The 72,089-nt window shown below is 39.2% G+C and overlaps 3 protein-coding genes across 6 annotated transcripts; 2 read left to right on the top strand and 1 right to left on the bottom strand.

Moving 5' to 3' along the window:
* Positions 1 to 11,782: 11,782 nt before the first annotated feature.
* On the top strand, positions 11,783 to 16,349 carry LOC148357606 (succinate receptor 1-like). The gene is made up of 2 exons (XM_088345003.1): positions 11,783 to 12,176; positions 13,396 to 16,349. Exons 1-2 carry the CDS (start codon positions 12,174 to 12,176, stop codon positions 14,341 to 14,343), a joined length of 951 nt encoding a protein of 316 aa, XP_088201129.1. The 5' UTR covers positions 11,783 to 12,173; the 3' UTR covers positions 14,344 to 16,349.
* Positions 16,244 to 53,878, bottom strand: aadac (arylacetamide deacetylase). Of its 4 annotated transcripts, none has more exons than XM_088345000.1 (8): positions 53,789 to 53,878; positions 53,458 to 53,608; positions 32,683 to 32,796; positions 32,244 to 32,308; positions 29,849 to 30,077; positions 28,327 to 28,396; positions 24,948 to 25,119; positions 16,244 to 22,799 (listed from the first exon to the last, which is right to left on the bottom strand). In XM_088345000.1, exons 4-8 carry the CDS (start codon positions 32,280 to 32,282, stop codon positions 22,191 to 22,193), a joined length of 1,119 nt encoding a protein of 372 aa, XP_088201126.1. In that variant the 5' UTR covers positions 32,283 to 32,308; positions 32,683 to 32,796; positions 53,458 to 53,608; positions 53,789 to 53,878; the 3' UTR covers positions 16,244 to 22,190. The 4 variants fall into 4 exon arrangements, with proteins under 4 accessions (XP_088201126.1, XP_088201128.1, XP_088201125.1 ...); XM_088345002.1 differs by having other exon boundaries at positions 29,849 to 29,975; XM_088344999.1 differs by having other exon boundaries at positions 32,244 to 32,796.
* On the top strand, positions 53,416 to 69,372 carry igsf10 (immunoglobulin superfamily, member 10). Its single transcript, XM_088345004.1, has 9 exons — positions 53,416 to 53,630; positions 55,811 to 55,940; positions 56,019 to 56,409; positions 58,628 to 59,389; positions 59,462 to 61,102; positions 63,505 to 64,689; positions 64,784 to 65,687; positions 66,283 to 66,649; positions 66,718 to 69,372. Exons 1-9 carry the CDS (start codon positions 53,416 to 53,418, stop codon positions 68,260 to 68,262), a joined length of 7,140 nt encoding a protein of 2,379 aa, XP_088201130.1. The 3' UTR covers positions 68,263 to 69,372.
* Positions 69,373 to 72,089: the final 2,717 nt, after the last annotated feature.

Here is a 72,089-nt window from a genome sequence, read left to right as displayed (position 1 = left end):
GTAAGCCGGGAGCTGGATTTGAACCCACGCAGCAGGTTCCCACGACCTCAGAACTGTGCCGCACACGCACAGACCACTGCGCCGCCGTGCTGCCCACTTCATCACCTTACTCTTGCCAAAATTAACACATAACTTACGCCTATCAGACACTCTTCCAAACTCCATTACCAACCTTCTCAAAGTTTCCTCAGATTCAGCCACAAGCGCTGTGTCGAAAAAATACCGACTTCAGAACTTTTTTCACTTCGTTCAAAAAAAAACCTATAAAAAAAATATATTTATTTCATTTTTGCATTTTTTTTTTCTTTGATTGAAAGTGTATAATTTGATTGAAACAACTTTGGTTTTGGAGTGAATAATAAAGACACAAATGTCCTCCCCAAAACATAATACAAACATAAAAAAAATATATTTCAATCCCTCAAAAAAGTGTTGAAATGCATTTTTTGTAGTGTCAATTTTTTGCCTTCAAACACGTTTTTTTCTTTGATTGAAACCTGTTTTTTTTAATCAATGTGAAGGTTTTTTGTTTGAAAATATTGTCTTTATTTATTGTATAATAAAGACACAAATGTACCTCTATAAAAAATGTCTTTATCTGGGTGAAAAACCAAAGTTGGAAAAACAAAAGTATTTTTCTCGAAATTGAAAAGACAACTTTTGTGGGCTAAATTTGTTCCATTTAAAATGAGGGGAAAACATTATTTTTTAGCTACATTTGATCCAAGAAAAACTGGTTGAAGACGTCTTTTAGGTAGCTAAATTTGCACGTTTTTTAATTCAAATTTTGTCCAGTTGGATGCTCTCAACACAACCCAATTTTAGACGTCCATTAATGAACTAAATCATGTCTCAATCAGACCAGATTCAGCCGTTTAGACGTCCAGTGCTGGATGTCTTATATTGTAAATGTGTATATGGTAAATACAAATGATTATATTAATATAACCTTCTCAAGCATTGGTCGTTTAGATTTAGTCCAGAATCCAGATACATTTTCCTACTCATTCAAAAAAAAAAAAAAAAAAAAAAAAGCCACATGCCCATATTTGGTTTTTCTGTCTTCGAACTGCTTTTTCCGTAAATGCGCCCGTTTATAAGGAAACCAAAACAAGAAGAAATAGGAGACTGGCAGGTGTCCAAAACAGTCGTCGTAAACTCTGCACGATGTACTCGAGGATATTGATGAACTTTGCATTGCATGAATGAAAAGTACATCAAAGTCACCTTGGTGCATCGTGGCGTTTAGGTTTGAAGGTTAAAATCTTGGCTTTGGCCTTTCTGTGTGGAGTTTCAACCATCTGCATGTCTAAGAAACCTAAAAAAGGAGCACCAGTCGAGTATTAAATAAATTAAGTCAATAACTGTTTCACAACATCCACAACCTCACACAATAAATAAATTGTGCTAGTAGTACAAGCACCCTACAAGATAAACTGGTCAATAAAAGCATCAAACTGTAAACTGTCGTCAGTGAATTAAAGATATCCAGTTAAATGATTTTTACTCTATAAAATGTTTACACGCGTGTCACCACTAGAGTGAGCTCTTGAGCTTTTAAATGTATAAAGGTCTACAGCAATGCGGTACTAATAAACACGGAATACAAAAGGGTAAAATAGTGGTCACCATTGTTCCCTTTAATTTTCCACGGGTCTGAGCATTCATACAGAGTCGGTGAGCACCGCTTGAAACAACAGTAAGCAGCAGCAACCCCAAGTGTGGCAACTAAATCATTATCAAACATATCCAAAACTTGACATCACGTAACATTTTGCTGAGTTACCAGCAATGCAAAATTATTTTTCTCTTTTGAATGAATTGACTAATGTACGATTGCAAAAGTTGCAGGGCCTACAAACGTCATTCGTTTTAACAATAATTCTTTCACAAGATTTCCATTTCTTTTATTCCTGGTATCTTTTGTTGCATAATACTAACATTTTGGGGGACTTATTTAGTCGGTTGCACGAAACAGAACTGTATTTAATTACATTTTTTAGTGGAAGTACAATGTTGGCAACAAGATTAATGTGATATAATTGGAAATTATTTGAATGCAACACAAACTTTTTCCTCTTTTTCCCTGTTTTCTTTCTCCTTTTTTAAAAAAATCCTTAAAAAAACTTTCGTTGTGTTTATTTTTTCCCAGCTGTTACTTCTTTCTTGCTTTTTTGTTCTCCATTACCCTTTTCCCTTTATTTGCTTCTTTCTTTTCTTCTGGCTTTTTTCTGAAATTTTCCTGCTACTTTTTTCTTTTTCTCTCCTTTTGTTTTGTTTTTTTCTCAGCTTTTCACTACTTTTTCATTTTGTTATTTTTTTTCTTTTATGTTCTATTTCCCCGCCTTCCTTTAAGTCATTTTGTGCACAATTGTACATAATATTTGGTCGTGTAGGGATTAAAGAAGCAAAAACAACCCGAAGAGCCGTTTGGAGCTCACCTTCTCTCTTGAAACTGGTTTGAGGTACCACGTATCAGAACTTTCTCCAACATACTAATAACGTCCGTTAGAGGGACATACTGTGGGCTCGAAGTCTGAGGTGGCTCGTGCATGAGGGTTGGACCATGGTTCACCTCAGCTTTGTGTACGGCAATTTCCGCTCTAATCGCAGGTTGTTGTAGGGAAGCTGCTTTGTAGCTCTTCTCAGCGTGGTATTCATTCAGCACCTCTAGTACTTTACATGCTGACCACTTATCGATGGTTTTAGATCTGTAAGTGAGTGCCAGTTCTTTGTTCTTTGCAAGGGCAGTTCCTAATAAACATGCGAGTAACCTCAATTTCAGGGTTGTCAAATGTTTTGCCCTGCTCACTCAAGCAGTCAGAGGCAAGGTCAGCTGCTCTGTTTAGTCTCAGCCAGTAGTCATAGGGGTCTTCCTGGTCTGTGTAATATAGTGTAATAATCTGTGAAGCCCTTTGAGACTCTTCGTGATTTAGGGCTATACAAATAAAAATGACTTGACTTGATTTGACTATAAAAAAAGTTCAAAAATGAAGTAGCTTGGACGTTCACTGTAGAAGGAAAAAATACATGCAAATATAAATAAGTAAAATAATACATTTTCTTATTCAAATTAATCCTTTTCTGCATTAAATTATTGTTGGTAATATACTGATTAAAGGGCTAACCACAAACCGGTCTTTTTTTCATTTTTTCCTTTTATACTTCCTTTTTTTCTTAACTTCTTTATACAACATAATAATTTGTAGTATAATGCATCAAAACAAGTGAGCCGTTTGAGAGCCGGCTCTCTTTAATGAGTTGAGCCAAAAAATCCGGTTCTCTATAAAGAGACCGACTTCCTTTCACTACACAACTCGAACTCGTTTCGTGATAGTCGGTGTATACCGGATGGTACCCATGATTGACAAATTTCAGCTGGTGCCCAGGGGGCGGGGCAGACCGGTCGCCAAGGCGACCATGACATAATGTGGCTTTAAATATGTACCGGTATTCATTTTTAATGTATTGAAAACAAATGAATACATTTATATTTTTGCTTTTTGATTCATTCAAAAATATATACATAATTATATCCGAGGGGTGGACAAACTAGGGCCTCCAGGGCACATTAGGCCCATCAGTTTTATCAGGCTTTATTTTGTAAATAAATACATAGATAATTAAGAAAACATTAACCTATATGTTTATTTGATTATTTTTGATGTTGTTTAAAAAAAGCTGGCTTTAGTTTACTTGTTTTTTATTCTATTATAAAATAAATATACTGGCCTCCCTGTGCAGAGTTTGCATGTTTTTCCCGTGCCTGCACTGGGATGGGCTCCAGCATTCCCATGACCTTAGTGAGGATAAAGCGGTGAAGAAAATTGATGGGTTCATTTTTCGATTATTCGATCATGTATACACATTCAGGCAATTTGGTTGCATGTGGGGATGCACTGCGTGTTCATCCAAAATATTGTTATGACACAAAGCACTTTGGGACTAGTAGTACAGAGACAAATGATACATGAAAACTGTGGCTCCCTTGCTAAAAAGCTTTGTGTGTGTTGGTTGATTTATTTGGCATAAAGAAAGCATCCCGTAATTGTGAAATTCACGGTAGATCGGAGGTTGATGGTGGACGCATCAGGTTAGCACTGCTCGTTCTATGCGTTTATACTGTCATTGGCGTCGGTTTTAAGAGTATTGTTAATTATTAATTTTACAATTCTAACCATTTTAACATAGTTAGAAGTAAAGCAGCCGAGTCCTGCCATGGCCGGGCATTATACCGGCGGGCGGAGACGTAACTGCGTGAGATTCTTGCTCAAAGATGTTGTGGCAATTTCGGAGGGAATGTCAAGGACGGATTTTATTAACAAGTTTGTTGAAAAGATTCTGAAGTTTAAAAAGGAGGAGGTACATGCTGTCATAAAAATGACTTCTGGCAAAGGCTTTGATGTGAGTTTTGAAACGGCAGCTCTTTATCAAGAGTTTTGGAATCGCTTTGAGGGAGTGAGGTCCCAGTTTTCAGGATTTACAGTGGAGAAGCTGACTGATAATACTAACAAGATTGTCGTTGTTAGAATGTTTAGTGAAATGATCAGTGCTGATGACGTCTGTTATTGGTTGAGTAGATACTGCTCAGTAAAAGGCCAGGCTATGAAGGTGAGGTGTGAGAAAGGCTATTGGAATGGTGCCTGGAGGGTACCAGTCCAACTACGGCAAGATCCTCAGGGCTTTCAGGGAATGAAACAAATTCCGTCGACTATATTCCTGGGGGAAAACCGTGGCTTTATCCACTATCAAGGGCAACCGAAACTCTGTCGCAAATGTGGTGAGCATGGGCATCTGGCTGAGGTATGTGATCGAATTTTTTGTGGAAAGTGCAGAACAATTGGACATTCCTTTGAGGAATGTAGCAATAGCAGAAAATGCAATCTCTGTGGAGAAACGAATCACCTCTTTAGAAACTGCCCGAATTCGTTTGCTAACAAATTGAAAGCTAGGAAGGCAGTTAACAAAGACAACATAGATAATGAAATGAATAAATGTCACAAAGACAATGAAGTGAATAAAGATAACAAAGACAATGAAATTAATAAAGTCATGGAAATACAAAATGAAAATGAACAAGAAATTAATGAAGTTATAGAAATACCCAATGAAGATGAACAGGAAATGAATAAAGTTATGGAAATACCCAATGAAATTGATCAAGAAATGCACAAAGAAATTGGACAAGACAAACAAATTGAAAAAACAGATGTACCTACCAAAACCCCTGGAGCAGAGACCAGAGAATCAAAATTGAAACAGGAAGAACCTGGAAATTCTGATTCGATTTCTCATAAAATACCTGAATTTGGACATGACAAACGAATAGAAAAAGCAACTGCCACTCCGAAAACACATATTAATCAGAAAGGGCCTGGAAGAGAGTTCAAATTAGCAAATTTGTTTGCTACGCCATTGCCGGGATTTGAAGAAGTCAAACAAATCGAAAAGGCGAATGACTCTCCAAAAACCCATACGGGCACTGGAAAGAGGAGTAAAAGTAAGACAAAATTGGGAGTGGTGAAAAAACCAGAAACAAAGATAAGAGATTTAGAAGAAAGCCGATTGCCGGTGAATAAGCCCACAAGGGAACTGTATGAAGTTGAGACAGAGGAAGTCGGGGAGGGAAAAAATCTGACCCTTAGTGGGCAAGGAAGTAAGAGACCCTTTGATAGGTCCTCTGGCTCACCCCCTAACCCAGAAAAAAGGGGAAGACCTGGAACCACAGACAGAGAGTCAGAGGGTCCCAGAGTTTTCCCCGGTGAGTCTCAAAATGAGGTACTACTCTTAAGTGATGTGTCTGTCACAGGTGACACTCTCGATGATCTCGATGATCACCAAAGAATGGACTCAGATCCCCCGGTTTTGTCTAACTAGTTTAAATACTTTAACAACAATTATGAACATTACATTCTCTACTATCAATGTGAGAAGTGTGAGATCAAAGGTTAAGGCTCACAGTGTTTTATCGTTCTTAAAAACTATCAGAACGGATGTGTTTTTACTACAGGAATGCTGCATCCCCTTTCTAAAAAATTATAAACAGTGGGAAGAGATTTGGCCATATCCGTCATTATGGAGTGGCTCGAATGAAAACCGTAACGATGGGGTAGCCATTTTAATAAACAACCCTCAACTCATCATAAAGGGGAGTACTGTGATAAGAGACGGACGCGCAATCTTAGCAAGACTTTCTTATATAGGGAATGATTTTAACCTCATTAACATATACGGCCATGCCGACAGACAACTCAGGTACGAACTTTTAGAGGACATCCAGTCGCATATGCTAGGCCATCAACCACTAATCGTGGGAGGAGATTTTAATTGCATCCTAAGTAGGAAGGATAGAAAGAGGAATGATGAGGAGTTTAAAGTAGATAAAACATCAACTTTATTACAAGACATGTGCCGGACATTTAAACTGGTGGACTGTTTCAAATCCATACATCCAGGAGAGGAGGGCTTCACCTGGTTCAGTAGTGACAATGCCAGAGCCTCTCGAATAGACTACATATTTACGAGGGGTTTAGCACAGAGTGATGCAAGATTAATTCCAGTTTTTTTTTCGGATCATTTGCTACTGTCCTGCTCTTTCTCATTTCCTTCAGGTATGACTGTTGGGAAGGGTTTGTGGAAGTTAAACTGCTCCCTGCTGGAGGATGAGGCTCTAGCCGCACAATACAGGGAGCTGTACAAAGACTGGCAGACCCTTCAAGACTCGTATGATTCACGAGCACAATGGTGGGAAATGACAAAGAAACGAACACAGACCTTTTTTAAAAATGCAGGGAAAAACAAGAAACTCAAAGAGATGAAACGCATGTCGGGACTACAAAGAAGACTCCAACGCTATTTCATCCTAACAGAAAAGGGGATGGACTTTAATGATGAAATCAAAGAGATCAAACAAGAACTAAACGCTTTGGCGGAAATAAAGAGCAAAGGCATCATAATAAGAAGCAGAGAAAGAGAAATAGAAGAAGGGGAAAAATGTACACGCTACTTTTTAAAAAAAATTATGGGCAAAAATGAGGGGATTTTTAAACTTCAAAACGAAAACGGGCAAATAACAAAGGAATGTAGTGAAATAACCAGATTGGTCGAAGACTACTACAAAAAATTATTTGAAAAGAAAGAAACATATGAGAATGAAATGGGGCATGTATTAGATCATATTTCAAGATCAGTGCGTCAAGACCCCTTTTTAACATCGGACTTTACCCAAGACCAACTGAATGATTGCATAAAGACTATGAAAAAAGGCAAATCACCCGGGGAGGACGGACTCAACCTCGAATTTTACCGGACTTTTTGGGATATTTTAGCACCAGATCTGTTAACTGTTTTTAACGAATTTTCCAGTCGAGACCATATGCCAGACAGTTTCAGAATCGGGATAGTTACTCTATTGCACAAAAAAGGAGACAAAATTGACTTAAAAAACTGGCGACCCATAACGCTTTTAAACGTGGACTGTAAAATTTTCAGCAAGCTTCTAGCAACACGAATGTCTGTTGTCTTGGGAGACTTGGTTGATCCAGACCAAACCTGTGCCATTGTGGGAAGGAAGATCAGCGACAGTCTCATGCTGATCCGTGACACCATTTGTTATGCAAGAGACAGAAACATGCGACTAGCGGTCCTAAACCTAGACTTTGAAAAAGCCTTTGATCGAGTCTCGCACCAATACCTCTTCAGGGTATTGCAAAAATGTGGTTTTCCCCAAAAATACATCAATTGGGTAGGACTGCTATACCGAGACATCTACAGCAAATTCATGATTAACGGGAATTTATCGGAAGCAATCGAGATCAACTGCGGTGTACGTCAAGGTTGCCCTATGTCTCCCCTTCTCTATGTTCTTTGCATTGAACCTTTGGCACAAATGTTAAGAAAAGATAGATTTGTCGAAGGCATCAATATCCCAGGAAGTGGGGGACAAATTACCAAGTGTGTTTTGTACATGGATGATTTTAATATTTTGTGTACTGACCGCGCATCTGTTGAAAGAGCCCTTGACTTGACTGACCTGTTTGGGAGGGCGTCTGGGTCAAGGCTAAATAGAGAAAAATCACAAGTGAAGTTTTATGGAATGTGGAAAGGGACAGAAAGGGCGGGACTCCCGCTGACGGTGTTAAAGACAGACCAGAAAATCCTAGGGATGAAGTTCGGTGCGGATGGAGGAGGCGAGACCAGCTGGGATGACGTGACAAGGAAAGTTAAGCAAAAACTTGTTTTTTGGTCACTAAGAAAACTGACAATAGAGGGGAAGGTCCTAATCATCAAAGTGATCATCCTCCCAATGCTTTTGTCAATCAGTTTAATTTTTATGCCTAAAAGAGGCGTGCTGTTGCAGATGGACCGAGCCGTCTTTCGCTTTGTCTGGGGCTCGGGGTGGGGGGGGATGGAAAGAGATACAATGAAGAAGAGGGGGGAGGGAGGGGGGGGGGAGTGCCTGACCTCCAGCTTTTCCTGGGGGGCGGGTATGTCTCTCTCCACTTCCGGAGCGCTGTGGGCCCACCCGGCAGCCCGAGGGGTCAAGCGGTGGCCCGTTTTTGGATGGGCTCGTATTTGCGGAGGCTGGAGCTTGCGCCGGACAGTCGTTTGATTCCAGTTTCGTTTGGCTTGCCACCAACGCATCTCTTTATCCGGGATTTTTTGAAGGGGTTTGATTTGGAAACACAGGGGTGTCACGCTTTGCAGAACCGCAGGGCCCTTGTTGCTGTTGTGCAAGAGCGAGCTACAGTAAGCCCTGTGCGGGGGCTTGCGTTTGGCGAATCCACAACGGTTTGGAGCAACGTCAATCATCCTGCCCTCCCAAACAGACTACGAGACTTGTCATGGATGGTGGCTCATGAAGTTCTCCCAGTCAGAGCTGTAATTCACCACCGAGGAATGTCAGCGACTTTGACGTGCCCTCGACCTGGCTGTGGCGCCCAGGAGTCGGTGAGGCACCTTTTTTTGTGAGTGCAGCGCTGCCAAGGTCTTGTGGACAATGGCCGAACAACTAGGAAAGTTCCCGGACTTGCCAGCAGGAGAGGTCCCTGATGCACAGTACGTGCTTTACGGGGTGGGTCGGTCGAGGAGGCATCGGAACGACTTTGCCAGGGACTGGCTCACTCTCGCCGCCATCAAGGACGCCATCTGGACCTCCAGAAACCTGCTGGTATGGAGGTGCAGGCAGATCCCCCCCGTGGCTGTGCTCCAAATGGCTGCAGATACCATACAATCTGCGAGCGGCGGGCCTAGGACACAGCCATAAAGAAGACTCGTCTGTACCCACCCGGAGGGGGGAGCCGGAGCTACACTGTGGGAGTCCCGGCAGCAACGGCCTGGGTTGTGGAACCCAGAAGGGAGAGGACCCACGCAGAATGGAAAGGACCCACACAGAGGACTGGAAGAATGCTGCTTGGGAGGGTGGGATGGCAGAGCTATGCCCTTGCACAATAGTATTGCCTTTTACACGCTGGTTAACTACTGTTAAAAGAAAATAACTCTGAAATTGTTTAATTGATGTTGAAAATGTCAGGAAAAAATGTTAAAACGTCATATCGTCACATCATATTGTCAAATATAAAAAAAATTTGAATATGCTTGATGGCTGTGTTTTGCTGCTGTTGGTGTCAGTGGATTTGTTCAGACCGAGGACAATCGACTTTGGCCTGGACGGATCTATTGACACTAACAAAGATGTTATATAATGAAATTGTGAATATGTTTGATTTTCGAGAAGGTTTGTTCAAACCTCACTTTGTGTTTGCTGTTAAAAACGTAATATTGGAATATAATATTGTGAATGTGCTTAATTGCTGTTGAGATTGTCATGATTGTTTTCTGTTTTTAGTGTCAATAAATTTGTTCAAACCAAAAAATTTCCATTTTATTTTCTGCCCACACGGCGAAAATTCCAGTTTTATCCATCTATATAGAATGTAAGTCTATGCTTCTGCGGTACCACCCATTAACATATGAGACGCAGCATTGGAGCTAACTTTTGGAGGATGTAAGCACAGTATTTAATTGAATTTAGTGGGTGACATTAGGAAATGATAATTTATTTGATGTCAAAAGTTAATTGTGGAAACAACCTCTTTTTGCGTAATAAAGTCCCCCCCTTTGTCAGGACCAGAACGGAGACAGGACCCACTCGCGTAACGTTTCTCAAAGTTTTATTGGGAATAATGGAAAGGAGTGCACACCCGATCCGGAGATTGCTGGTCGCGGGGAGTAAGTTGCTCAGACGCGAAAGTGGGACTTCCGTGGCGAGCGATGGCGGTGTCGGGAACATAAAATAGTCGAAAACCAGGAGAGGAGAGTAAACGTGGTCGAGGTCAAACAGATCGTAGCGGGAGGAAAACAAGAGCAAAAACACAAGACAGGCAAAAAAGGGCTTGCCGTGAAAAAACAGAGATTCGCAGACGGACTGACAAAAGGGGATTGACATGACAGAGTTTAAATACTGACAGGGGGACAATTTGTCATCAAGCTGCAGCTGGCAACCATGACAGAAGCTAGCGCCAAACGGCGGGGCCAATTGGGCGCCATGGGAACCGTGACACCTTTGGCCTTGGAATCTATATACAGTGGAACCTCGGTTTTCCAACGCCTCTCAGTTCGGACAAATCGGTGTTCGACCAAAAATTTCAAGAAATTCTTGCTTCGCTGTTCGGTCAAAAAATTCGGAGTTTGAACGCCGGTACGCTAGGGTGCGATGCTGAGCGGCGTACGGATGTTTTAGCCCCTAATTATGCCTCCGAAGAAGGTCGGTGCAAGCAGGACAGGTGAAAAAAGACAAGTTGTTCATACAACTATTGCCTTTAAGAAAGACATATTAGCTAAATATGAAAGAGGTGTACGAATTTCCGATCTTGCTAGTGAATACAGCATGGCTAAATCTACTATCAGTACGATAGTAAAGAATAAGGAGGCTGTGAAATCGAGTGATGCGGCTAAGAAAGTTAGCGCTATAAGCAAGCAACTGCCGCAAGTTTTTGAAGAGGTTGAAAAACTTTTGATGATTTTTCTCTCCCCACCATCCACCACAAAGGTAAGAAATCATATTCATAATCCTCTTTATTTTTACACATTCATGTTACGATAACGCGAACGTACGATTAGCCTGGGTTAGCTTTGTTTATGTAAAACATTCAGGGTGTTGGAACTGAGCTCCCTTTCCAATGAAGCGCTAGCCACTTTTTGTAGAGACCCGGCGTGACGTGTAAACGACCTGATTTTTTTTTATTTTTACACGTTCATGTTAGCGTAATCTTTCGTACGGAAGATTACGCTAACGCGAACGTACGATTAGCCTGGGTTAGCTTCATGTTTACGTTCATGGTAAACATTCAGGGTGTTGGAACGGATTAAAACGATTTTACATTACTTTTAATGGGAAAAACGATTTCAGTGATTGAACAAATCGGTTTTCGAACAGAGTTCTGGAACGGATTATGGTCGAGAACCGAGGTTCCACTGTACTCGCAAACATGTCTCTAGGCATGTGACCGATTCATTCAGGAGTGGCGTGCCAGATCCTGGCAACCGAGGCCACTGAAAACTCTTGGAAGTTCAACGGCTTGGATGGTGCCCTTCGCAAAATTGTTTTAACAATGTCTCTTGATTAAATGAACTTTCAATGCGAAGTGATGACCTTTGGGTCTTCATTTCATAGTAACAAATGCAAAAGAACCCACATAAGCACTCGTGTGCTCTCTCGCCCTCCTTCTCTTTTTGAAAAAATGAAGAAAAAAAAAAACAGCGAGCAGGGTTCATTCTCACATGTCTCTCAGCAGTGAATCATGTGGTCATGAAAGAGAGAGCGACATTGTGGCCAGTGTTGCCAAAATATGCAGTGGAGCGAAACACACGTCCGAATCAACCTCAGGGCTTGTGCAATTGCCGTGAAATGTGCTCCACACGGGTTCTTTTCAAAATGAAGTCAACACCTTGCTATTATTCTCTGTATCTACACCAAACATGGGGTTGTGTTTGCCGCTGAGAAATATGACCCGGGGTTTGTGTGTCATCGTCGCTGTTTTCCCAAACAGGTCGTATAAAAAGTCAGCTGTACCTGCAGCGATCCATGTTTACCTTTTCCACTTTGCACTAGGCATTTCTTAGGGCACAACTTAGTGTGTTTGCACTTTCACAAACTCCAGCTGGACTACGGAATGGTGAGTCTTTGAATCGCACTCGTTTTAACCTGTTTCCTTCTAGTTTGATATGAAACATACGCCAGTCCTTTTTGAAGAACAGTCTTTTGGTTGATGCTTCTAGACAACCATGTTCGATCTGAACAGTACCTGCACAGAAACATTTAAGTGTGGTTATGTTTTAATAATTCACCAAACCAGAAATGGGCCGAAAGATTCTGAGGGCCTTGCTTATATTGTTAAGTTGACATCTTCTTGGTCAGTTTAGTTTGAAATTTAAGTTATATGTGGAAATGACATGTATTTCAATGATGTCCTCCTTATATTGCTACTTCTAAAACTGTTTAAAGTCTGAAAAACAGACATGTGAACCAGACTACAATTTTCCTGTCTGATGTATCAGAAGATAAACTTCTGACAAAGTCGTATATGTGAACCAAATCCGTTAAAAAGGCCTTGTAGCATTTCTTGAATTTATGTCGGATGGATAAATCCCTGTCAGCCTTTTTGTAACCAGGTCTACCCTTCATATGTAAATCTACCATCCATAACCACACCACAGTAGTACAGTTGTAATTACAGTAAATATTTGTATAAAAAACACTTGTATGGTGGCAACTGAGAATGCCTCCTAATGAAGCTTGAACTACGCCTCACCACAAACGAGTTCATGGCATTTTCGTGATCAAAGGGAAATTGCTTTCCATGGAAACAGCTCCTTTGACAGCACAGGGGGAGAAAACATACAAATTCAGCAGACCCTTGGGATGAACCATCGTGGACTAAAATGCTTTTTCCCCACTATAGGACATCAACACAAACTATCTTACGTGATGAAAAACTGTGCATGCATGAGTAGTTACTCTCAGACCCCTGCCTGTTATTTGTCAGTGTCATAAAAGGATGGTCTTTTATTGTTTTGGGTCAAGGCATGATGCAATTGCTAATATGGCTAAACTAACTGCCCAAATGCTTTTTTTCTACCTTAATTCAGTTCAAAGTCTCAAGTAGTTCAGAAAGACTGAGCACATCTGTGATACAAAAATGTATTTTTCTTAGCTAGGGTCGCAAGGCTTGCATTGATGCTTCAGTGGAAAGCAAAAAAACTTTCCCTTGTTCATGAAGCGTCCAATGCCCTATTTTGTTTAGTACTGAGGGGCTCTATTATTCTTCCAGTGATGTTGGTTACCCTATATCTTAATGCTTGGACAATTCCAACCAGTTTGACCATGTCTCTCAGTCTACTTTCCAGGTGTTGAACTGCACACAAATTGACGATGTGCTGGAAAAGTACTTCCTGTCCCCATCTTATGGGATCGAGTTCTGCATCGGCTTCCCGGGAAATCTGATGGTGGTCCTCGGCTATCTGTTTTGTCTTCCTAAGTGGCGGAGTTTCCACATCTACCTCTTCAACCTGGCAGTCTCTGACCTAATTTTCCTCTGCACGCTACCCCGCCTCTCCTACCTCTACGCCCATGGCCAAAAAGAAACCAGCCACTACGCTTGCGTCATCAACCGCTACGTCCTACACGTCAACCTCTACTCATCCATTCTGTTCATGGCCTGGCTGAGCATGGACCGCTTTTTGGTTCTTCGCCACCCGGCTCGGAACCACATCCTTTTGAAACCAAGGGCGGCGTTGTTGGTCACAGGGTTGAGCTGGTTGGCTGTCAACGCGGAAGTTAGCCCTATGATCGTGTTAATGCTGCAGGATCTACAGAGTGAGAACTGGAGTCGCTGCAAAGACTTTGCTAGCTTACAAGGCGACATTAGCGTTTTGGGGTACAGCGTTGGTCTCTCTTTAACTGGCTACGTTCTACCATTGCTAGGACTCTGCGGATTCTACAAAAAGATTTTGGAGCTACTGCGGACGCAGGAAAAGGTTTTTCATCGCCAGAATTCACAGTACAAGCACACACTCAGAGTGGTGGCATCAGCGTCGGCGATGTTTTTGGTTCTATACATGCCGTACCACGTAATGAGGAATGTGCGAATTGCTTCGCGGAGGGAATGGGCAGAGTTGCGATTGTGTACAAGGATGTACATTGAAGGGTTTTACATCTTGACAAGACCGTTAGCCTTCTTGCACAGCGTCATCAACCCGGTCTTTTATTTCCTTATGGGGGACAAGTTCAGAAAGTTACTACTTGCAAAAGTCAGAAAGCTGGCCACAAAAACACCAGTTTGATAGCATTTGATCACTTCCTAAGTATAAGACGATTGAAGGCCTCGCATGACGTTAAGCATGTAACACGGGGCTGGAGAATATCTCCTAAGGCATCAACACGGCAACAAAGGGCTGATTATTTTGTTTTTGCTTTTTATTTCCCACAACATGACCAAAGATAGATTTCTTAACATGCAAGACGTCACTGAACAATTCCTCAGGGTTTCTCATGTAAAATAAATCCAGCAGTGATTCAGTAGTCCTTAAGTGTCCAAATTTTATTTCGCGGTCCCAAAAAGTAAGATGAATGTAAGCCAAGAAAAAGAATGGGGCGAAACAACATAAAAACATTAAAAATCTTCTCTCATATGCTGAAAATGTACCACATTCTAAGACAGTTTTGTTGTTAAGTATAACATTTCTACTGATATCTTGGTAGAAAACATTATTTTAAAAGTCACACAGATTAATGTTTGCTAAAACAAAAAATCACAAAAAACTACGTAGAAATAGCCACTTTAAAAAAAAAACTATTTTTGATTTTAAGCTAAACCAAAGAAAAAAGGTAAAAATACAATTAGAAGGATATAGAAAAAAAAAAACACTTCACATATCTTAAGATGGGTTTTTTTCTTGTGTCAAAGGAAAAAAACTGTAATGTCAACTTGGTGGAAAATATAGATTTTTAAAAGTAACCAAGATGAAGTTTAAAAAAATATACCACGAACAGCGGGAACAAATAAAGATTACAAATATTGTCATATTTGAAGAAAAAAAGGACTAGTTTTACTTTTAAAGTTTTTTGTTGTTGTAAAATGAGAGGATTTGTACTGGAATCTTAAAACAATATGTATAATCATCTGTTATAAAGAGAAACCAAACCAAATATCTAAACCAGAAAGAATATACTTAAAATCGACTTTTTTCTGCTGATGGTGCAACATATTTTTAGCAGTGTATTATCTGTATGATTTCCACTATAACATGCGCACAAAATTAATATATATGTGCATTTTACACACTGCCAATCAACATGTTACACAAAATGACATCACTTCCTCTAAGGACTGACACTTTGGAGTCCTCGCCGTGTCTATTCCTAAACTGATGACAGAGCTATCAAATATTGAAAATGTTTTTTTGCTGAATGGATAGAGAATTTTCATATTACGAAACTTTAGAAGATGTTCTAACTTACAAAAAAAAAAACCACAATATAATGGATTGATTCCTCTAGATGCCAATCTTTGTTTAAAGATGCACTGGAAATACATTGAACTAGCCTATTTAAACCAAGAGCAGCATTGAGTAAAGATATACATCATCTGTACTTTTCTCGCAGCATGGCGGCGCAGTGGTTCTGAGTTCAAACCTCCTGTATGGAGTTTGCATGTTCTACCCGTGCTTGTGTGGGTTTCCGGTTAATTGGTCTGTTCAAATTGTCCCTAGGTGTGAATGAGCGAGCGAATTGTCTGTCCCTGTGTACCCTGCGATTTGCTGGCAACCAGTTCAGGGTGTCCCCTGCTCACTGCCTGAAGATAGCTGGGATGGGCTCCAGCGTCCCCGCGACCCTACTGAGGATAAGCGGTGCAGATAATGGATGGATGGATGTATTTCTCAATTTCAATATACAATTTTTTAAAAGAAAATGCATTTTTCCTGGCGAAGTACATTGCACATTATTCTTAGTATTTGGTAAGTTTCTTCATTTTTAATCACATCGTGCAACAAAAAACTGACGTCAGGTGTCAAAGATTGGTGAAAATATGAGTCGAGGTAACTGGTCTAAAAGCCAAGCAGGAAAATATAAAAGGAACGGCAAATGACCGGCACTAATAAAACACAGTATTCGAAGAAAAAAACACAGTGGGGGAGAAATTCGTGGAGGTAGCCAAGCACATTTGAAATAAACATCACCGTAAACAGAGAATGTAGTTGTCTTTTATTGATCGTTTAACTGCCTGAATTGACGAGGCCAAGGACTCTTTGGTTTAGTTGACTTCTTACCACGAAAGAAACAAAATTCCATTCCCGTTTTGCATGGCCCACAATAACAAGCCAATCCTAAATATAACAGATGTTTCCTCATATCACTGTTCTGTTCATAAGTCAACTTACGATATGTTTTTTTTTTAATTTTAGAATGGTCAAAAATGTCTGAAGTCCGGATAACACTGGCTTAGTTTAGCACTGATATACCACACACGGCCTACACGCAACATACTCAACCTGTTCTCATTGTGAAGTCACATGACCTAGATAGGACCATTTAATGCTAACTCACCCGAGTACACTAAGCAGTATAAAGTTAATTTTCTAATAGATGTATTCTCCAAACCAGGAACAAAAACTGAACGATGGTAAGATCTAGAAGTTTTCTAGACTTTTTCCAAAACAGAATTTCGTAAGCCGCGACTTTTTTGCCAAGCTTTCAACCCTGCGGCTTATGCAACGGTGCGGCCAATTTATGCATTTTTCGTAACGGCTGCTAGTGGCGCCCGAGCAGTTAAGGTAAGAGGGACACACGTGAAATATGTGTCGAAGAAGACGCAAGTTTAATACAACTTTGTGCATGAATAAAACTAGCATGAACAGACAACTCATCATGGAAAATGTGTCAATAGAAAGGGGGATACTAACTACCCTATTCCGAATAATTTTACTAGTTAATTTGTAAACAGAACTAATGTGGCGAAATGAACAACGGCCAACAGAGCAGAAATGTTCAAAGCCGATTTTTCTTTATCTGTCGGGATAATCGTGTGTTTTGGAGTAAATGTTTTACATGGTTGGATTCTATGGATTGTCCTTGATGTAACGAAGCCATTTTCGCAGACAGTCAAAGAAGTTCGTTTCGCCACATCATTTCAGATTACTGATAAACAGACTCGTAAAATAATTCCCAATATGGTAGTTAGCATCCCACTTTCGATTGACATATTTTTTATGATAAGGGTCAGTTAACACTACTTTCATTCATACACAAAGTTACATTAAACTTGCGTCCTCCTAGACACATATTCGAACTGTCTCTCTCTTACCTGTACTCAGAGAGCCCCTGGCGGCCGTTACAAAAAATGCATAAAATTAGCCACATCAGCGCATAAGCCACAAGGTTGAACGCTTGTGACAAAAGTCGCGGCCTATAGTCCGAATTTTTGGATATTTATATATGTCAATATATAACTTTGGGGTGATAATATTAGCATACATGTACATACTTTTTGAATCAATGTAGTCTCAGATTTTAAAAAAAGTTGCAAAAACTGCCAAAAACATGTCAGTTCCAATTCAGTTTGACAATCACAACCAGAGCTTTTATTCCATTGCTATTAGACAGATTCTAAGAAACAAAAACTTAAAAATCAAAACCATCTTGACAGCGTGGCTAACATCTTAAACACATGGACACGATTGTGTTTTTTCTAGCAAAAGCTGGAAGAAAAGAATAATCCAGCATTTTATGGGATCCTTGCAAACCAAAGACAGGAAAAGAAACGTGTTGTGTACATTCTATACAGGAGGCAAGCATACGACAACCAAGATATCTTTTCTCTCGCACAGTGTAAACCTACCCTAAGAATCAATGCTTATAATCCATTTCACTTTATTGTTATTATCCCTTTGTAGTGGTAAAGGAATTCAGGAATGAATCTCCAAACGAAAATCTTAATCACACACACTGCACGAGTACTGCTACACCTTCCAAGAAAAAAATAAAAATTATTGTGACACCTTGATTATTGATTCACCGTTTCCAAGGATACCCAGAAAATGAGGTAAGAGGTAAACCTGACACGGAAAAGAATCATAACCTCATTACTTTGGATACATGATTGATGAATTTGTGCTGTATAGTGAACCCTCGCTATAGGGCAGTTATCTTTTCACAGTTTCGCTTCTTCACTGATTTTCATCGTGCTTGGTGTTTTTCATTCTGATTGGCCAAACAGTGCTTCTTCGATACCTGTGCCTCAATAACTATTCCATTCAACATGTACAAGTACGTAAAACTGCTTACCAAATTTGCATAACGTATGTGCAAATTATCTTGCGATTTCGAGTGTCGATAAAAGGCTCTACACAACTATTAAAAAAAATGATAAGAAAATAAAGGTTTCTTTATCACGGAATTTGCCTATCACAGGTTCTTTTTGAAGCGTAATCTCTGCGAAACACAAGAGGTTCACTATATCACATATTTATCTGCACACGAAAAAATGTAAAGACGGAAGTGAGCATCTTATAGCAAGATCACTAATTTATTAGACAAAATGCCAACAATTTTCCATGTACACCTAAATTGCACCTAATGTGAGCAACTATTTTAATACATTTGAAATAAGAACACCCCAAAAAAGATACAAGGTGTATTAATTATCATAACTGTAAATATACAGATTTAAAATAAATGATCAAATTAGGCTTAAGGCTTAACCACTTTAGGAATCTTAAGTCTAGAGCTGGCTATTACACGAAGAAATCCTAAGCCCTCACACGCTCCATCTTTTGTACAAAGAAAAATCCATAAATGCATGCTAAGATGAAGAACCCCATCAAAAACATTCACGATAAAATAGCCATTACTAGACCAGTCGAAGTGCTCGAGTTGTACGGTCCTTTTCTGGATCAGTGGATAGAGATTTTCTCGGATGATGGGAAAATATTACGAAGATAGAATGGGCAACTAACTTCGTTTTCAGATCCTTCGCATGACAAATTATATACAGTGGTGCGTAAACGTTCGAATGCTTTCAACCTCCACCAAAAGTTTTGAGAATTTTTTTTTTTTGACTAAATTTCAGAATTAGAACACCCCACAAGCCGAGAGAGCAGCCTTTTTAAATGTGTGCGTGGTGACGAAGCCCCAAAAAATCTCACAGGAAAAGCAGTCCACCCAGACAAAATATTTGATAGACATATTAGAGATAACTGATGTTAAGTCCTTGAACCAAGATTGAAAAATACTGTTGAGTGGATGCAATGTCAAAGATGTGACAATACACAAGCAAAAATTCCTCAGTCTATGACCACCACAATGAAAGAACTCTGACAAATTAAAAATAATTGTATTTGTTTGATATTGCCAATGTTCAGCAGCACGCCAGTGCAGTGGTTAGCATGTGTGTTGCACAGTTCTAAGGTCATGAGATCGAACCTTCCTGTGTGGAATTTGCATGTTCTCCCCGTGCTTGTGTGGGTGTCCTCCGGGCACTCCGGTTTCCTCCCTCATTCCAAAAACATGCATGTCAGGTTAATTGGCCGGTCCAAATTGTCCCTAGGTGTGGATGAGCGAGTGAGTTGTCGTCTGTGTGCCCTGCGACTGGCTGGCAACCAGTTCAGGGTGTCCCCTGCCCACTGCCTAAAGACAGCTGTGATGGGCTCCAGCACACCCGCGACCCTACTGAGGATAAGCGGATAATGGATGGATGGATATATTGCCAATTCTAGCATGCAGACTGTAGAATACAAATTATATTTTCTAAACGTAATCACCATGAAGTGTTTAACAAATACTATAATGTGTCATTTATAAATCTTTGTAACTCAAATGTCGTTAAAACATGGTGCGTTACTCTTTTATTTTTTAAAAGCATGCTGCATCACAACCTCTTCTGATTACTATCTGTTTTTATTTCACTCACAATGTGACAACTAACATCTATTTTGCTAATGTTAAGAAGGGTGGGTGAAATACAACTAGATACATTTACTGTAGCACCATCTCAAGCACGAAGTACAAGGCTCAGTCAACCACTGATACATCATGCCATTTAGAAATCCAATTGTCTAGAAAATCACAATGACCCTTCACCAGTAAACAATTTTCAAAACCAGTCCACAAGCTACTCAGGTGTTGGCAACTACCTATTGGCCCCCAGGATTACGTTGGTGATCCAGAGTGTAGAGACTATTCCCCCTGCTGACAACACCAACTACGAACGGCTATGCACCGGAAGTGACCAGACTCTCCAGCTATATAATAAAGATTTCAAACCCCAAAATGTTCATATGTAATCAAAAGATTAAATATCCGTGTGTCATGTTCATGCAATGCAGTAGTTCTCTGCATGTCAAAGTGAAATTTTGCCCATTATCCAAAATTATTAAAAAAATATAATAATTCAAATAGTAATAATTATGATTGACCAGTTTGAAAACTTTATTTGGAAAGCACCAGCAGGAAGTCGTTGCTGACTAAGACAGCACCTCTTGACCAGGAATTCCCACATGTTTAAAAGAGATGTGCAAAGTTCCATACTTTCTCTTCTTCTTGCTGCCTTCACATGTGCTGAAAAGGTGGGGGAAGGCCTAGGCCACCCGGGAACAATAGCGACCAGCAAGGCCTAAAGCCACACCCTCGTCTCCCAGCCAGGAAACATGGCAAAACCAAGCCATAATTCTGCTTTCCCCTATCCCTCGTCTGAAGGTTGCCATGAAAGGAATATGGAGACTTGTCCGAGGAGTTTTTTTTTTTCACCATGTGGCCTACCTACCCTAGCCCTCAAACCGCCCTGTTTTCTAAGACTGTGAGGGCTTGTGTCAACAATGTCCTGTATTCCTTTGTTTGACTAAATTTGTGTTAGTATCAAACACGTGCATTATTTTTTTGGTGTGTCTTGAATATTTTCCTTCTGGACTGATCATTCATTATTCGTATCAATGAATTGGAAAATTAATAATTCAAAGCTAAAATTGAAATATGTTCAGAGTATTGGTTCCTTCACCGTGAGCAATACCCCCTAGCCAAATAAGTACCGTATTTTCCGCACTATAAGGCACACCTAAAAGCCTTTATTTTTTTCAAAAGCTGACCATGCGCCTTATAATACAGTGCGCCTTATTTATGGATCAATAATAAGTCGCAAAGTCTTGCAACTAATGCAGCAGCCGCCGACTAGATTTTCCCCCGAACGCAAAGTAGTCCGCGGTGTATGCTGGGATTTATTTACCGGCGTTTCATTGGCTAACCAATCTGTCAATCATCATTTGAATCGATCACTATTGGCTAAAGTTATTCGGAGGTAAAGGGGGCAGATCCTTTTTATCATTTACAGGCTTGCATAGGCTAAAGGCGCAAAACAAAGCCTGCAATTGGCCGAAAAAGATGAATGTGAATAGCAGGTTGGGTTGACGGCATAGAGAAAACAGTATTTTACTATTCTGAACTGTATTTGTAAATATTTTACTCTCCTGGATTTACTACACTCACGGATATAAAAGGACCATGGTTGCACATTATTATTGAACACAACGACTTCGGTGAGCTATATATATATTTTCCCTGTATCTTGTTTCAGACTGAACTCGATGTTTCTGTGATAAGCGGTGGAGATAATGGATGGAATGGATTGTCTATTTTTAAATTAAACTCAATTGCAAGTGTTTATTGTCATATGCACAGTAAAGTTGCGAGCGAAAAAGGAAATAGAAACTAAGGAATGGTTGGCATTTCTTGAATCCCAAGACTTTAACCTTCCGAATGATGGAACGATGCATTTGAGTGACATCGTACGGACACTGCATCCACACGTGTCTACAACACGTATTTGCTTCTTTGCAAGCTTTGGGAATGTCAAGGGGGTAATAAGTTTGACTGAACTATCTGACTGTTTTGTCGACGTTCCCATTGTAGCGCCTTATAATCCGGTGCGTCTTATGTATGTCAAATATAGGACCAAAAACTATTTTTTCGGGGTGCGCCCTATAACCCGGTGCGCCTTGTAGTGCGGAAAACACGGTAATCACATAATTAGATTCTGAATTAAATAAATACAATATAAAGCAATTCCTCTACGCTAGTGTAGTATATTTACGAAAAAGTGTCTAAAAACCCCACTGAAAATATTGTATCCCTTTTATTTACTTTACAAATTGTCCTTGAGCCATTTCACGTAATCTCCAACCATTTGGTGACCAATATTGAAGTCCATCGGCCACACGGTAAACATGAAGGCTCCATGAAATCCTCCTTGGTAGTGCTCGTGCGTTACTTGCACGCCGGCTTCTTGGAGACGCGTTGCGTACATGATCCCGTCGTCTCGTAAAACATCATACTCGCACGTTTGGATGTAAGCCTTGGGCTGAGAGCGCAAAACTGCATCAGGAACCAGCAGGGGGGACGCCCTGGGGTCCACCAAAGATTGGGCCAATCCACCGCTTGGCCCCTGCGATACTGTGGGGGCACTGTAGGTGTAGTTTCCGTGATAAATTTCAGGCAAAAAAGCGCTCCAGTTGACAAACTTCATCAGGTTAGAGGACTCGGCGTTGTTGTGGTTGTTTGCCATCATGGCTCTCAAAAAGGCTTTGTCGCTGGTGAAATATTCACTCCAAAACCGGACCATCAGGTATCTTGGTAAAATAAGCGTGTCTCGATTCTGTTGGTAAGATGGTGTGTTGAGGTCCAGTGCTTGGAGCACAGGGTAGATTAGGGCTTGGGCTTTCAATTGAACCTTTTGTGTCGGGTCCTGCAATAACTGGAAAGTTGTAGGAGAGAAATAAGAGTTGAATTCACAAACAGTATTTGATAACATTGGAGTATTGCAATACATCATCCTGTGACTTTTTACAGTAGGGTAACTTTACAAAACATGATAAAAAATCACTTGGGCCAAAAAAATGTATGCCTGCCACCATGACATTCACACATGACCGCCAGAAGCATTTTAGAGTAAGTTGGAGAGTTCAATGCGAACAAATACGACTTAAGTTAACCACAAGCGTCAAACTAAACAGGGATTGCTTGTATAGTGGACCCCCAGGACACAGCATTCCTTTCCTTATGACGTTTTCACTTTAGAATGTGGAATAAAACATTTTCTTCAGCCCGTCTTTACAGCAATTTGCCCACTATACAATGTCAACAACAAATTATTTGCGGTCCAAAAACTATATTCAATTCAACTCAAGTCATATTTAAATAAATAACCCTTCAATCTTCTCATTGTTCATTGATTGACATTTCTAAGATGCTTGTCTGCTAATAGTTGACTTCATATAAAAATGCTTGTTTATTATTGTGTCACATCACAAAATCGTGAAACTGCAAATATGCTATCGGCTGAACTAGCTCCTTCAATGCCCTTTCTCTCTTTGTTCAGTTCAGAATATTTTGCGCTTCGTAATGACTTTGCAATTTAAGGGTAGAATACTGTATTTTCAGGGTACACAGACTTGCAGTGATGCTAAAAGGAGAAGCAACAACATGACAACTAGGGAAACGGAGGTTCAAAACAAATACAAAAGAAGGCATAAAAATCGCTACACTCACCAAGTTGCATGGCTCGAAACAATCTCCTATCATGACCATTATTAAAAATAAGGAGGAGATTCAAGCAAGGAAATCTTCATGCCATCCATGACTATCCTCGCGAGTGGATGTTTAAAAATCAGTTTCATTTTTAATACGCTTTTGCATCTACCCGCTACCCTACTCGACCAGCTCAAGTTACGTCACACCAAAGGTAAATAACATTTAATTTGTCCTTCCTTTTTATAGTGTTATTAAATCATATGCAAATAAAAATACAAATAAAAAGTACTTATAATATATCGTATTTTCCGCACTATAAGGCGCACCTAAAAGCCTTTATTTTTTTCCAAAGCTGACCATGCGCCTTATAATACAGTGCGCCTTATTTATGGATCAATATTAAGTCGCAAAGTCTTCCAACTAACTTGCAGCCGCCGACTAGATTTTCCCCCGAACGCCAAGTAGTCCGTGGTGTATGCTGGGATTTATTTACCGGCGTTTCATAGGCTAACCAATGTGTCAATCATCATTTGAATCGATCACTATTGGCTAAAGTTATTCGGAGGTCAAGAGGCGGATGCTTTTTATCATTTACAGGCTGGCATAGGCTTAAGCGGCAAAACAAAGCCTGCAATTGGCCGAAAAAGATGAATGTGAATAGCACGTGGTTGACGGCATAAAGAAAGCATTTTTTACTATTCTGTATTTGTAAATATTTTATTCTCCTGGATTTACTACACTCACGGATATAAGAAGACCATGGCTGCACATTATTATTGAACACAACGACTTAAGTGAGCTACTCCGGCTATATATTTTCCCTGTATCTTGTTTCAGACATTTCTTGAATCCCAAGACTTTAACCTTCCGAATGATGGAACGATGCATTTGAGTGACATCGTACGGACACTGCATCCGCACTTGTTCTCGACACGTATTTGCGTCTTTGCAAGCTTTGGGAATGTTAAGGGGGTAATAAGTTTGACTGCACTATCTGACTGTTTTGTCGACGTTCCCATTGTAGCGCCTTATAATCCGGTGCGTCTTATGTATGTCAAATATAGGACCAAAAACTAATTTTTCCGGGTGCGCCCTATAACCCAGTGCGCCTTATAGTGCGGAAAATACGGTACTACTTTTTCAAATGTTTTTATCTAGGGTTCCAATGGTTCAGAAAGCATTAGCTAATTACCATAGATTTTTATCACCCGCTATACAAATATTTCACCAAAGAACGGATGTATTCCAGGGGTCTACTGAATTTCTGAATTTGGTCGGACTACTTTAGAGTTAGCCTAGGTTAAACAAGTTTAGCTAAAACATGATCTGGTATTTCACTTTTTGCCAAACAATAAGTCAAAATTTGACATACCTGTTGGGACACAGCAGCAGCCAAGTTCCCTCCAGCACTGTCGCCGGATACTGCGATTCGTTCCGGGTCCACAGAATACTGAGCGAGCACCCCTACCTGGAGAAAGTGCTTGACGACGCGATACACATCCTCAAACTGAACGGGGAAGTGATGAGCAGGAGCGAGGCGATATCTGTAAGAGTAATTAAGTCAAGTCATTTTTATTTGTATAGCCTTTAATCATAAAGGTCTAAGACCACTATAACACCATACCCTGATCTGAATCATACATGGAGGCAAGGAAAAACTCAAAAACCTCAGCAGGAAACCTTGAGAAGCTGATTTGCATGAAATAACAACTCAAGAGGTTTATTTGTTATTTAAATGAAACTTCATTAATTGTTTCTATTGCAACCAAGACAATTACTTCCTTTTTCACTTAGCCAGGGAGTCTCAAATTCTCAGGCTTTGCGCTATTTACATTTTGCAAGACAATAGTTTGGGAATACTATCCCCCATATTATGTTAGTGCGGATCGAGTATGGTATGCAAGATTACTACATGCAAATTTGTTCACACGCGAATGTTCAAGATGGATGTAAATTAAGTCTACGCTGCAATATAATTCAGATTTTTCTTGGCCTGACCAACGACGGTGTGTACACATCACTGACTAAGTAAACAAATTAACTGATTCAATTAATCACCTGCTTGTTATATACAATGCAATCACAAAATATTTGACGTAAATTGATATAACCAGGGTTCCTTCAGCTTAACTCTCTTAGCCAGCATTTTTTTCAGTGTAACTCAGCCATTTATGAGTATCTATTTAATTCCAACCCCTCAGAATGTTTGGTGGCACATTTATTTATTCCTCCATCTGCCCCTTAGGACAGTACATACCCTAAAAATGACTTAAGAAAACTAACTAAACTGTATACACATATACTGTGAAATTAGGACTATAGGCCATGATTTTTTTTCCAAGCTTTCAACCCTGTGGCTTATGCAAGTTTTTCTAATGGAGGAGAAATGGTAAGAGTTAGACACGTGGAATACATGTGTTGAAGAAGACGCAAGTTTAATTTAACGTTGTGAATAAATACAACTAGCATGAACAAACCCTCAACATAGAAAAGGTATCAATCGAAAGGGGAGCGCTAACTACCATATTGGGAATAATGTATCTGCCAGCATTATTGTGTGTTTTGGAGTAAATATTTTGAAGGGTTGGATTCTATGGAGGCAGCACGGCAGCGCACTTTTTAGCGCGTGTGCGGCACAGTTCTGAGGTCATGAAATCGAACCTCCTGTGTGGAGTTTGCATGTTCATGTTCCGTGCTTGCGTGGGTTTCCTCCGGGCACTCCGGTTTCCTCCAACATTCCAAAAACATGCATATCAGGTTAATTGGCTGGTCCAAATTGTCCCTAGGTATGAATGAGCGACTGTGCCCTGCGACTGGCTGGCAACCAGTTCAGGATGTCCCCTGCCCACTGCCTGAAGATAGCTGGGATGGGCTCCAGCACCCCGGCGACCCTACTAAGGATAAGCGGTGCAGATAATGGATGGATGGATGGATGGATTCTATGGATTGTCCTTGATGTAACGAAGATAATTTCACGGACATTCAAAGAAGTTGAAGACCACCAGTGAGTTACGCCGGCTTTATGGTTTTCGGGACCCTTGTTTCAAACTGATCGTGATGTTTCTCCGATAAGTATATTTTGAAGTGCTTAACTTTTGAAATGCAAAGCTTGAATGCTAAGAGTTTAAGCTTTCCAATGATATGTTGCATGACCTATTTCAATGACTGGCGACATCGTGCGGACACGAATCTGTTTATCTAAAGTCCGGCGGCCCACCAAATGGCTGTTAAGGGGTTAAAATTTTACTTCAACACAATTGGTCGGCCCAAGGCCAACCCATCCCTTGGGGAGTTCAGTGCAATACCGGCGTCATGAGGGCTCCAGTGTGTGGTTTGAAGGCAAATTTATTATCATGATTATTATCATTATATTTAAAATTCAAACGTCACTCAACAAAAGTGTTTAAAATACCGAAATTCTGGGAAATGCATTGAAATACACCAGGTGTATGATAAGTCATACATTATAAATGACAATGGATGTTTATATGTCCAAATAATGTACACAGCACACTTAGTGTATATGATGTGGTCCTCTGCAATAACATATAAATCACAGGACAATGCCATTTTGAGCATGCAAACTTTCTCAAAACCTGAGGGAAATCTGAGCTCCTGAGTGTTTACTTTTCAATGTTCTCTCTTTGATTAAAAATACAAAAAGCATGAAAATGTACATAATATGTACCTGCATGCCACAAGAGTTAAGGCAAAATGAATTAAATACTTTATAAGACTTTTCAATGCCTTTTGAAATCAAATTTAAGAACAAGTTGGCAAATACAGTGTGCACGAACTACCTCGTACAGCTTTTAAACATGGCGAAAAACGTTCGTTGGACAGCCACTTCTCATTAGATTTACACTTTTTGCATGGTCCAAAGTATATGTCCCTGTTTGAAAGTGCTATGTGTATTGTGGGCACACCTAAGACACGCATCTATTCTGAAAGGCCTGAATGAAACCACATCAACATTTTGATAGTTCCGCTATGATGGTCACGCAATGTTGCCACAAAAGATAAAGTGAATTTTAAAAAAAGACAATTTATAAATGTTATTAAATATAAATCGTAATAATGTGTTCACATTTTTTAAGACTTTCTAAAATTAGAATTAAGACATTTTAATGCCACTTAAGGCCTTATTTTTATAATAATTATTATTATTTAAGATTTTTTAAGGATCTGCGGGAACCCTTGTAACTGCTGTTGAAATCAAACTTAAAGAACAGTGCATGCAGACAAAATTTAATCTCACAATAAAGAAGCCACGTGCAAAAAAGTTTGTTAAATGTGCCATTAAAGTTCAGAAAGCTGAATCATAAAGACTGTTTATGCACATAATCAAACCGAAAGTGTATTAGAACCAGTAGATTTTTCTTCTTAAGTATTTAATATTTTAGTCATTGTTAATTGCTCTAATATAATCATATTTATTTATTACAGATTGATTTACTGTTTTTTTACATCTTATTTTGTATAGAAAAGGGAAATATTAGATGACAGTGCTTTTACCAGGTTTCAGTGTGGAAAACTGACACAACGCCTGGGTAAATTGAGTTTGTGACACCTGATCTACTTAGTCTCGTTTATTGTTCCTCTTCCCTTCCCCTGTTGTTTTTTGTAATCAATTTCAAAGGGCATCAATTACAGTCAATCTTTCCAAAATGCAGGCCAGCCTGGTGCCCATCGCTTTAACTCTCAAGTAAACTGAAATCCAAGCAATTATGGGTACAACCGTGTGTACTTACTCAACAGAGACGACCACCGCATTCAGCTCAGTGACTACTTTTCTGGCGGCGAGATCATAAGGACCCATGTCTGTGGCGAAAGACAGATTGCAGAGTTCAATTCAGTGTGTATTTATATCATGCATGCTTATATTGGAACTATCTAAGGTCAATGATTGCCAGACTTCTACCATAACCAAATGTTAATTCGTCATGGGAAATAACACAAATCACATCAGCACTTACAACCTTTTCTCATAACATTCCCTGTGGATGATCAACAATATTGTGGAGGTTACCAAAACACAAAAGTAAAATAAATCACAGTTTTCTTTTGTTTGGATGCCTGGTGAAGTGGGCATACTGTACACTTGGCATGCTATGAACTAGGAATTTCAACTATATATGGCTTGGGCATTGGCTATTTTTTGCTAAACGAGGTGACTAAGGAAAAATATATAGAGCTGTATTGTTTGGCTGCAACAAGAAGAGCTACTGTTTTGCTTTCCAAACAGAGTGATGAAAAAAAGTATTTTTACACTACTCTGGGTCGCTATTAAATACAAACTGGGTCTTTAAGTCCGAGTCCACCAAATGGATTTCTCCCTAAAATCATGTCTTATGGGCTTTTTCTTACGGTAATATATTATTTTGTGTTTGTAGGATATGTTGTTTAGAAGCAATAGCTGCCTATCTCCGGATACGACACGTTTTGAGAGGTAAAGTTGAGGGATGATGACATCACAGCAGGAATGGCTACAGTTAATGGCATGTATAGAATGGTGGGTGATCTCTCATCTCTCATTAGCCGTACCGCTTATCCTCATTAGGGTCGCGGGGGGGCTGGAGCCCATCCCAGCCATCTCCGGGCAGTGGGCAGGGGACACCCTGAACTGGTTGACAGCCAATCGCAGGGCACACAGGGACAGACAACTCATTCGCTCATTCACACCTAGGGACAATTTGGACCGGCCAATTCACCTGAAATGCATGTTTTTGGAACGTGGGAGGAAACCGGAGTGCCCGGAGGAAACCCACGCAAGCACGGGGAGAACATACAAACTCCGCACAGGAAGTCTGGAGCTGGATTTGAACCCACGACAGGTTCCCATGACATGAACTGTGCCGCACAAGCGCTAACCACTGCGCTGCCGTGCTCTTCATTAAACATTATTTTAAGGAAATCACCAGGGTTTCATTGAAGTTATTCGCCAAGAAATTTATGTCTAAATCAAGAGTTACTGATAACTAGTTTTTTTTTCTATTGAAGTCATTTCTAGTACTATGCCCACTACAAGGTGTATACTCTGCTTGAGGCGAAACAGATTGCAAGAGCAGCATGGAACATGTCAAGCTGAACGTTGTATTCAGGGTTCTGGATTAGCAGAGTCGGGCACCCCTTTGAGGTACCCATCGCTCTAACAGACGGCATTTTATCTTCCCAGAAATTGAAGATTGCCGTTAAACAGCTTTGTAATAATCCACAATCAAACCGCAAAAGGATGCATTATTTATGGTTAATATTTCTTTATCATCTACTTACAAGCGCTACCGACACACCACCCGCCGCCGTGAAGGTATATGAGAGCTCTCCTGAGCTCGCCATCCCGAATTTGCTGCTTAGGCAGGTAGAGAATCACCTCGACGCCGTCGAAAGTTTCCGTCGTCACCTGTACGTATTCATCAGAAGCAGGTGAGCCCATCTCCACTAGTGTGACCACATACATCACTTCCATGTAGTCCTTAAGTCCGAGGAACTCAATGAAGTCTGCCTGCATGGGTAAATGAAGTTATTTATGTTATTTGAAGTTTTTCCTAAATGTAGGCAAAATAATTAACACAACCTAGATTAGCTAATTTGAGCAAATGACTGTTAAAAAAAACTCAGAATCAACTGCAAAATGATATTCTTCTTTGTTGGGAACACATGACTATCCAGAAAACCCCGAGGATCCTACGTTATGATATTTTAGCTTTATGATGTGGATTAACAAGTTTCTGGCCCCTCTTTACAGCATTTTGTCAACTATATGTCATCAACAAAAAATATTTAATGTTTTCAAAAAAATCTAAAATTCAAATTTCACGTGTTTGAGTTACATCTCCAAGACGATTGTCTGCATATAAAATGCTGGTCTGCTACTGGTTTGCGGCACGGCACCATGAAAATACAGATATGCGATTGGCAGAACTACCAACAACCCAAAATGCCTTTCTATTCATTCAGTTCAAAATCACGATTGTTTTGTAAAGCCTTTGCAAACGATACAATACTGTATTTTTGGTACTGTATTTATTTGTTATGGGTCCAAGAGCTCAAAGTGATGCTAAAGGGGAGGCAAAACCATGATAATCATGAAAATTAACACTACAATTAAAAAGAAATATGAATGAGACACGCAGATTAGATGTTAACCCTCGCTAAGTTGCCTAACCATAACTATTCAACAATCATGAAAATTAAAAAATAAGAAAGCAATTAAAGCAAACTCTTCTGAGGAGATGACAATACCTGCATGTGGGAGTTTTAAAGACAGTTTCTTTTTTTATTTCTTTCTCCCTGTCCACTGCATCCACAAGCCAAGTCACTTGAATTAATATATACTATTTTGTTATTCTAAAAGTTTTTGTCTGGTGTACCGGCATTTGGAAGCAATTAGCTAAGTACCATAAGTTTCCATCCCCCCGCTATACAGCAATTTCACTTTACAATCACCACCTCAGTACAGATTAAAGTCGTATACCGGGGGTCTACTGCATTCCATTTACGATTGATTATATACTTTTAATAAACTTATGTTTATACTATGTTTTCAACTCAACAACTCCAAAGCCTCTTAAAGCAGGAGTAAAGTAATGAGTCAGAGACTACATGTTCTTACAATCATGTGTTTAGGTCAGAACAAAAACTCCCCAGAGTTGGAATCAAATGGAACTCCAAGTGTTCTACAGAAATCCTCACAGGATTAAGTGAAGGCTGATTATGTGGTATGCTACAGTAAACTCGGCTACCATGTGACAAATGATTCTCTATTAGTTGAGGGTGAAATAATTTGAAAAATAGCTGATTTTTGTTGGACAAATGATAAACTGGATAAAAACACCAGAGATCACTTAGAAAAAATGTTATGTTCCTGTCAATTCTCAAAGCAAAAACAACGGTATTTGTTATGAAATATTTTTAATTTTAGACAGTAAATAAACACCATATTATTATATAATAACAAATAAAACCTGACACATATACTCATTTTTAATGAACCAATTGACAGCTGAATTGCAAAACGGTCACATTAATAACGGCGAGAAGGGATAAGAAACAGTATACCATACACACTAATAGCATCTATAATTAGAAGGTGTGAGCAGGACTATACTACACATGGATTAGCATTTGACATAATCTGGTCAACCTGCTATGTATAACTACATCAGCGAAATATAATACAATGCATTGGCTGTGAGCATGAATCAACACAACGTGTTTACAAAATATGTTTCCATTATTGTACATGAAAATTGGTAGAGTTTTTTTAACTTAATTCCCTAATACCATAATAGACACTTGTTTTAAATTGATAACTTTAGAGCCTCCACCACACCAACCAAGCACACAAGACTATGAGGAAAAATATATTGCCTTTGTTTAAAAATGTATACACATATTTATTTCTCTACTCTGGTTTTTGCACAATATTGCTGCTAATGTCATTGCATTATTTTGATTGCACTAGTTTCTTATGCACTTACAACTTAGGCTAGTCTACAAGCACTTCCTTGAAAACATTTGCCTATCTATAGAATTATTAATTTTTTATCTTAGTATTTTATTACATGCTTATTTTGGAAAGCCACTGCTAATCACATTGTAAACTATGTTCCCTTACGTTGCCACCAATGACAGCGTGGATAAAAGAGTGGAATAGACTTCAGCTTACCAGGTGGCTGAGACTCTTGAAAAAAGCGTTGGTCAGCATGAGTTTCCATTTCTCATCGATCTCTTCTGGAATGGGCTCATAAACATAATAAGCACTAAGAGAGCACAGTCCCACAAATAAAATGATGCTTCCCAGCCTCATTGCTCCGCTCGAGTGTGGAGAAACGACACCAAACAAGAATGTTCACTGCCTCACCCAGCCGGCGCAACTAAACTTGCGTACGCGGATGATGAAAAAAATAAAATAAAATAACTGAGATGGATCTAAGCTGAACGGGTTTGATGCTAAGAAGTGGTTTTCAGCGTGAAAGAGGAATTTCCAGTGCACACTGAGCCGTTGCTTAAGTGGTCAAAAGGCAGCCAAGTGGGGTCCATAAAAGAAAAAAAAATGAAGGAGGAAAAAAAGCAGGCTCGTGCTCATGAGGCGGGAACCGTCCCACCTTGGCCAGAGTCTGAAATTCTTCAGGTGCCTCTCCCAGGGCAGGATGATCCAACTTGTGTAGAGGCGCAACAAAGGCTGGAGTGTTGTCCCTCAGCTGATCCTGCGGATGGCACTGTGGAGGAGGGTGTGGAAAAATTGAGAATTACAAATTTTAGAGTGAGTTATTTTTGTTTGTCGTTTTTTTTTTTTTTTTACATAGTTATTTTCTTCTTTTAGTGCATGTTGCACTACGAGAGTAGGTATTGATAATGTATTTATAGTTACAGGTACAGTATAACAGTATTGTAATCCTTTCTTTATTGCAGTCAAAGGGTAAAAGAATCCCCACGGTCAATAGCAACAGTTAGCAATAGTCGACCTGGGTTAATGGAACCCGCCCAAAATAGTGCACTTCTTTTTAGGCGGGACACAACGGCACGCTTCAGGGGCCTGAACCAAAAAAAAAAGCGCTCTGCCGGCTCCTGCTCTCAGCAGTAGTCAATTGGGGACAATTAAACATGTCCACAATTGTAAATTTCATTTTAGGTTGGCCAGAACAGCATGCTTACCGCGATATAGAATTAGGGATAATGGATGATAGCCACAAGAGTGCAGTTCATTTTAGGCAGAAATACAATAACTGCAACAAAAAAAATGTAACAGGCTCAACAAAAGGGCCCTCTGCTGGTTTAAGCTCGCAGCAATATGTGATCGGAAATAATGGGTCGCGGTCAAATAAGTGCAATTAACTTCTTGGTGGACAGAATGTCAAAAAAGAGCCGCCAGGCTTAACTAAGATGCGCCCTGCCACCCCACACTTGCAGCAATATCCAATCGTGATAATGGATTCTAGAATATTTTTAACCCATAATGCACTGAGGCTGCGATGGAGTTTTGTATGAAGCACGGCGGGAGGGGATTACATAACTAGTATTTGTTAAACGATTACGTTGGCCTGTGAAAAGGGTTTGTTCTTTTGTCTCCATGAATAATAAAGTATTTAATTGTATTATGATTGTGGGAAAAAAGATATGGTTTCTAATTAAGGGATTTCACCTATCACTGGTTCTCTTTTAAATCTAACCACAGCGATAAACAAGGGTTCACTGTAAACTATGATGTGATGCATCAGATTAGTTTTGCCCATTTTAAAGTTAATTTTTACGATTTTATTATAGAGTAAGCTAAAAAATACAACTTTTTTATTTTTTATTTTGATGAATTTACTTCACATTTATCTACAATGGCAGAAATAAGGTACTGTAAAATTTGTTTTTCTGGTCTTGGTAGAAAATAGTTTAAAAAAAAAATCACCATCTGCTATTTTAGAGCTGCTCAGTTGAGTTTTGTTATTTTACTATATATCGACTAAAAAGGGCAGCACGGCAGGGCAGTGGTTAGCACGTGTTCTGAGGTAATGAGATTGAATCTCCTGTGTGGAGTTTGCATGTTCTCCCCGTGCTAGCGTGGGTTTTCCGTGCACTCTGGTTTCTTACCACATTCCAAAAACATGCATGTTAGGTTAATTGTCAGATTCAAATTGCCCCTAGGCGTGAATGAGCGAGTAAGTTATCTGTCCCTGTGTGCTCTGCAACTGGCTAGCAACCAGTTCAGTGTGTCCCCTGCCCACTGCCCGAAGATAGTTGAGATGGGCTCCAGCACCCCCACGACCCTACTGAGGATAAGCGCTCCAAATAATGAATGAATGAATATCGTGTAAAAAACATTAAATAAGAAAACAATGCAGTTAAATGTTATGCTAATTCATTTATTTTTTGCGATGTAGCATTTTCAGATATTTTCCAAGTCATTGAAACAATACCACAATAATAGGAGACCGTCCCCTAACTAACATGGGTACTTTTTTTTTAATCAATCGTTTCAACTAATTATTATTTCTTACCTTAGTATAACAGTGATTTGTTAGTTAATTTGGACATTATGACATGCTTTGAATAATGATATACATTTAACATTTTCTGGGGTTCTCTTTATTCATTTATTTTTTTCTCTCATCCTTCTCCGCCTTACCCTCTAGCAACAATGCACTCCATAATACCTGGACCAAACCGATATTTTTACATGCAAATCTATGAAATGGGCTTGGACATGACACAACTGAAAGAGCTAGCAACAAGGGCCCGACGAAACCCTCTTTGAGCGCTTTCGTGGTGTGTGAGCTAGTACATGCACTTCTTTGACGCACTCGAATACATTCTTCTTTTTTCATCTTTCTTGGACCGTTCTAGAATAGGCCTCTTCTTACTTTCACAATTGTTATGCTACATTAAATGAAAAGAAAAAATAACTCGCGGGGGAGAACATGCCGTCACTCTCCAGCACTGCTCCCCGCACCCATTCCAGCTTTGCTCAGTTTACGATCAAATCAGACAGGTGGAATGGATAATAAAGCTTAAGGACTATTTGAACTCAGCCGGGAAATTTTATCACATACTTAATAGAGAAAATATTTAACTTTAAAATTTTTAAGGACACCTCGAACGATGCACCCCACGTTCAATATCAGGATTATGGAATTCCAGATTTGTATGTATTGGCATCTTGTGATTTGAAATCTCTTAAAAAAAGCACATAGTTAGTATATGGAGCTTCAGGATGTGGTGCAATAAGAAATGACTTCTCCGAATTAAAAACTGTACATGTAACTCCAGCATTCTTCACTACACGCTTGTGAGGAAATCAGCCCGTTAGCGCAATAAATATTTTAGCAATTCTTTCACTCTTATAAGTTAAAGGGATGAGTGTCAAGAAACGGGGTGTGTGGATGTCTTCATCGATGTTGAGACATGCTGTGCAAAACCAGGCCGACACCGGACACCCTGCTGGGAACTGAGCAGAACAAGCACTTCTGCATGAATTAAAATACACACACACACACACACTCGCCTTTTATGAGCGCATTATCCTCACGGGAGACGTGCGTTACATCTCCAGAATTACAAGACCTAGTGGAGAAGTCCCCCTTCTTAGCAGGGTGTACGCTTTACACTTTTAAATTTGTGGAACTCCTGCAGCGACGATGCATGATGAAATTTGAGAGATGCTGTTCTGAGTTGAACGGTACTGAAAACAGGTTTGACGCCAGGGGTAAAGTTGTATTTGCAAACTTTTGTTTCTATGAAACAACTTATTACAGTTAACACCATGGAGGTTAAAAATATCTGAATCATTTTAATGTTAATAACATTTTTTCTATAAATACATTTCAAATCATTCGAAAAGGTCTGTCAGCTTCCTTTCATTGCTTTCCCCTTGTTGCACTGCTTGCAGGTGTCATTTACCCAATCACATTTCAGCCATTACTTGCTGCCATGGCCAGAAATCTGGCCAAAGGTCTACACAATCAGTTTTGCATGGCCAGAGGCATTATATTCAGATTCAGATTCAGATCTACTTTATTGTCATTCTAGTACACGTGTATACAGAACGAAATGTCGATACATCTGACCCGCACAGTTTCCTCGAATGTACAGATATAAGTAAAAGTTGTATTGTATTGTGGCTACGTATAGTATTTTACCATAGTGCCGATAGTGCAAGAGGAGTAGCTAACCAGATGTGCAAAATGGGCATTCAGGTTAACAAGTCAGGTAAACAGTAACATTAACACTGTAACAATAACGCTGTAAGTACAATAGTGCAGAGAGCAAATGTGCAAGGAGTGGCAAGCTATAAAGAACTGCCAGTAGTGCAAAAGTCAGATTAGCAGCCGTTTAGATTTAGGTTAACTATATGTTAGATTGACCATTTAACAGTCTAATGGCCAGGGGGACTAGACTACTGCGGAACCTGGTGGTCCTGCACCGCACACTGCAGTACCTCTTCCCAGAGGCTAGCAGAGTGAACAGTCCATGATGGGGGTGAGAGGGGTCCCCGATAATGTTCTTAGCATGGGATAGGCAGCGCTTCTGGCCAATGTCCTGAATGGAGGGAAGTGTAGTCCCGATTATTTTCTCTGCTGTCCTCGTTACCCTCCTCACACTACCCCAGTCGGTAGCGCTGCAGCCTCCACACCACACAGAGATACAGCTGGTCAGGATACTCTCTATGGTGCCCCTGTAGAATGTGATGAGGGAGGGTGGGGGCAGGTGGGCTCTCCTCATCCTCCGCAGGAAGTACAGGCGCTGCTGTGCCCTCTTAACCAGTGATGCAGTGTTCACGGACCAGGTGAGTTTGTTTGTAATGTGCACCCCTAGGAACTTGATACTGCTGACAACCTCCACAGCCTTGTTGTTGATGCAAAGTGGGGCATGGTTGGGCTGGTTTTTCCTAAAGTCGACAATGATCTCTTTAGTTTTGTCAACATTCAGGACCAGGCTGTTGTCCCTGCACCAGGCCACCAACTGCTCCACCTCCTCTCTGTAGGCCAGGTCGTTGTCGTCCCTGATGAGGCCCACCACTGTTGTGTCGTCAGCATACTTCACGATGTGGTTTGTGGCGGACCTAGGGGCGCAGTCGTGTGTCATCAAGGTGAACAGCAAGGGGCTCAGGACACAGCCTTGGGGGGAGCCCGTGCTGAGGTAGATGACATCTGAGATGTTCTGACCTATCCGCACTGATTGGGGTCTGTCACTGAGGAAGTCCAGCAGCCAGTTCCGCAGGGGGGTGTTGAAACCCAGGAGTCTCATTTTGTCTACCAGATGTTGTGGGATGATGGTGTTGAATGCTGAACTGAAGTCCAGGAACAGCATCCGCACATGGGTGTTCTTCTCCTCTAGGTGTGTCAGGCTCAGGTGAAGCGCAGAGGAGATGGCATCCCTGGTGGAGCGGTTTGTCCGGTAGGCAAACTGAAAGGGGTTGAATGAGGAGGGGAGACTGGAGGTGATGTGCTCTTTAACCAGTCTCTCAAAGCACTTCATTATGATAGGAGTCAGTGCAACGGGCCGGTAATCGTTGAATGATAAGATCTGGGGTTTCTTTGGCACAGGGATGATGTTGGCAATTTTGAAGCATGATGGTACTTTGGCTTGGTCTAGCGAGGTGTTGAAAATGTCTGTTAGTACACAAGCCAGCTGATCGGCGCACTCCCTAAGTACCCGCCCCGGAATGTTGTCCGGGCCTGGAGCCTTCCTAGTGTTGACCCCTCTCAGGGTCTTTCTCACGTCGGTTGAGTCCAGGTGGAGTGCTCTTTCGTCCTGATTTGGAAACGCTTTCGCTGCAGGGGTGCCGTTTTGTGCCTCGAACCTTCCAAAGAATTTGTTGAGGTCATTCAGAAAGTCCATGCTAGTGTCCTGCACTGGGGCGGTGGTTGGCTTGTATTTGGTAATGGCCTGAATGCCTTTCCACATATCCCTGGTGTTGGTTGTATTGAGGAAACGTTCCTGGATATATCAGTGTCAATAAAGCTGTTGGTTTATCCAAAAAGATTTCTCCCAAGGTGTAATGAAACGTCAGGGGTTTCACAAACTATGATTGGCGGGGCAGTAACATCACAACAAAAGGTGACCAAAAAAAGCCCCGTGTCCACTGCTTCTCTCGAATGGCCTGCTTTTACTCCAAAATCAAATAAAAACGTATGCCAGAAATACGACAGGACGGGCTCGACTTTCAGCATTAGCTTTGATGGAAATGGAAAAGAACTTCTTGATGGAACTAAAACGCATGGCTAATATCAGCGACAGAGCAATTAACATCTTCTAGAGGAAATAGAGGATGGATTTTTTTGCACAAGTGGTTTCTGTGAGTAAATTGTGGCTTTATTCCTAAATAATAGTGCAATTTCATGAGGGTATTATAGATGCTTTTTCAATGTGTTGCAGCTGTGGCTGCATTAAATGTTTTATAGCCAGAAAATATTTATTAAGGGTTGGATTGATTTAGATGTAGCTCTTCTGAAGGCCTTTGAGTGAAATGCACCGCCCCCCACTGGTATGAAGTAACTACTACTTATGTGAAATTATGTGAATATGATTGAAAAACATGATGGATAATTAATAAAAGTAAAGTCAACAAGACATTTTAATTAACTTTGGTGGGATGTGTCTTGAGCTGGTCGAGTAGCGTAGTAGGTGGATGCAGAGGGGTCAATAAAAAGTGGATTAAAAAATTAAAGTTAATTTTTAACCTAACACTTGCAAGGATTGTGATGCCCTTAAATAGGTCCTTTCTATAATGATCTAGTTATTTTTGATAATAGTCATGATCCTCAATTGGTTACAGCCATGCAACTCTTGGAAGGCAGCCATTCATATAGCTTTGTACTCGTTATTTTTGTTTCCATCGTTATCATGTTTTTGCTTCCTTCTTTAGCATCACTGCAAGCATTGGAACCTATAGCGGATAAATATAGGTAATGATAAGTAAATACACATGTTAACTGTATATCATATTTAACGTTGGTGTGCAGTTTCTAGCTAGTGGAGTGAAGTGGTGGGTGGATACAGATGGGCGGGGAGATGGCAAAATAAAAATGAAAGTTAATTTCAAACCTGCCACTTGCAAGATTGCAATGCCCTTAGAAGGTTTACTTGCTATAATCACTTTCTTGTTTTTAGTAACAGTCCTGATTGTCAATTGGTCACAGCCATGCAACTTAGCAAAGTAGCGAATCACGTGCCCTCTTTGTACATCTTTATATTGTTAGCTTCATTTTCATGGTATGTTTTTGCTTTCCTAACCAGCATCACTGCAAGCGTTGAGAACTTGAGACACATAATTGTATCACTGACATGCAGTCTTGAAGAAGTACACAAGATTCTGAACTGAATAAAGAGAGATTTCAGGTTCCTGATTGCTAAATAACCACTATTGAGAAGGCAATACATAAATGGTCTAGTATCAGCATCAATATCCAGTATCAGTACTAGCTCATTTCTACCTTGATGACGCAACTGTATATAGATATTTTTCCCAGAATAGCGTGTCGTAATGTACATACACAATTCTGATATAATATTGACCTTGGTAAAATCACTTAAATATTGTTGAAAAATCGCGACCATGCTAAATGTGATGATTAGCCTTCCTCTATTCTGAGGTAATCAACCACTTTCTTCGAAGTCTTTTGAAAAGTATGTTAGCCAACAAGTCCTAATGACGTTGAACCCCCGACCCCCGCCCTAATAGGTGCCTCGTGATCATGGGACCGCAAAGAACAGTGAGGATTAGTGATTTATCAGTAGTTGGGTGTGCAACACTCGACTGATAAGGAATGTAGGAGTCTTTGACCCCAATTTATTTTGTAGTTAGCAGACATTGATTTATAAAGAATGCGTACCATAAAAATACTCGCCTATGTAAAATATTAATGAGATAGCACAGTGATGCTATAATTCATCAAAGTAATTTAATTTATCCTAAAATGTATATTGTTTGAATTGCTATGCATTATTCACATAAAAAAAGCAATATGAATAGTCAATAACAAATGACTCCTTAAAAAATAAATTACAAAATTAAAATAAAAAATAAAAAAGACTATGACAGTATCACCACAGCGACTAAAAACATAGGAATAATAGTAAATATGTATTCCTGAGGCTAAAAATCTTCCTACCCCAAATATTTATCAATTCATAAAGAAATTGCTACATTTATTCTTTACATTTCTTTAATTTGCTGTGTGATGTAATGCCCATCAGATGGCGCTCTGACCTAACTCAAAAGCAAACTGGGACACTTGGATCCACTGATAAACTCATTGCCAAAATTGAAGAGCAGGGCTAACCAACTTTTTGAAACTGAGAGCATTTTTGTGGGCTACAGGTTTGCAATGCATGTTTAGAATAACCTATGTTATTTTACATATTGTAACCATGTTATTACCAGGTTGTAATTATTAGAAGTCGAGTTAAAGTGGGCTCAGTCGACTACTAAATCATTACGCCAGTTGCCAAGAAAATCACAATGACCCATCAGTGCTAAACCAATTTTAATAACCGGTCAGCCAGCTACTGAGGTGGGACCAATTTGATGACCCCTGGTGTAAACATGCCACAAGATTATTTTTAAAAACTAAGACATTTATTTCCAAATGTTTCACAGTATCAATGACAGCAAAGACAGTTTAATTCACTTTGTCATTAATATCAAAAAGGGTGAACATTGTTTACAACAGGATTAGATGGAGCACTCCAGGATAAAAATGAAATAAAACATAAAAGCTTAAAAAATACTGGGATATATACTTTAGGTAAGATTTACAACGCGGTGAATGTAGAATGACCCAAATTGAAGTGCATCAGAAAATTTTGCAAAATACAAGACTAAAGAAACAATATATACTTCTCAATACATAGGCAATATAGCTTTTTTACAGTACTGTGCGCTTGTTTAGGGTGAGCGTAATTTTTGACCACTCGCTGTTATGAGTAGTCTAAATTGAGTGCTGGAAGGCACAACGAAAAATACAAACCACAAGACTAAAAGTGACTAAACCTCACCATGTTTCTTATTTCAATCAACGCTGATTTTTTTTCCAAGGAGTGATTTTTTATTTTACCACATAATACACACTGTCCCGTTTAGAGATGTGTAGTGTCTTTCAGGGGCAGCAGGTCAAAAGTTTTGTGGTCGGGGTGAAAGGAGTTGTTGGCTCTGATACAGTTAATTACAAGCCATCAATCTCCTCTAGACTGGGCAGAATTTTTTTAGATTATGCTGAAGACTCTTTGTGTGTTTTTTTTCAATGTGTAAATATTTTTAACTATAGCTCAAAGTTTGGGATTTCTGGGGTTATTGCCCCAAAACTCATGTGTCCCATGTAGTGCTTTTATGTAGGCGTTGACGAGTGTAATTGATGACAAGCCGACAGGATTATAACGCTGTTACATAACACAGGCGGCACCTTTATATCCAATAAAAGCTCTGATGAACTGCACAGAATTCATTGGACCTGTAGCCAGAGCCTCCACCTCCCAGATGACCACTTGGCGTGAATTTATCATCGCAGATACGTGGGTAGCAGAAAACAGCTTTGTGCTGGTGGTTGCAGGATCCCCAAGGCCCTCGGAAAAAAATGATATGCTATCCATAGTACCAAAGCAACAGCATAGTAATAACATGATAACTTATTGTTCTAGCAGTCCATATCAAATGGGTAGCCCTTTGTGCTAATCTGCAACAAAGACAAGCTTCGAAAGGGTTGGTGACCCCTGCCCTGAGCCAATAAATAGAATGACCAAGTTATTGCCACACGGTTGAAGTTTCTGAGAACAGGTTCACGGTTGACACTTTAACTCGTCCATCGAGAAAAGCAGACTTTTAATATTTACCAGTATAGTACATATTGCAAAACATGTGGGAGAACCTGGGATAAATCAAGGCCATACGAGTTGTCGGCAAGACAAGCCATGCGAGCTCAACAAAATGAAGCATGAAATCCAGCAAATTCGAACATTAAAAGCAACTCAAAGGATTGACTTAATAATGCAATGTTTCACCAACGAATTGACTATTAACGTGCATTACCTTTCATCAATTTGTATGATTACAGACCTTGCAGTGCCTTATCGGAAAAAGCCAATGGAGCAGCATCTAATAACATCATGTTCCCATTAAAAGTTCCAAAACCTCTTTATATAGCAAAGCAATAACTGAATGCAATTTCTGCAGTAATTTTTGAAATATTTCCATTTTAGTATCCAAAAAGCTGATGAAAAAGGGGAGCTTTTTTACTTAATCTGATTCTTTAACAGTAAACTAAACTGACAGCTTTACAGAGTCATCACAACGGCCCAGTAAATTATCAGCTGCTCTCTACCCAGTCTGGGGGGAAATTGCCAGGTCTCGCTACCTTAGCAGAGCCGACAACATTATTAAGGATTCCTCTCATCCCAGCCACCACCAGCTCGGTAGCCTAGATGGTAGGGCGCCCACTCCGAGACTGGGAGGTCGCTGGTTCAAACCTTGGTCGAGTCAGACCTGAGACTTATAACATTGGTACTCATTGCCTCCCTGCTTGGCGCTCGGCATTAAGGGTTGGAATTGGGGGGTTTGGTCACCTAATGACTCCCAACACAGCAGTTGCGTCTAAAAAGGCGGCGCGTCACGTCGAGATGGTCGCATGTCAAATGATTTCCTGTATATATCATGTTTATGGTTTATACTGGCTGAATAAATAAATACAATACAATAAACCTCTTTGAGCTGCTGCCTTCTGGTAGACTCCACAGGTCCCTTAGAAGAAAAACTAATGGGCCCAGAGAAAGTTGTTCTCTAGAGCCATCACCACCTTAAACAAGTACACAAAACTGAAAAAATATTTTGCTTATTTATAAGACATCTTTATTCATATGGCATTTACTCATTCCTACTTTTGCAACATGTTGCTCCTAATGGCATTGACCTATTTTTGATGCACCTACAATTTAGGCCAGTCTACAACCAAGAACTTCATCATGGGACCGCAAAGAACAGTAAGGATTAGTGAAGAAGAACTACAACCAATATGACCTATCTATCCTAACAATTTTTAATCATCTTTTTACATTTTAAGGCTTTCTACATGTATATCTTGGACTGCCACGTCAAATCTCGTTATAAACAATGTACACAATGTTGTCATCAGTGAGAATAATGACTTTTGTAATTCCATGATTGTTATTTAAAATGAAAATGAAAAATGGATAGTTTTCTTTATTCTTTATTAGCTACCTAATAAACTGATTAAATTATTATAAAACTAACTGCTACTGGGTGGAACTATCTTGTTCACATATTAAGAGTTTTGGCATTTTGACCGACAGTTGCAAGACATTCCTCCTCAAGAACAAAAATCTAGTATAGCCAACTATTTATCCTACTCAGGCCGTAAAGATAAAATAGAAAAAAAAATCAAAGAAGTGAGATTAAATTGTCAAACAGAAAAATCACTCCAGGCGTTCTTTCCAGTTTCCTGTTTTTGCGGCATACCGCCAACACACAAAACAAACCCACAATGTTATTTGTAAGAAAATAAAAGCTAAAACTGATAAACAGTTGCAACCAAGTCAACTTTCTTCATTTGAAAAGAGTACTTCTTTAAAGAAAGATGAATTCTTTAAAACCTAGAACTTTGCAGAGGAGCATGCGCTAAAATGAGTGCAAACATTGATACAGTATTCCTGGCATGGTGAAAGGTATCACGGACAATCCGTCAAAGAGTTGACAACCATCTGGTTTTACTGTGCGGTGCAGAGAAGCACAACAGACAATATTCAGAATCTCTCAAACCACGAGTGTGTTTTGCACCAGGCTGCATATCCCACATCGTGGTTGAACATCTCAGAGAAACAGTCCAGCTTAGCTTGTTTCATGCCACGAACCCCTGGGGCAATTCTACGAACCAACAAAATTTACACGCTTACTGACATGGTCGACAGTTAGCGACACGTTTGTAAATCAGCGGGAACGGGTCCGTGAAAAATGGCCACATATTATGCTAAAATATACGTCTGTTTCTGTGTTCCTGCATAAAGTAATCTATAATTTGTGGGAAAACATATCTTGCCTAGGCATACATGTTAAGTTTCAGAAATGGGGAGATTTTTTTTCCGATGCGATTATTATTATTATTTGAAAAGACAACAATATAATGTGTTTTTCAATCTACTTTATTGTTATTTTATGTTTACATGTGATCATTACAATGTTTAATTATTCCGAATTTTCTGATGTTCTTTAACATAGTCATATGTAGCACTCTTATTAGTCTGCTGCTCTCAAAGGAATGAGATCACATGGAGTTCGAGATTATGATTGCCGAGTCTCGATCAGAGCTTTTTCCCGTGCAGAACGGCGAAAAGACGATGATAAAGACTATGGATAATTCGGCTACATTTTAATCGGCAAAACTTTGTTCACATAAAAATTTCGGCGACCAAAAAAAAAAAAATGCAATTTTTAGAAATCGGTAGATGTTGCTCTCAGATCGGTAGGCGGGAGAATCGTAGCCAAAGCGTTAGTCTCCCGACCAAATCGTGAGACTTAACAAGTGTGCCTGGGTATAGAAAAATGTATGTTCATGATTTATTTCTTTACGCTTATTGTTGCACAATGTTCCTGGTCATGACATTGAACCCTTTTTCACTGTTTTCGGATGCACTTATAACCAGTCTACATATACCTCGTAAATATTTGCCTAATAATTCTAACAGTCCTCCTATCGTTCTTTTTTATGATGTTTATCCTAGAGTGCCTTTTTTAACGCATTGTAAATAATGTTCACTATGTTGTTATCAATAACAACAAATATGATTCCATTGTATCCCAATAAAATTGCTGTTTATATGTCTCATGCATGTAGGACCTGCCTATATTTTATTCAACAGTGGTTGAATTTGAGACTTATATATACATATATATTAAAAAAAATCACATTGAAGTGACAGATGCAACAATGCATACCTCTCAACCCTAAGTGACTCAAATGTGCAAAAATTAAGCAAGAAAGTATGTTGGGGAAATGGGAGTTAAAATAAAGTGGAAGAATAATGGCTCGCCGTAAAAAATCAAATGCCTCAATTTACATCAGTGAAAAAACCCGCAGTACACTACATAATATACCGGATACATTTGTACCTTGGTTTATGTAGTCATTTATGTTCACTAATGGTCTGGAGAGAGATGGGATCCAACCATCCATCCATTGTACAGAGACTTAGCACTTTTGACGTTTGTATGTATGTGTGAGGTTTACTCTAAGAATTCTATATATATTTATATATATCATATTGGATTTTTCTTTTTAGTTTATCTCTCTCACAGTGGACATGCACCTACCATGAAAATTTCAGAACCCTCCATGATTTCTAAGTGTGAAAAATAGCAAAATAACAGGGTGTTCAAATACTTTTTTTCTTCACTGTATAAATATATATATATATATATATATATATATATATTTATTTATATGGATGAAATTCAACAATGCAATAATTTCAAAAAGAATACGAGATATTTATAAATTGACTGAACAACATAGATCCCGGTTGAATAGCTTATTTACAATCATCCTTAAAAAGGAATAATATAAACAACCAAAACAATACATCATGCTCTTAGAAATGATAAAAAAGTGTAATAAACTTCAGTTAAACTAAACAGATGCAAAATAATCGACAAAAGCATCAGTTGGAAGTTTTCCTGTCCTTAAATGATCTCATCTCACCTGCTACAACAGAGTACGCAATCCATTCGAAGTCAGCTTTTCCAAAGGTCTACACAAGAGCTATATTTCGTTATATACTTGCAAAAAGTATCAAAAGCAACTCCCAGCCTTAAATAGTGCAATACTATACCTGTTCAGTGATCAAATATACACCTGTTTGTCAACCTCTAAATATGAGAGTCAAAAGGCTTGTTTGGTTTCTTGTTGAATCAGCCCCTTGGCCTTTACACAGAGTATACAAAAGGCAAATACTTTCCAGCAATGAATCAGAATAAGCAAACCAGTTGGACTGTATTTTAAGTATTGTTGTTGGAAGATTAATTTACAGTCGCTCGTCACTTCATAATCCAAGATGAGGGAAATGATAAATGTCCTTGGCTAACCACAAATTTATTTTTTTGGCACTTTAAAATAACAGTGGCTTTTCCTCAAGATTGTACTAGAACTCAAAATGGGGAAGATCTAAACTTGAAAGTGCTGGCAGTAAAGCTTAACAGTAATACATACATATATGTAAATTAATAAAACAAACTTATAACAAAATAATTAGTGACTTAGTATATGAAATTATTGCCATTAATGCCAAAGAATAAAGACATGTTCTAAAGTAGGTTGTAAAGGTTCATGGAGGGGACGACTATATTTTTAGAAAGCAGGCCAGATTTGGTAAGCTGAGAATGTGTCAGTGCCTGGCATTCTTTGAACAGTCTTTAACTCACCCTCCATGAAAAGTTTGCAGTGCTTGGCGATCAGCGTCGCAACCTTATAGCTCGTTTTTGGAGCATTTTCATTTGACTCGCGAAAAAGTGCTACTGTGCGGTTAAAACAGCTCCCACTTGCTTCATCTTTTCACAGTTTTTTCCAGTTAGCATGTTTTGTCTGGCATTGTCTCTTCATATTATATTTTTAAACTGCCACAGTCTCTTGGCAAATACGCCATACCCCAAAAATACCCCAATTTCCACTTGTTCTGGAAGAGATGGTCCTCACAGTCAACTTTCTTTTTTTATTTACAGCCGCCATGTCGGAAATGGGCTGGGCTAAAATTTTCACAGAAGGCTAAAGGGGCTGGTCATATGTTGATTTTTTTTTTTTTTTTTTTTTTTTTTTTTTTACAAATGTATTATTTACTGCGCTCAACCTTACTCGTGGTCCACATTAATTAACTTTATGACAGAGGCTCCGGGCCAGTAAAAATGTAATTAGGGGCCGTAACTAGTTGCCGGGCTGGACTCTGGATATGCCTGAGGACTTGGAAAAAGATATTGACGTAGTCAAAAAGCTAAAAAACAACAAAGCGACTGGTGAGGATTGTCTGCCTGCTGAAATTTTCAAAGCCAGTCCTGACTCACTCACGCTTGACCTACACTGAAACATCACCTGGGTGTTGGAGTCTGAAACTTCCTCTGGGCTAAAGTGATACCGTCCTGGTCCCTTTCTTAAAGAAAGGCAACAAAAAATCCTGCAGCAACTACTGAGGTATAAGCCTTATTGACATTGCCTCAAAAGTCTTCATGATTGTCTTGCTGAAGTGGTTTCAAGATCGTACAAGACCAAATGAATGCAGCCTCCAGCCTGGTTGTGGGTGCACTGACAAAATATTCACTCTCTGTCAGATATTCCAGAACCGTTAGTGCTATCAGCAAAATACTATTGTCTGTTTCATCGACTTTGCAGTAGCCTTTGATTCAGGTGACTACGGAGTACTTTGGCAGATCATGCGTACAATTGGCATCCCACCAAAACTGCTGAATCTGATTTAGGCCTAATACCCCTACATGCCTATGGTCAGGAACCCCCTTTCCTTGACATCCGCTCTGGAGTGCGACAAGTTTGTGAGTACTCACAGCAACGTTGTTCAATTATGACATTGACTTGATAACTTCCACAGCCCTTGCTAATTGTATGGGCGTCACTGTTGGAACCAATTAACAACTAACGGACATTTATATTTGCCGACGACATTGCCATTCTTTGTGACGACTGCGACCAAATCCAACGGGCTGTTAATGCGATGCAATCCACTTCCATTAGAATTTATGTGAAAGTTGGCATTAAAGCGTAAGACCCAAAATGTGCCGCCCTCTTCCCGCTTTACTTTCTAAGCGTTTATTATTAAGCTTATTCCTAACCAAGAATAGCCTTAGCTCTTCATTTATTAATGTGACCCAGGCCAGAAAACAATTATTATTGGCTGGGAGAAAAATCAGATCTTTAGCAGATTGCCTTTAGCCAAAGTAAATACAATAATCCCTGAATCCTCTGTAATCGAATGTATCCATGCTTGTACCACAACCGACTGCAAAAAGGGAGGGAACGAAAGGAATGGATGCTTGCATAAGTTGGGGAAAGCTCTATGAAGGTAAGAAAAGGAAAATATGTTTGACCTTAAAAACCTGTAATTGGTCCCTGTATTGTCTTAACCAAAAAAGGTGCTGATATGAAGAAACTGTTTTCCAAATTGTGCGGGCTCCAAATGTGGTGATAAACCACGACAAAGAAACAGAACGAGCTCTTCAATCTTCCCAGCAACAGATGAAAGATCTCCATTATCCCTTCATTCCTTTGACATGAATCATCCATCCACACATTTATGTGAAGGCTATCCGATCTCCTTGCTTTTATTCCTCTTTGGTTCCAGTCCGAATTAAAGTTCATCCTCTCCATAAATAGATTTCGTGTCCCTTTTAAACAAAGAATGAAGGCACTGGTCCAGGAGCGAGTGACAATATTGAGACAATGTTGAGCTCGATTTTCTTGTTTGTTGATATTCAACTGTGATCATGTGTAGATAATCGAGAAACCTGTCGAAGTATTATTGGGGGAGCTTCTGACATGTGATCTTTCATAGACTGTGTATGAGCAACCCATTAATCATTAAGTGGAGTTTACTTGTGTCAAAGATTTGTGTCAGTGTTGGATAAAAGCACTGATAATGCTTAAATGTTCTATGGTAGTCAACAAAGGCTACACTAATCATGTGTACTGCCGGGCATCAACAAGGCGATTTATTTGACGGATTGACAAAAAATTGACATGGAGATATTATTTATGAACAATGCGAATCACTGGTGCCCTCTTGTGGACATTCAACTATCGAGATGTGCAGTAAAACGTATAAATGAGACACATTTTTTAAAAATAAACAAGAAAATACAAAATACAATACCCCCAAATAATAGAGTAGATATGTTTGTCCCCAATTAAACTAAAGTTTACAAATAAAAGATTGAATGAACAATATTACATACATTAGAATTTGCCAATGGCGTTACCAACTAGGTGATGGGACCATAATTGGCATCATAATTTGAAAAACAGTAGTACGCAAACTCCTGTTTACTAGCTTAAAAAGCCTTGTGTGAATTTTTCCATTTCCTGACCCCACGGCGAAAATGTCAGTTGTATCCATCCACATACAGTGTAAGTCAATGCTTCTAGCAAGCCAAGTAAAATCACAGCTTATGAGTAGAAAGGACACATTTATTAACGGACGAGCAAACAACCACAGAGTTTTTTCATTTTGATGAGTTACATGAAAAAATGATTAATTATTTAGCAAAAAAAAAAAATTCACTGTTTACCCCTATTTTTAACTTATAAGGAAAAAGTAATAGGCACTTGTCTGTGTCATGTTATAAGTCTACCTACATTTAGTGTAAGTCCTTGTTTCTGGCAACACATGTGCTAGCACACCTCGTAAATAGACAGGGCGCAGCAATGGAACACACTCTTTGTAGTGAGAAGAAACAAGCAAGGTTTAATTTTGGTGAGGGACATAAATAAAATGAAATTATTTTGCAAAAACATTGACTTCATGGGTTTTTTATTTTTTATAAGGAGGTGGTAAAAGGGCACTAGATTCTACTCTTTTATGATTTTGAATAAGCAAGTATCAAACCAAAATATTACTAAAATATGACTGGAATATAGTCCAATAACTCCTTTTAAAGCTTTATTCTTTGGCATTCTTTCCTGAATTTAAACAGAAGCGTAATGCCGTTATCTTGGCAGCTACCATCGGCTCTACTATTTTGGCAAGGTATAGCAGTCCCAACAGATGTGTGCTTTTTTCCAGTAGGCTTTATATTTCACAGCTACTCCAAGATTACATTCGGGCAGGTTGCGAATAGGAGGAAAAGGCAAAAGGGGGACTGACCAGACCTAAAAGAGGTTTCAGCTTTAGGCATTTCTTAGACATGCTGTCCACAAGCTGCGGGACCATGTGGGGATTTTATTTAGAAGCTTGTTGGGACTGAGAGTGGACTATTTTTTTAACGGTTTGATCTGCAGTGGCTGTTTTGTTATTGTTACAGGGGTAGGTAATAATATTATTATTGTCTGCATTGCTAGCTTAGAAATGTTTATACTGAAAAAAAAAACAAGTGCTGCATTGATTGTGGTCTCTATATACAGTATTTATGACAACACTAAAAATCTAAAGAATTTTCAGGATCCTTAAGTGTCTTCTTTTTACCAAAGTAAAAATGCAAGAAATGTTTATTTTTCTACTTTCAGTTGATTTCAAACTAAACTAATTATAGAATAAATGAGAGGGTCTTTGATAGACAAAAATAATTCAACTATTTCACTGTAGTTTCCAATGTATATTTACAATTATTATTTTGGTGTTTCTTGCCATTAGTGGTTTATTCCAATTCTTGACCTGTATATTCTAGTAAACTTTTTTATTTTGATATCTTGGCCCACAAGTATTTGCATTATTCTAATTTAAATAATAATTTTGTGTATTTGCTAAATTCAGTTAACAAAAAGTGTAATGTTTGTAACTGTAGATCATAACATGATGTTTTTTTAAGTATTGATGGCAAATAAATGCATCTACTCAAATTAAAATGCACTGAACATCAAATATTGACTTGTATACAGTGAATCTTTTTTATCAGACAGGTTACGTTCCAAAACCCAGCAGTAATGAGCAAAATTTGTGAAGCAGAAACATTTCATAGTAAAATACATTTACATTAAAATACAGAAATCAAATAACAAACCATTTTAGCAGGCTCAAACATTTGTTTAACAAATAAAAGTAAAGTGATACAGTACATAGTGGTGTCAGTCCACCAATTTGTTCAAGCAACTACCTCTTTTTTCCTATAAATAATTTTATTTATTTTTATATGTTCCAACACATTCAAAAAAAAACAAATATTGATAAAACATGTACCCAAACAACTATAAGATTACTCAAATGTTTGTTTTGAAGGCCAAGATATCACCGGATAAACGCTTTTCCTTTTTACTACTGTACTGTTGAATAGTAATCTGAATCACCAGGTAGAAAAGTGGTGAGACTGTTTAGCCAATCAGAATGCGGAAGACAACTGACAATACAAATCAGTGATGCAATACAAATCAGTGACTGTGAAAAGTGAACTGCATTATCGCACGGGTTTACCGTGCATGATTGTCTAGGATATTGTGAAGGAAATATTTTTTTTCTCTAATGCATTAATATATATATATATATATATATATATATATATATATATATGACACACAAATTATATATTTATATTTCGCACATTAGGATTATTTGCCAGTCTTTTATTGTTTTATCAGTGCTGATTATTGCGAAACATCTCCCTTCTTATAATATTAGAATATTATGAAAAGTATAATAGTAAGCTTTAATCCATAAACAGCAATATTAACACATGAAAGGATTGCAATACATCAGTTGATTTGTAAATGGCCTGGAATGTAAGACATGTTTCGTTTTTTAAATTGCATTACAGCAACTAGAGATATCGCAATGTTCTAATTTTCTGAGATAGTTCTATACCGTCTACTAAATAACAATGGATGATTTTGCAATTGTGCGTTAAAGAGACAGTGCGTAATATTTAGCACCTCCAAATGGTAAAAAATACTCCATTTATTTAAAAAAAGATATTTATTTGAATAATAGCCAAAAATCATTACATAATTGTGTATTTTTTAAAATAGTCATAAGTCAAAACATTTGCTTTTATGTTAACTACTGGATTGAAATTGACACCAAGGATGAATATTTAATTGGATTAAGTCATTCGGATTTCAGCTGATCATTTGGTAAGCATGTTCTTTATGCTAGAGTTATCTGAATAACTCTTAATATGTTACGTCGTGGCGGCACAGCGGCTGGGTGGTTAGCGCGCAGAGGTTCAAGATCAGCTACCGCAACCTCCCCGTGTGGACTTTGCGTGTTCTCGCCGTGCCTGCGTGGGCATCCTCCCAGATTCCAAAAACATGCATGTCAGGTTAATTGGCCGGTTCAAATTGTCCCTAGGTGTGAATGAGCGAGTGAGTTGTACGTCTCTGTGTGCCCTGCGACTGGCTGGCAACCACTGTCTGCCCACTGCTCGAAGACAGCTGGGATGGGCTCCAGCACCCCCGCGACCCTACTGAGGATAAACGGTGCAGATAATGGATGTTACGTCGTCACTGTTGTATATGAGCGTGTCTAAGATATGTGCATACGTGCAACGATAGTATAGTGTGTTCTCTATTCTACTTTTATTTTAAATTGCCTTTCAAGATGATATATGTTTTTGATGTTGGATTTTAGCAAACACATTTCCGCAAAAATGGGACTTACCGTATTTTCCGTGACCATGATTGCGTATCATTATTGAACGTGAGAACTTAAGTGAGCTATGCGGCTTTATATTTTCCCGGTATCTTGTTTTGGAACGATCTTGATGTTGCTGTGATGAGTTGAGTGAATTAAACTCAATTCCAAGTGTTTATTGTCATATGTACAGTAAAGTTGCGAGCGAAAAAGAAAATAGAAACTAAGGAATGGTTGGCATTTCTTGAATCCCAAGACTTTAACCTTCCGAATGATATTTGAAATGATGCATTTGAGTGACATCGTACGGACACCGCATCTGCACGTGTCTACGACACGTATTTGCTTCTTTGCAAGCTTTGGGAATGTTAAGGGGGTAATCAATTTGACTGAATCATCTGACTGTTTTGTCGACGTTCCCATTGTAACGCCTTATAATCCGGTGCGCCTTATCTATGGAAGATATAGGACCAAAAACTATTTTTGGGGGGTGTGCCCTATAACCCGGTGCGCCCTATAGTGCGGAAAATATGGTATATTCCAAGTGCGACTTACAAATGCTTTTCTCCTTCTTAATTATGCATTTTTTGGCGATACTTATACTCAGGAGAAAGCTACAGCCTGGAAAATACAGTATCTCACCTCGATGGAGCTGACATATTTTTCCGCTACAGGTACTCAAAAAAAACAAAGACCTCACAAAAGGCTGGGCAAGAAAAATGAGACAAAAATGGTTCGATTTGGTCACATTGAGTCTCCATAGTTTGTATTCTTCCTTGTGCACTTTAGCACTTGTCTTTGGTTGCACGACACAATACAGTAACATTTAGTGTTCAAATAATAGACTGTCCCTTTAAAATCCAACTGAATCTAAAATTTTAGCCCGCATTTATTTCCTTCTTTCTAATTTTAGTGCAGTGCATCAAATAAGTACTCAAATAAGGCTTAACCTTAAGACTTTTAACTCCATCAATTTGTCTGTATTTGGGAAGAATTAGTCATGCTTGTTATCCCGACTCCAGTCTGCTTTCCTGTCTCTAGGTGGGTTGTGATTCACAAAGCAGAGTCAAATGAGTTTTCCGTGCACGATGAGAGTCTGCAGAGGATCTCACCTGCGGAGGTGTTGGCTGTCCCTGGGGTGTCTTTTGGTATTCTTGGACGCCGTTGGGGCGGATTGTCCCACGTCGTGCGTGTGCTCCGTGCCTGTGGAAGTGCACTGCACTTTTCGTTACCTCAACACTGTGCCTGGCCAGATACAGCCAACTGTAGAAAGAATTAACCTAGGGTGAGAACGCAATCTTTTAACAGTTTGAAACTTCTTTTTTACTTAAAAATCAAATTCAATAATGCACTTGTAACATTTTGAATGATCGTTATGGCCCGTTGACGTCACGCCCACGACACAATGCTTTTAAAGTAACTGTTTTAAAAGCAGTGGTTTACCCTTTAATTTAGTGCATTTCCTATTGGTGTAAAAGCACATCTAGCCTGTGCCTTTTCATTTCCCCCCTTGAAGAAGTGGAAAGAGACCCGTGTACTACTCACCTGTCATTTGTTCGTTCACTAATGAGGAACATCAAAGGGAGTTTCGTTCGTAGCTAGCTTGCTAACTGTAGCTCGCTGAATAAACTAAAAACATTGTGACAACTCTGCTGATGTAAATATGTGACGTTGTCACAAAATTTCAGTAAAATGTATGTCCTAAATTTAAGAAAGGATCCAAGAAGGTGTATAATAATAATATCAACAACAAAATAATAATATTAATAATAGAGCCTTCCGAAGGAAACGCGATTTTTCACGCGGACGACATTTTGGATTACATGTGAAAATGAAATAACTGCAAATCGATCTGCATAATTTGTAAGTTTAGACGGGGTTTCGAAAACTTGGATTTAAAAACACAATTTAACTAACCCCAAAAATACATAAAGCTTGTAAAAAGAGAAGTAGGAAACTTGCTAGGCATTTTGAATTATGTGTAATATCAAAGTTTTGTTAGAACCCAACAAACATGCAATACGATATAAATATTGGGTTGACACATAAATTTGTTTTTTTTTTTACGCCTACATATTTTTTTTAATCTAGATTTGATAGCTTTGTCAGATTTTATTTTAATTCTACCTTATCGACATTTCGTTCTGTGTACATTGTTACAAAGAATGACAATACAAAGGAAATTATTATTATTATTATTATTATTTAACGGATGTGCATTGTTAATTGTCCACTAGAGGGATGCACAACATGAATACTGTACTGCACAGACAAACTAAAATGGTATTTTAAGCAGAGTGCTTGAGAGTTATGTTATGCCTGTCCTCGCTGTTTTTGTTGTTGTTGTTGTAAATTCTATTTGTTAGTGTTGCATAAAAATGGTGAAAGTAAGAAGAGGACTTCTTCAAGTACAGTCCAAATGCTGATCCAAACCTAGGTCCAAAAAGAAGTTTATTTGAGCGCATCTGAAAAAACTGCAAATACTTGCAAGTGTATTATAAACGACCTGACATCGGCTGCATTGATTACACAAGCCAGGAGATGGCGGATGCAAGTGCAAAAGTTCCAAATTCGGTCATGTTTCTTTGGGCTAATTCTAAGCTATATAGAAGCTACAAAGGGTCACGTGACATGATGGCCTTATTGGATTACAAGCGAAAATGGAAGGAGATTTGGACTGGATTTCAAAGACTAGATTCGGGGAAAATTTGAGGGTAAATAACAACATAGACCTATATCATATGAAAACAACAAGTCATTGTTTCCCAACGTTTTACCAACAATTTCATACCTAGGCATCGTACACTTCTTGATTTACCAACCAGGCTTATACACCCTTGACCAGCCAATAGGGCCGCCGTTTAAAGTCAAGTGACCCTCAGAAGGCTCTATAATAATGATAAGAAAAAGAAAAAATAAATGTATAGATTTCCTTTTGGTTTCTCTAATTCCTGTAAATCTCAACCTTTGTTGAGCTGTGTCAATCTCACAGAATCAGTACGCAAATCAGTACATACTGTATGCAATCAAACAAAATGTGTTTTAATGGTTCTTTCCCATTAGCACAGATATTTTTTGCTGTTCTAAATAATTCTGCAGTGCAGTTGAGAAGCTTTCAAGGCAAACACCTTATTTGAATAAAAAGTAATGATTTCCTAAAGATTAGCATGTAGAATTTACCTGCTCATATAAGTGCCGCAATAATTAATTAAATAATTGAAAAACCCTTCAAGTAAATTAAAGGCTGTCCCCCCTAATAAACTGAGGTTGTTGAACTAAAAAACCTATTCCACACCATAGATTATTTATATAAAACTATTAAAGATCTATAAAATGTACTGCTTGAATGTCGCCATTTTTTAAATTGTTGAGAGCAATTCACCTGTTTTTATCAACAATGAAGTACCCAAATGATGTTGTAGTGATGAAATGATATTGCTTAAACATATGTTTTTGCATTTGCAGTTACAACAGTATTGCCATTTTGCGAGCGAATGCTCTTTCCGGTCTGAACAAAATGCAAATACTGATGCTGCACAGCAATCTTATTCACAGTATTGAGGACAAATCATTTGAAGATCTGCGAGCATTACAGGTAAATAATCCGACAGTAACTGACAAAAACAGGTGTGTATTGATCAGAATCGATCTTCGATTTATTATGTTTCCCAAGGTCCTTAAGATGTCCTACAATAAAGTGAAGGAACTAACCCAACAGACGTTCAAAGGCCTGGAAAGTCTACAGAGACTCTACATGGATCATAACTACATTGACTTCATCAGCCCAGATGCTCTTTACGGCTTGAGAAACCTACAGTTAGTAAATCTGGAGGGTAACCACCTGCAACAGCTCCATCCTGACACCTTCATCACCCTGCGACACAGCCAGGTGTTCAAACTGTCCTCGGTGAGGACCTTACACGTGTCTGACAATCTTCTCACCAGCCTGCCTGAGGAGATTTTCTCTGGGTGCATCCACCTGGAGAACCTCTTTCTTCATGGCAACCATTGGTCATGTGATTGTCGCATGAGCTGGTTCCCCATGTGGATGCAGAAGAACACTGGTGAGTCTCAATAGAGTTCCTATATAGTAAACCCCACAGGATACGGCGACTCCGCCTTACAAGATTTTCACTTCACAGGGTGTAAAAAAAGAGTTATTTGGCCACTCTTTACATCATTTTCCCCTCTATGAAACATCAACAACAAATTATTTTGCATGCCAAAAATATAATACATTTCTAACTTTTCAGTGTTCTTGCGCCTGAAATTATGTCTCCACTTTGCCTGTCTGATAATGGTCGACGTCATAGAAAATGCTGTTCTACAATTGATTTGCATCACGCCGTTGAGAAAATGCCGATATGCCATCGCCTGAACTTACCCCCATGTTGCCTTCCCCTTTAATTTGTTCAGTAACTCGAGTGCTTGGTAAAGACTGCAAGTCGCCAATACAATACTGTATTCTTTGTATTGTAGTTATTTGCTATGGGTTACAAGACTCACATTGAATATAAAGGGAGAAACAAAAAGATGATAACCATGGAAACGAAGGTTGCGGTTATTAATAAATATAAAGAAGGCACACAAACCACTTGTGAGTCAGTGATACAGCACTGTATTTTGCACTGCATTCTCTTTGGATCCCAAGGCTTGAGGTGATGCTAAAGGGGAAAGTAAAAACATGATGATCATGGAAATGAACTTTAGGATCATTATTGCTAAAAAATATGGCAGTAATCAATCGACTACTTGGACATTTAATAAAAATAAACACGCATTTAAAGCAAGAGAATCTTCTAAGGACATGATAATGCTCTCAAATGGAAGTTTTAAGATTAGTTTTATTTTAATCTGCTGTCACTGTCTTATTCACCTTCCTGGATCCACCTGTGACTCCACTCAACCAACTCATGTCACGTCACGACCAGTGTTCCCTCTAAGCTGCGCGCGTGCGCAATTGCGCATTGCTCGCACATTCTCAGCGCACAAGAAAATCTAGCCAGCGCACAAAAATGAGGGCTCAAAATTACTAATTAAGAAGCGACTCAAGTCAAAGTTACAGTGCATGAAGGTAAAAATACACGGGTTCCCCTGACGCTGTTTTCTAAATGCGGTATTTTGAAGTCAATGTCGAAGGAGAACCAAGTTGAGTAAAGGCAGTAGAGTTTATCGAGAATCGGCTTCTTCGGCTCGGCTCACTAAAAGGAACCGGCTCTTTCGAGTCCTAAACGGCTCTTCGGGTTGTTTTTGCTTCTTTAATCCCAACATGACCAAATATTTTGTAAAATTATGCACAAAATGACTTAAAGGAAGGGGGAATAGAACAAAAAAGAAAAAAATACCAAAATGAAAAAGTAGTGAAAAGCTGAGAAAAAAAGAGACAAAAGGAAGAGAAAAAAGAAGGAAAATTTAGAAAAAAGCCAGAAAAAAAAGAAAAAAAGAAATGGGTATCTTGTGAAAGAATTGTAAGAACAAACGATGTAGGCCGTACAACCTTTGCAATAATACATGAGTCAATTCATTCAAAAGAGAAAAATAATTTTGCATTGCCGGAAACTCAGCAAAATGTAACTTGATGTCAAGTTTTGGACATGTTTGATGATTAATTATCTTGCCACACTTGGGATTATGGTTGCTCACTGTTGTTTCAAGCGCTGCTCACCGACTTTGTGTGAACGCTCAGACCCGTGGAAAATTAGAGGGAACATTGGTCACGACAATAATAAATAAGATGGCTTTTTTTTTTTCTTTTCATGTATCTTTATTAAGTTATTTATTTGTTGTGTTATTTATCATATACTCTTACATTTCACAAAAGTAGTACTTTGTTATTTTAATGTTTTTTCAATCTGGAGTTTTTGGAACACATTAGCCATGTGATACCATAGGTTTTCAAGCTCCCGCTATATGACAATTTTATTTTGCGATCTCCCATTCAGAAGAGGTTAATGTTGTATCCTGTGTGACTACTGCACAATTAAAGCCAAATGTTGATTGTCATAGAGTTACCTTATGTGTGATTTTCAGCATAGTTTCTTGAATTTATGACTTGTTAACTTAGCATTTGACCTAATACCAGTGAGACGTGTAACCAAGCACACATATAGGAGAAAAAGTGTTGGGGAGCCAAAGTCTATCTCAGAATTTACGACTTGGCTTACGTAAAAGCAAATCATAAATCACATTCATATAGGAATGATATGTATTCATAACGTTTCATGCACATGGAGAAAATCTGTTCCCAACTACCATCTAAAATCTGCATTTCAATGTTTCCAGGGGTGTTAAAATGTAAGCGGGACAGGAGATATCCTCGAAGCCAGCTGTGTCCCGTTTGTGAAAATCCGACGCTTTACCAAAAAAGTCGTCTCTCTGTTCTTCGGAGTGATGCCTTCATTTGTAACAAACCCTGGATCCATCCCCATCTAAAGCAGAAAAACGTCAGCTTGGATGAAGGAGTCTTTACTCCAGTTTCCCCAAGAGACTTTATTGCTCCCCTAGGCTCTGCTCAAATGAATCTGACGGATCAGTTCCACAATGACGCCAGTTTGTCCTGTATTGTCCAGAGACCATCTAATTTTGAAAACCTTTCACTAATAGTGGAGCGGGAGGGGGATAAAAATATCACAGAACTTTCTTCTACCATAACCACATACTTAGTATGCAATGTGGAAAATGAACATATTCAACATTTGTGGCAAATTTTGGCAGCTTACAGTGAGTTTCCTATGAGACTTGACAGAGGCTCGTTGTTGAGTAGAAGTCGGGAATTGGTGTACCAATATAGTCAGAAGAAAACAAGTGAAGATGAACTTCACACAAACATTAATGCAGAAATGAGAGCCATCCCTGCTTGGCTGATGCAAGGTGAGGTTAGTTTGCAGCTTGACCGGACTCAAACTACTCTCTCTACTCTGCATATCAAATACCAGTCAGTTGTCCACTTACCTTTGGGAAATACATTTCCAAAGAAAGACCACTATTCTTGGACAATGATCAAAAAAGACAACAAAACCAAAACAGAGCACGCCATTATGGCAGGTGAGTATTGAGTTGTTTCTATAAGAACACTTTAACACTTTTTTAACCAGAGAACTGATCATGTTATTGTAGGTGGAGTGCTTCAGTTGAACTGTCAAGTCAGAGGAGATCCAAAGCCTTCGCTGGAGTGGATCTTACCTGATGGTATTAAAATACGAGCTCCTTACATCAGTGAGGACAATAGAATCACTATCACTGGTGAAGGGCAGCTCACCCTAAGAGGAGCAGAAGCCTCAGACACGGGCCTCTATCGCTGCATTGCCACCAACTACTTGGATGCGGACGTTCTGACTTTTCGAGTGACGGTCCTGTCTCCTGATGTAGCACAAGCGGATATCAACGGTGTTCAAATAGTTCAGAAACTCAGAGAAGATTTTATTTTTCATTGCAGCTGTTTAGGAAGTCCAAAGGCTTCAATACAGTGGATACTTCCAGACCACTCCATTTTGGACATGTCTCAAGGAAATAAAATGATTTATGAGAATGGCAGTTTACTCGTTGAGGGTCTCACTATGAGGGACCGTGGATTTTACAGATGTTTGGCTGCTAACTACTTAGGATCTGACCTTCTAGTTTCTCAAGTGACAACAATTGAAACCACCAAGGAATTGACAGACTTTGATCATGACGGATCAGGCCTAGAGATTGACAGTGAATTGAAACTATCTTCAATTAAGGACACAAAAATCATCAGTGACAAATTATCTGAGAGAGCATCTCAGATAGGCAGAAAAACTCTCCCTGATGGAAATCGTCCTAGGCAGAGGTCGCGAAGCAAAATCAGTTCAGCAGGCCGTATAGGAAAGAGGAGGCATTCCGTCAGCAACCGACGCAGATTTGGCAATCGGGTCTTTGATAAAACGGTCAGAAAGTTGGATCCTCAAAAAATTGTTGAATTAATGATGAGTGTCCAGAATGGAACAGGGGAAAACTCTAACAAAAGAATGACGGACAAAGACGATATTGATATTGGTTCTGGTGAAGTTCGGGAAGAGGATCTAATTTTACTTGCTACTGTTTTGCCCACTCGACTTAACACTCACAGTGGTAGAGTGTTTGCAATGGACAGGACAGTCTCAAAAAACAACAATGAGGCAACAACAGAATTTATGCCAATTCAAAAAAACAAATTTACAAGCATTCCATTTGAGATTGTAAGAGAAGGTGTCACCTTCAATGATATAAATTCACCCAAAACCAACATCTTAAATTTTGATGAAACTATTGAGCTTCATTCCTTTGAAAAAAATACCAAACCCCAAACTGTTGCCACTCATCCACGTGATACTCAGCTCCAGTCCTCTGGACATCACCCCTCTGAACCAGAGACCTCCACTGAAGTTTTTTCATTTACATCTGATCCTAATGTTACTCCAATGAGGGATGGCACTGATCCCATGGAACTTTTTGCCCACTCAGATCCAGGAAGCCAATCCACAATCACTGCAGTCACCACCACAAAGAGAAAGGACGATCAAATAACCTTTCATACCACCCAAACAATCAAATCCCCACCTCTGGGATCCACCATCATATCCAAACAGCAGATCAGCATAATCCCACACAGACAAAGGGGGCGTAAAAGAATGTTCCATGGTCGCAGAAGAATTATAAAACCAAACAAGATTACGGACATACAATCCATTATTAATAAGCTTATGCAGCCTCCGGAGCGAAGTACTACAATACCATACAAAATTGAAATGACTACTGGTGAGTTTTTCTTTTCTTTTTTTGTGTATGTCTGTACAAGTTACAGTTCTCTAATGCCTTTCTGCTAATCATTGATAAAATATAAAATTTTGGTATGTAATATGTTGGCACAACAGCATCAATACTGATATGGTATTGGCCAAAGAACGTCCCAGAATGCTTTTCTTCGTTCAATTCAGAATCTCGTGCGCTTCATACAGAGTTTGTGAGTCGGCAATTGAATAATATGTATTTTTTCACTATGGGTCCAAGGCTTACAGTGAGGCAAAAACAAAAGAGAAGCAAAAACATGTAAACAAACCCTGCAATTATCAAGAAATACAAATCTTTACCATCCCTAAGTTTTATGTCTGTAACCAAACAACGTTCACGGCGCTTATAAAGGCGTAACAATCCTCGCAATACAAACAATGTAAAATAGTTTAATTTTTAATCCTGTGATGCCATCTCCTCCCCCCTATTAATCCACCCGCTACTCCGCCGACCAGCTAGGTCACATCACACCAAGAAAAAAGTAAAATAATGTATTTCCTTCACATGTACAGTGCATCCGGAAACTATTCACAGCGCTTCACTTTTTTCCACATTTTGTTATGTTACAGCCTCATTCCAAATTGTATTAATTTAATCTCTTATCTCAAAATTCTACACAAAATACTCCATTATGACAATGTGAAAAAGTTTTTTTTTTTAACTTTTTTTGAATTTATTAAAAATAGAAAACTAAGAAATCACATTTACATAAGTATTCACAGCCTTTGCCATGAAGCTCAAAATTGAGCTCAAGTGCATCTTTTTTCCACTGATCATCCTTTAGATCTTTCTATAGCTTAATTGGAGTCCACCTGCAGTAAATTCAGTTGATTGGACATGATTTGGAAAGGCACACACCTGTCTATATAAGGTCCCACAGTTGAGTGTGCATGTCAGAGCACAAACACCAAGCATGAAGTCAAAAAAACTGTCTGTAGACCTGCGAGACAGGATTGTCTTGAGGCACAAATCTGGGGAAGGATACAGAAAAATTTCTGCTGCTTTGAAGGTCCCAATGAGCACAGTGGCCTCCATTATTCGTAAATGGAAGACATTTGGAACCACCAGGACTCTTTCTAGAGCTGGCCGGCCTTCTAAACTGAGCTATCGGGGAAGAAGGGCCTTAGTCAGGGAGGTGACCAAGAACCCGATGGTCACTCTGTCAGAGCTCCAGCGTTCCTCTGTGGAGAGAGGAGAGCCTTCCAGAAGGACAACCATCTCTGCAGCAATCCACCAATCAGGCCTGTATGGTAGAGTGGCCAGGCGAAAGCCACTCCTTAGTAAAAGGAACATGGAAGCCCGTTTTTTTTTGCCAAAAAGCACCTGAATGACTCTCAGACCATGAGAAACAAAATTCTCTGGTCTGATGAGACAAAGATTGAACTCTTTGGCGTGAATGCCAGGCGCCATGTTTGGAGGAAACCAGGCACCGCTCATCACCAGGCCAATACCATCCCTACAGTGAAGCATGGTGGTGGCAGCATCATGCTGTGGGGATGTTTTTCAGCAGCAGGAACTGGCAGACTAGTCAGGATAGAAGGAAAAATGAATGTAGCAATATCTCGAGATATCCTGGATGAAAACCTGCTCAAGAGCGCTCTTGACCTCAGGCTGGGGCGAAGGTTCATTTTTCAGCAGGACAACGACCCAAAGCACACAGCCAAGATCTCAAAAGATTGGCTTCAGAACCACTCCGTGAATGTCCTGGAGTGGCCTAGCCAGAGTCCAGACTTGAATCCGATCGAACATCTCTGGAGGGATTCTGAAAATGGCTGTGCACAAACGTCTCCCATCCAACCTGATTGAGCTTGAGACTTATTGCAAAGAAGAATGGGCAAAACTGCTTAAAGATAGGTGTGCTAAACTTGTGGGATCATATTCAAAAAGACTTGAGGCTGTATTTGCTGCCAAAGGTGGATCAACAAAGTATTAAGCAAAGGCCGTGAATACTTATGTAAATGTGATTTCTTAGTTTTCTATTTTTAATAAATTCAAAAAAGTAAAAAAAAAAAAAGGTTTCACATTGTCATAATGGAGTATTTTGTGTAGAATTTTGAGATAAGAGATTAAATTAATACAATTTGGAATGAGGCTGTAACATAACAAAATGTGGAAAAAGTGAAGCGCTGTGAATACTTTCCGGATGCACTGTATGTTTATGTATAATGTCATTAAATATTATGTTATACCACACATTAGTAGAACCTACTTTATACTATTTTGTTATTTTAACATTTGTTTCAGGTTCAGAACTTGTTATGATTGCTTGTTATCACCACCTCGTAACTGATAAATGTCTTATCCCAGGGTGTACTGTATTATACCCTTTACTCAATATATGAATTATTTTGTCTTTCTCTTTAACACAGACATGGAGTTATCAACACCCACTACACAATTCAGGAAAGCTGGCAAGAAAAAGATTCGAGGAAGGATGAGTAAGCCTATCACCACCGAAACATTAACTCTACCTCAGACTTTAACTACATCCCCTGCTCCTCTTCCCACCGACACTCCATGCTTCACAACAGAATTTGAGGCTCTATCCCCAACATCAAAAACAGAAACAAAGGTGATTTTGTTTGATGAAGACTATGAAGATTTATTCTCAGCAGATTTTGAGCTATCTTATCCCAAGCCTACCTATCAGCCTGTAACGACAATGAAGGCAATTTTTCATACAAAATCCTGGCGAACTTCTGAAACACCACAAACCCTCATTTCCACTCCCACAGTCAAACCATTTCTCACAGAAAATCCCATGAAAGAATTTTCATACGGTTCTGGTGGATTTCCTGTTGAGTTTCCTACAACCAGGCCGAGACCCGGTGGAAAGAAAGGGCACCAGGGAAAGAGAAAAAACCCATCTAAGGGACGCCGACTGTCAAAGAAGTTTACAAATACTAAATTGTATCCAATAGGCACGACTAAGACTTTTAATGAAAACAAAACCACCATGAAAACCACTATTCATACAACTTTACTGAACCAAAAGAGTGCCATCAAAAGTCCAATGCTCACACCAACGAGGGGTATCGAGAGGAGTACTGGACTAACACAAGAGGAGACATATGCTCACAAGGACTGGGACATTTCTTTCACAACACAAACTCCTTATATCAACGTAAACACTATGTCGACATTAGAAGAACCCCACACTGCTATTCAAAACTATATCCACAATAATATATACTCAACACAGGGGGTTAACAGTCGCATAGCAGCAACAAGGAGACCTAAACCGAAAGTGCAAACCAGCACCCGAGAGAGTTCAAAGAAAGCCATTTCATTTCGGACAATGAGGATATACACTACGGAAAAAAACTACAACCACTCATACAGCAGAAACTATGTAAAAAACGTCCTTGTCACAACCAGCCCCAATGTTGGCAAACAACAACAAACTACAATGCTATCGACTAGAAAACCCAAAATACTTGGTGGCAATGCAGCGAGCTTTACTGTTTTGACCAACTCGGACGCCTTTTTACCATGTGAGGCTGTTGGGGACCCTCAGCCAGTAATATCCTGGAAACGCTTCTCCACAAGTACAGGTACACAAAGGCATAAAATTAATAAAGTGAACACTCATTTATTTTTGCTGTATTAAAATGTAATATTTCCATTGGTTTTCTCTATTCTTTCCAGGAAACACAATTACCGTCAAGGGGAAAGTGGGCAAGTTTGAGATGTTGCCAAATGGCACATTGTCAATAAAGAATGCCAATACCAAGGATCGTGGCCAGTATATCTGTATTGCTGAAAATGATCATGGATCAGATAAACTTACGGTCACTCTCTCTGTGGTAGCTTACCCCTCACGAATACTTGAGCCTAAAATGAGAGAGATAACGTCCCATGCAGGAAAAAGGTTGGAGATTCAATGTAAGGCAGATGGTCGGCCCACGCCGACAATATCTTGGATTCTGGCGAACCGGACCCAAGTAAAAGAACACAAAACACCAAATAGTAGAGTGTCATTGACTGCTGAAGGGACTCTGGTGATACAAGAAATATCTGTTTTTGACAGAGGCCAATACAAGTGCATTGCTAATAACCCAGCTGGAGCTGATACTGCAACAGTTCGCTTGCATGTAGTTGCAGCTCCACCAGGTATCTTAGAAGAGAAACGGCAGCAAGTGAAGGCTCTTACTAAAGAAATCCTGTGGATGCCCTGCACTGGTCAAGGTAGCCCTCAGCCTAAAATTCACTGGGTACTGCCTGACGGTGTGTTGGTGCATTCGCAGAGATTTGCCTGGGACAAGAGGATATCCGTATATGATAATGGAACCCTTCTTATCAGGGATCTTGCTCCAATCGATAATGGCAAATATGAATGTATTGCAACTAGTTCCACCGGGTCAGAGCGAAGGGTGGTGACTTTGACCGTTGACAGAAGAGAATCCGCTCCCAAAATAGTGAAGACATCACAGCATGTAACTGAGTTATATTTTGGGGATCCGGTCAACTTAAACTGCTCAGCAACTGGAGAGCCTGAACCTGAGATTATTTGGAGGTTGCCGTCTAATGCAGTGGTAGACAAATCACATAGGTAAGAATTCACAACCAGTCCAAATCTGTGTACACACTTCACATCATTGTGTATTGCGTACTTAATACAGCAGTTTAAATTGGATCCTCGTTCAGAATTGTGTCCAATATGTAGAAAATGGTTATACAATATTCCCTCAAATTTGTGGTTTGTCTGTTCCATAAGCACCCTTATTAAGTACATTTCTGGAAAGTATGAACACAATATATAATTGTGTAACACAAGAAATCTATTTACATTTGTATCCATTCATATATTACTTACCTTATATACACCTTGTAATCAAACAGAACACAACAATGGATCCACCTTTTGAGGTAAAAGAACTTTGTTTACTTTGGTGAGTGAAAAGAATAGAACCATAATTTATTTAATGTTAAAGGTTTAATGCAGAAACAGTGTCCAATGCTCGTGCCCCCTACTATCCCTACCCAACCCACATACATGGACTTGAATGTGAACCAAGAAATGAAAGGGAATACTGTAATGTGCGTTATGTGAAATAGAAAATACCAGACGGATTGCGTTCTTGCACAATATATAACCCCAAATAATTGATTTTTTGTTTTCTTTTTTATTTTATGTCTTTCTTTAGGATGGGCAGCAGACTACAAGTTTTGGAAAATGGCACTCTAGTCATCAATTATGCAATTGATAAAGATGCTGGAGACTATCATTGTATCGCCAAAAGCACAAATGGGGAGGATATTCAGCAAATGAAGGTCAAGGTGTTAATGAAGCCAGCGAAGATAGTGCACAAACGCAATGGGAAGAAAAAAGTTCTCTATGGTAATGACTTCAAGGTTGATTGTAAAGCATCGGGGGCTCCAAAACCTGAGATATCCTGGGGCCTTCCGGATGGAACTGTTGTTAATAGTGCTCTGCAGGATGATCCCTTTAACGAAGGAAGAAGAATACGTCGCTACACCCTGTTTGACAATGGAACACTTTATGTAAATCAGGTAAGTAAAAACTGGTCATACTCCCAAGTTTCATTTGAAAATCTTATTTAACGTATGTTTTTGTTCAGGTTGGTATGACAGAGGAAGGAGACTACACCTGTATGGCAGAAAACCAAGTGGGAAAAGATGAAATGCATGTACACATCACAGTCGTGACTGCTGCTCCCAAGATACGCCAAACCAGTGGAACTCATGCAAGACTGCAACCCGGTGGTAACATACGTTTTGACTGTGAAGCTTTTGGAGAACCTAAACCAAAAATCTTGTGGATGTTGCCTACCAACGACGTCATAGCGGCATCAAATGAACGCTACTTATTGCATGTAAATGGCTCTCTGGATATAAGAAATGCAAAGTCGATTGATGGCGGGGAGTATGTTTGTATGGCTCGCAACCCAGCTGGCGAAAACAAAAGAGTCTATAAGCTTGAAATTGCCAGTAATCCACCAGTGATCAATGGCTACCGCCAGAACAGGACTGTTATAAAAGATTTCTCGACAAAATATTCTAGGAAAATTATAGACTGCAAGGCTGAAGGCAGTCCAACTCCAACTATCACCTGGATAATGCCGGATAATATATTTCTGAGAGCACCATACTTTGGTGGTAGGATTAATGTCCATCATAATGGGACTTTAGAAATACGAAATATACGATCTACTGACACAGGAGAGTTCATTTGCATGGCAATAAACGACGGAGGAGAGTCTGTATTAGTGATCCAGCTTGAAGTGACAAATACACTTCGAAGGCCGATTTTCCAAAATCCTTTTAATGAACGTATCATCTCTCCTTTGGGGAAAACCAATGTTCTTAACTGCTCTGCTGACGGACACCCAAAGCCAGATATAACTTGGGTTCTACCTGATGGAACACGGCTCATCGATGGCCATACCCCCCATCGACGGGTAAATAACAATGGGACTTTGGTCATCTACAACTCGCGCATTGCCGATGCAGGCAAATACAGATGCGGTGCCAAGAACATCATGGGCTATATTGAAAAGCTCATCATTCTGGATGTGGGGCAAAAGCCTTACATCGTCACAAGACCGAGGGGTGTGATACGCGGTATGTTTGGGGATTCTCTGTTCCTTCACTGTCTGTCTAACGGAAATCCGAGACCCACGACTTCCTGGACCCTACCTGGGGGCCAGACGCTTACACAGTTGAAAAACTCAAGCCGTTACAATTTACTTGAGAACGGTACTCTAGTGGTTCACAGTACTACTCTATATGACCGAGGAAATTATGTATGCAGAGCTCGGAATGCAGCAGGGGAGGCTGTGCTAACAGTTCCTGTTCTTATTATTGGGTATCCTCCACGGATCACGACAATGCCACCACCTACATTGAGTTTAATGGCAGGAACGCCTGTTAAACTCAACTGTGGAGCTTTTGGTGTACCCAAGCCAGAGATCACCTGGGAGCTCCCGGAGCATTCTTTCATGTCAGTGAGACACCAAGGGAGGCCGTTGGGAAGTGAACAGCTCCACCCTCAAGGCACGCTTGTGCTTCAGCGGCTCTCAGCCTTTGACACGGGGACATACAGATGTGTAGCCAAGAACCACCTAGGTAAAGACCGAAAGGCTGTTTACATACATGTTGTGTAAAGAAGAAGGAAACCGACATTTTGATCTAAATGACTCGTTTATATGTGAATTTTGAGGGATTACAGCTTGTGTGACTATTGTTGGGTTTAAAATAAAAAATCCATTAGAAAATAGTAATAACAAAAATAAGTAAAACATCTGGTAAGTGCTATTACACTTGGAACAGAATGTCTGACATATCATAGTTGGGAATAATTATTGTAGAGTGGGGGGACCTTTCATGAAAGTGTCCATACATTCAAACCCAAAGAAAATACAGGGAGGGTCTGATGCTGGTCACACATGGATTTAATTAGAGCACATACAATTTTGTGAGCAGCTTTATCTTTAGCAGAACATTAGGAAAACACTGATATATTGTACAGTGTTCCAACGCCGCATTAGGGTTTAACTTTTGCGTCCTCGAACATGACTTTCCCAAAAGCATAGACTTACTTATGGCTGGATACAACTTTTGCATCCTCAAATATGGACAGTAGCATTTTTGATATTGAGGCAGAAAATGAAAAATAAATTTCTCGAAGAAAACAGCTAAAACACATTGGGCTGTTTTAGCAAGTATTAAACCTAAATAAATGAAACTTTATTTCGAACATGAGCAAACAAAAATAAAACAAAACAAGTCAAAAAAACAAAACAATGTTAACGTAACACGTTAGCGCTTATCCAGTTGCAAATCCTAGTCCATTACAATTTTCTTGAATGGTACACTAGTGTTTCACGGTACTGCTCCATCTGATGGGGGATATTAAGCCGTAGTTTGTGTGTAACTGTAAAGTTACTTGATATGAGTGGTTATGGAATGGATTGACCATAGAAATTAAGGGAATAATATACATATACTGCAAGAGAAAGACAAAATGTGTTGGCTAGATTTTTATTTTTGTGGAAATATAGGTATAGAGATTGTTTACACTGGATGCAAATGTTTTTGTCTGTTACTTAGTTTTATTTTGAAGCAAATGCATTTGTTCCTTTTGATGTGCAGTAAAAATAAGTTTCAAGTCTTGCAATTGTGTTGTACACAAGAACTTACAGTAATGTTATACATTATGCTTATCTGTAATAGTGCAGTCTATATTTGTATTTTACCTACTTATGTATGGAAAAATAAACCTGTAAATTCAATGTTGTTTAGAGTTGTGCCTTAAATTTGTGTGGTTTGTGTGTAGAAGGTTCCAGAATTATATTTTTGTACCAATCATGACTGAAAAAACGCTGTTTTTAGACTGAGCTCTTGACTCAGTGACAAGGTTAACCTATACCTCATTTGTTTGTATCCCTGAGCTTGATTGGTTTGCAAACCACTGGAAACAATTTTGATTTAAATTACTCAAATTGTTGCTTCAATGAGTCTCTTTGACAGAGGTTAATCTTTTTTACCTCTTGCACAACTTGAAGGCTTTGTTTGTTACACTAAACTGTGGGACGGAAAGGTTGCAGTCAAGAAGTGCAGCAAATATTAAGTGGATTCCATGTGTTGGAATGGAAATTGCTTCCTAAATGGCTTTTCGTATTGGTGAACAATATAAAAGATGCAAATAGTTATCATTTCATCCACCTAAAACGGCTTGTTTATACAGAACATGACATGCAGGGATAGTTAAATTTATTTTGTTAGGCTTTTACAGGAATAGCACAATTTTGTTTTCTACCTGAGATATTGATAATTTTTTTTCTAAAGCATTGCACATTTTGTTTTTATGAGAAAATCGTTTTGTTTGAGTTATGGTTAATATGTGGCTACTGAAAGGAAGCGGGTGTTTTGTCTGGCTGAGGGACCACAGCTGCTCAACTGAGACACTCAGTAGAAAGTTAGACTATTAGATTCCAGTTGGATAAACAGTATTTTCCCTCGGTTTGAGGTGGGAGGAAGGATCTTTTTTGGCCACCTTGAAGACGATGGAAAATTAGATCTTCAGTAATGTGTTACTCATACTGTCAGGTTTTTATAAGGAAGCACCAAAATTAACATTTGGGGTCGAAACCGAGAATGGGCAACGCTTGGCTGAAAAAATCAAAACAACAACACCAAAATAAAATAACACTAGTTTTAATGGACAAGACAGTGAATAGGGGTATATCGAGTATTCTCCATAGAAAAATAATAAAGTTAGTATCAAAATAGTAAAATGAATTTAGTCCTCACACATGGAGCCAGACAATCGAATTAGGTGACAAACGAATGTCACTCGCCAAGTATGTGTTTACAAATGATTGAACTGAAGATGGTTTTGTGGAGTCGCATGTGAAGATTAGCCAACGTCCAGCTAGCAACTAACAAAAACATGTATGCAAACCGACACATGATTTTTTTGATCAAATGTCTTTCTCGTAGAGCTCCCATTTTGACATACAGTATATCTCTTCTTCTCTTGTGCAAAAAGAAAAATTAGCAGTAGCGTTGAGGCCTTTTTGGGGTTTCATTTTTTCCTTTGCAGAGAATTTGTTAGGTCTCTAGTTTTTTTACCCTCTAAGACATTGGTGTCCAATATGGTGCCCTGGGACACCAGGTAGCCCCCTAACACAACCTGAGTAGCCCGTGGATTGGTTTTGAAAATATATCATGGGTTATTGTGATTTCCTAGGAAATTTGATTTCTAACTGAAATGATGTTTTATTTTTGACTGAGCCTATTTTAACCTTTAATAACTATAACCCAATAATAACATAGTAACAACATAAAATTTATAACAAAAAAAGTACCTCTCAAGTTCAAAAAGGTTGGTGACTTCTGCTTGAGGAGGTGGTGGATTGACCATTAAAGCTCAGCCTTAAGGGACAATTTTTTAGCTCATGATATGGAATTCCTTCTTTAAAGTGCAGGGCATGGAAAAAAATGTTTGAAAATTAATTTCATAGCGACTGTAACACGGAAACAAATTCTCAAAGAGGCCGCAAAGAATCGGTTTCCTCGTGTTTAGGCAAGCCAAAGCGCATAAGTGGAAAATCCCATTCAAAACATTTGAAACACGCAAAGGTTCTTGCGGGTGCACCGGCTGGCATACAGTAGAATAGCTAATGCGTACTTCTCAGCGTCTGCCCCTGCAATATAATTTCACACCATAGCTGTACAATCCTCACTTTGCCCTTTTAGCCACAAGTAAGATCGTTGCACGTCGTGGTCAGGGAAGTTCTGTCATGCTGTGGTTGTCATCTCAAACATCCAAATGCCGCTTTTCCTTTGGGTCCTTTTATTTTGAACCTCTTATGTGCTTTTATACTCTTACTACCTAGCACTGAGCCCATTCAAAAGATGATCAGAAAATGTTTCGGTATACAGTGCATCCGGAAAGTATTCACAGCGCTTCACTTTTTCCACATTTTGTTATGTTACAGCCTCATTCCAAATTGTATTAATTTAATCTCTTATCTCAAAATTCTACACAAAATACTCCATTATGACAATGTGAAAAAGTTTTTTTTTAACTTTTTTTTGAATTGATTAAAAATAGAAAACTAAGAAATCACATTTACATAAGTATTTACAGCCTTTGCCATGAAGCTCAAAATTGAGCTCAGGTGCATCTTTTTTCCACTGATCATCCTTGAGATCTTTCTACAGCTTAATTGGAGTCCGCCTGCAGTAAATTCAGTTGATTGGACATGATTTGGAAAGGCACACACCTGTCTATATAAGGTCCCACAGTTGAGTGGGCATGTCAGAGCACAAACACCAAGCATGAAGTCAAAAAAACTGTCTGTAGACCTGCGAGACAGGATTGTCTTGAGGCACAAATCTGGGGAAGGATACAGAAAAAATTCTGCTGCTTTGAAGGTCCCAATGAGCACAGTGGCCTCCATTATTCTTAAATGGAAGACATTTG

Source organism: Urocampus carinirostris, chromosome 10 (genome assembly GCF_059441175.1).
Source record: "Urocampus carinirostris isolate Australia breed hairy pipefish chromosome 10, RoL_Ucar_1.0, whole genome shotgun sequence".
Taxonomy (NCBI): Eukaryota; Metazoa; Chordata; class Actinopteri; order Syngnathiformes; family Syngnathidae; genus Urocampus; species Urocampus carinirostris.
Note: the sequence above shows the minus strand (reverse complement) of the source record. Positions and strands in the feature narration are given on the sequence as shown.

What these genes read in the sequence shown, in the direction of transcription:
- aadac (XM_088344999.1), bottom strand. Translation starts at nt 32,384, where the DNA reads ATGAGGCTGGGAAGCATCATTTTATTTGTGGGACTGTGCTCTCTTAGT. An exon ending in GTGGTGTGTCGGTAGCGCTT is followed by an intron (nt 28,397 to 29,848) that starts GTAAGTAGATGA and finishes CTTTCGCCACAG; the next exon opens with ACATGGGTCCTTATGATCTC. An exon ending in CTGCTGCTGTGTCCCAACAG is followed by an intron (nt 22,800 to 24,947) that starts GTATGTCAAATT and finishes ACAACTTTCCAG; the next exon opens with TTATTGCAGGACCCGACACA.
- igsf10 (XM_088345004.1), top strand. Translation starts at nt 53,416, where the DNA reads ATGAGTTTTCCGTGCACGATGAGAGTCTGCAGAGGATCTCACCTGCGG. An exon ending in AAGATCTGCGAGCATTACAG is followed by an intron (nt 55,941 to 56,018) that starts GTAAATAATCCG and finishes ATGTTTCCCAAG; the next exon opens with GTCCTTAAGATGTCCTACAA. An exon ending in GAACACTTTATGTAAATCAG is followed by an intron (nt 66,650 to 66,717) that starts GTAAGTAAAAAC and finishes GTTTTTGTTCAG; the next exon opens with GTTGGTATGACAGAGGAAGG.